The following is a 72,089-nucleotide window of genomic DNA, read 5'->3' as shown; positions in this document are numbered from 1 at the left end:
AACAAGTGTTGGCGAGGGTGTGGAGTAAAGGGGACTCTAGTACACTGCTGGTGGGAATGCAGACTGGTGCAGCCACTATGGAAAACAATATTATGTTACCTCAAAAAATTAAAAAATGGAACTTCCATGTGACCCCGTGATCCCACTTCTAGGGATATACCCTAAGAAGCCTGAAACACCAATCAGAAAGAATATATGTACCTCTATGTTCATAGCAGCACTATTTACAATTGCTAAGATCTGGAAACAGCCCAAGTGTCCATCAGCAGATGAATGGATAAAAAAGTTGTGATGGCCCTGGCCGGTTTGGCTCAGCGGTTAGAGCGTCGGCCTGCGGTCCTGGGAGACCCGGGTTCGGTTCCTGCTAAGGGCACGTACCTCGGTTGCAGTTTGTCCCCGGCCCTGGTCGGTTGTGCGGGTGGCAGCCACTCGATGTGTTCCTTTCACATTGATGTTTCTCTTTCTCGCTCTCTGTTCCTCTCTCTCCCTCCCACTCTACCTGAACAAAAAATGGAAAAATGTCCTCCAGTGAGGATAAAAAAAAAAAAAAAAAAAAGTTGTGATAGCCCTGGCAGTTTGCTCAATGGGTAGAGCATTGGCCAAGGATCAAAGTGGTAGGTTCAATCCCCGGCCCAGTCCTGGTTGTGTGGTTCTCTTCCTCTCCCTCCCTTCCACTCTATCTAAGAATTAAGGGGAAAATATCCTCAGGTGAGGATTAAACAAGTGTGTGTGTGGGGGTGGGGGGGGGGGGGGGCTGTGGTCCATTTACATAATGGAATACTAGCAGCTGAAAAAAGAAGGAAATCTTACTGTTGCAACAGCATGGAGGAACCTAGAGAGTATTATGCTAAGCAAAATAAGCCAGAGAAAGACATCATATGAACTTACTGACATGTGGAGACTAATGAACAAAAGAAATGCACAAACAAAAGGGTACAGGAAGCATGAATACATGGAACAGACTGGAAGGTGCCCAAGGGGAGGGGTGGAGGGACTGGACAAAGAAGGGGAAGGAAATATATAAAGAACATATATGCAAACCCCATGGACACAAACAACAATCTGGTTAAGACTAAGGAAGGGGGAGGGTGGATGTGAGCAAAGGTGAGGTGGGGAGGGGGACTCCTGCAATAATGTCAACATTAAAACATTTTTTACTCAAAAAAACAAAAATCCATTGTGGAAGAGGGGGTGAGGCAACCACCAATGGAATAAGAACCCTGGAGGAAGAAGTGCAGGGACCCAAACTACAGGCAGAGGTGTTAACCCTGAAAAGGCCATGTCTTCCTTTGAGAGGCATAAAAGAGAAATAAAGGTTCCTTCTAGCAAGGCATCCACATAAAAGTAGCATCTGGCCAAGGTTCCTCCCATCCCTGGAGCATCAGTACGGACCTTTATACTTAGCAGAATCCCATGTCCACTGTCCTGCCTAGACTAGAGCATTCAAAGCCATTTCCAAATGAGTCAGGTAGGACAATGGCAGTCATACTTCAGCTAGGACCTGATGTTTTGTAGGTTAAGAAAATAATCTGAGCTAATTCTACAAGCAATGGATTTAGCGGCATGAAAAGAAGTTCACGCAGGTTACAGCCAACCTCAAATTGGAACAACACAAATGAGGATTGGGGGATTCCAGTGGTTCCCCCAGGCCTTTGCCTTTTGCAGAAAGCCGTAGCTAAAGTTTTATTTCTACAGCAGTATTTCATAAAGGATCTAAAAATCTTTGTAAAATAATAAAATGCTAAAAAAAATAGTCCTCATCCTTTCTACCCTTGGCTAAAAGGCCAGCTGCCACTGGAAGGCAGTGAGATACCCTAAATAACGCTTAGCTCCGAGACACAGACCTTCTGGGTTGGAAAATCCTGTCTCTAGCCGCTCTGGCCATGCAATGTCAAATATTTGAGTTAACCTCTCTGAGCACGCTCTGAAAGCTGAGCAACAAAGCGCCAAACCCTGCCTCTCAGCTGACCACTACATGTGGAACCAGAAATCTGGACGGCGTAAGTCAGTTCTTTCCCACTGCAGTCTCTGCCAAATGTTTGCTGGGAAAAAAGCCACAATCGGGTTTGCCTATGCCTAACAGCTCTTCCTTTCCAGCAAGCTTTCCGGAACCCGAGGGAGAGGCAGAAATCTTCCCCTGCCCAAGTGGCTGAGCTGGACCTGCAGAGTGACTTCTGAACGATCTGTCCACTCCTGTGCTGTGCCCTAGACCTGGGTCTAGCTCATCCCCACGTCCTATGGTCCTTCTACAGGACCCCAGAGGATGAAAGATGCCACTAAGTATGAACACTTTGCAAATAAACACAGTATTATCACGGCTCTTAAGCAGTGGTCAGCGTCGGAATCCCCTGCAGCTGCTTTAACCAGTCTCCCCCGGGGGAGCACCCCTAGTCCACTGGGATCCCAGCAAGTGCAAGGTGAGAAGTTCCACAGAGAGCACTGATGGTCGGACCCACACAAACGGCGGCTCTACAATTTCTTCGGCTTTCACCTGGCTTTCTGTGTCCAGAGCTCCTGACACGTAACTCTGAAGGGCAACCAGTGTCATGTGCCACTATTAGTGTTATTTACGACACTGATAACCTTGTTCCTCCAGGACTTTCTCTGCTATGCCCTCAGCCTCTGATGGCTGCAGATAACCACCTTGGCTCTCAATGCATAAGGAACCGACCCCTGGGCTAAACATTCAGGAAACTGACCACAGCCACCAAACCGGAGAGAAATGTCCTTACAGCCCTGGAGAACCCTGATCCAGGCTGAATGCTCCCCCTGGAAGAAAGGAGTTAAGGCACGTACCCTCTCCCTGAACCAAAGGTGGGGCACAAACCGGAAGCGGGCAGGACAGGGTGCAGTCTCTCAGCAAGTCCACGCAGGGAGGGGTGCGGACCCAGGTCACGCTCACCCCTTCGGACAGCGCCCTTCACCCTGCCCAGCACGGCGCACTGACCCGAGATTCCGACGAACGCCCAAAGCGCACTTTCCGCCAAGACGACGAAAGGTAAAGGTGTCATCCTGACTCATGCACTCGGGTGGCTAGTGTCACCTTTCGGACACCCTGCGGGGAAAGGGCCCTAAAGTCGGGTATCGCAAGTTTTAAAAATCCTCGCGCGCCCGTGGCCTCCGGGTTCACAGGGGCGCCTGCCCCTCCGTCCGTGCAGTCTCAGGTCCCGAGCACCCCCTTCCTCCCGGGCCCCCAGCCGCCCCAATCGCCAGCCCGGCCGCGCGGCGCGTCCCCGGCTCACCCGAGGCCGGAGGCCGGCCCGCCCGCAGCTTCCCCTTCCGCCGCCCACGGCGACCGCACGACGCCCTGGGCGCTGCCGGCCTGTCCCGGCGGTCGTGCCGGCGCACTGTCGTCCACAGCGGAGCCCCGCCGCGGGCCCCGAGTGGGGCCTGCACCGTCACGGCCGCGCGCTGGACGCGACGCTCGGGGAAGCACCGGCCGGGGTTGCTCGGGCCGTCGCACACCTCCCAGCGCCTTCCTCCCGCGGCCTGCCCTTCGCGAGCCCGAGCCCCGCCGCCCGCGCCCACTCACCGGACGGACGGACGGACGGACGGACAGCCAGGCGGAGTCTCGGGCGCGGAGTCTTCGCGCAGCCGGCCGGGCCGTACCACCGCCCAAGCCGGAGGGGCGCACGGCCGTTCGAGCCGCCTCCGCCCTCCACCCCCCGGCGAGCCAAGCCGCTCCAGGTTCCGAGGCCCGAGAGGTCCCCGCAGCCCAGGGACTCCCAGTGGGCGGGAACCCCGAGGATCTACCCGACACCGCCCGTTTCGCCGCCGCGCTCGGGCCCGACCCCCCACCGAGAAGTGCCACATGGTTCGACCCGTCGGCGGGGCTGCGGAGGAAACCATTCCACCGGGGGGGCGCTGGGAGAAACCAAACGTTTCAGAGACCTGGGGGCGAGCTAGGCGCCAGGGCTCCGTCCACAGCGAAGGCCCCGGACACAGACCCGCGACGCTGTGAGCCGCACTGGGCTTCCTTTCAGTAGGAGTGCTTGAAAACCGTTGGGTTTTATGGAATTCCCAGGAGCCCCTGTGGGGTGGGACGTGCGGACAGACGGCGGGGAGGTGGGCGGCCGCTCCACGCCTGCGGGCGGGCGGCAGTGCGCATGTGCCGACGCACCTGCACGGCCCCCACCTGGTGCCCCAGGGGTTCGGCCGAGCTCCTGACAGCGAGACCTCGGTTCTGAGTACGTAATGACGTCGTTCAGGCAGGGCGCCCGCTGACGTCCGCTTAGAAATGATGCCGGTCCCGGAACCTCCGCCTGCGGGCAGAGGAGCGCCCTCCAGCCCGGGAAAGGAGGTGCGGCCTGTGGGCGGGGCCTCTGGCCTGGGCTCCCGAGTCCGGGCGTGCGCGGCCCCTCAGCTCCCCCAAACGTCCCCCATCCTAAAGCAGACGGGAGTCGAGGCCCTGCCAGTTTGGCTCCGCGGCTAGAGCGTGGCCTGCAGACCAGCGAGTCGCAGGCTCCGTTTCAGTCGAGGGCACTTAGGCAGTCGTGGTGGGGGCAGCCCGTTGATGTGTGCCTCACATCGTGTTTCTCTCCCCTTCCCACCCTATCTGAAGGTAAATGGAAAACATCCTCCCGTGAGGCTGAAAAAAAAAAAGCCCACCTGGTGTGAGCCTTGACCCACGCACCAAGACGTGCCGGTTGATTCCTGGTCAGGGCACGGCCCAGGTTGTGGGCGGGATCCCAGTGCGGGGTATGAGAACGGGATGGAGCTGGGTAACCGGGACGTGCAGGGAAATACCAGCTGGGCTGCCTCCAAGTGGAGCGCAGCAGCTGGTTCGCACAGACTAAGGGTTTTTAAACTTAGGGCTGGGGTGGGGGGCTGCCCCGCCGAGGAGTCGGTCGGCCTTGATGGTCGGGGCTGGGGTCTTTCCAAGAGTTGTTCTCCTCCAGCGGCAGTTTAGGTTTGGGTGGGGGTTCAGGATACTGCTCCGCCTGGCCGGAGCGATAAGCTTTGGTTTCCTGGAACAAGGGGCTAGGGGCGAGGTTAAACAATAAGAGGCTGGCGGTAGTAATATGGAAGTTTAACAGGGGTCATGCAGGAGGCAGCCAATCGATGTTTCTATCTCTCCTTCTCCCTTCCTCTATCTAAAATCAGTAAAGAAATGGGTGTCTAGTTTTTTTAAACCGCGTGGTCACTAACTCATTGAATTTCCATGTTCTGCTGAACAGAGGGCATGAGAAAAGAATGAAATTGCAATTTTTTTTTTTTTTTTGCCATCTTTTACTGGTATAAAAGAAGCAGCAGTATGGGGTGGAATTATGAGGTTACAGGTTTAATTCTTTTTACCAGTCCAAGGCCTCTTGATATTGGACAGCACAAACATCATATGGGTTGGCGAAAGTAAGTTAATGAGAAAAAAAGAAAGCATAAACTCTGTTTCTGTTACTTACAGCTGTAAACCTTCTTTTGCCCACCCCTGTGTATTTTCTAGTGAGTCACAAAATACTTTCTGAAACAACCAGCAACAAAAACCTCCTAAGGGTATACAGATGTGGAATTCTACTTTTACTTTTGTAATCAACAATTCAGATACTTGAATTTTATTGAGTTCCATAATGCTTTGAAAGCCTTAGTGGACAGGTATAGGCAAATTAAAACAACTATGAGATATCATCCCAGAATGGCTGCCATCAACAAATCTTCAAACAACAGGTGCTGGCGAGGGTGTGGAGAAAAGGGGACTCTAGTTCACTGCTGGTGGGAATGTAAACTGGTGCAGCCACTATAGAAAACACTATGGTATTTCCTCAAAAAATTAAAAGTTGTTCTGCCATTTGACCCACTGATCCCACTTCTAGGAATATATCCTAAGCAGCCTGAAACACCATCAGAAAGAATATATGTACCCCCATGTTCATAGCATCACTATTTACAATAGCTAAGATCTGGAAACAGCCCAAGTGTCCATCAGTAGACGAATGGATAAAAAACGCTGTGGTACATGTACACAGTGGAGTACTATGCAGCTGTAAGAAAGATTTCTTATCCTTTGAGATGACATAGAGGGACCTAGAGAGTATTATGCTGAGTGAAATAAGCCAATCAGAGAAAGACAAATATCACATGATCTCACTTATTTGTGGAATATAATAAAATAAGCTGTGGACCAAAAGAGATCCAGAATCATGGAAGTAGGGAACAAACTGACAAACCTCAGAGGGATGGGAGTGAGGGGAGGGAAGAGATAAACCAAAGAATGTATATGCATATATGCACAACCAATCAACAGGGACACTAGGCTAGGGAAGGCAGGAGGGGGTGGTCGTGGAGGGGGGGTCATTGGGGAAAAAAGGGGGACATCTGTAATACTTTCAACAATAAAAAAAAGTTAAAAATTACCATTTGATCCAGCAAAAACAAAACAATAAAATAAATAATAAAAGATCCATTTGAGTATTTTTTTTTAAAAAGATGCAAAAAGTCTTTGCAGCCTCCTGTATGGATACCTTTCCAATTTCTAAAAGAAAACATTTCAACATTTGTCAAAGTGAACAGGATTCACCATGAAAACGGCCACAGCAGCAATTCTGAGTACAAATATGATTGAGTTCCACACTAGTAAGCAAAGAACTTATAAAACTACAATAATTTTCATTAGTTACCATGATTGTCTTTTTTTTCCTCAAAAAATCTATTGCATCAATTAAGATAGGAAGGTGCTTTTTTTCTTTTCACTTTTTTTTGGGTGGAAACCTTGGTTTTTTTGTATGGTTTTTTTCCCATTTTGCCTTAGTGTTAGGTGGTGGTTTTGTTTGGTTGAGAGAAACATCGGTGTGTTGTTCCACCCATCCATGCATTCATTGGTTGGCTCTGGCGTGTGCCCTGACCAGAGATTGAATCCCAAACCTTGGCTCATTGGGACAACGGTCCAACCAACTGAGCTACCAGATCAGGACCAGTGGTAGGTGATCTTGAAACTAACATTGGTTATTCAGGTTTCAAACCTAAGGGAAAAAAATTTTTTTTCTGTCTTGTAACTTTAATTTGAGGCATTAACTTCCTCAGTTTTTTGAGTGAGGACACCACATTACTGCAATTACTCTTACTTCCATGGTGATAAATTAATGAAGGTCCCAAGTAGAGGAAGACTTATTCAACCACTGTCATTTTCAATAAAATTTCAATGTGCATTGGACTACGTTTATGCTTTCAATATCTTTCCCAGCACTGCTGGCTTCAGCTACCTACCTCTTTTGGAGGTGTTTTCTCAGAAACTGGCCAGAGAAACCAAAACAGAAAAAGCAAAACAAGATTGGAAATCCAACGATTGCTAGTTTGATGAGAGAGAAAGCTCTGATTTGGACCAAGTAACAACCCAGGCCTCCCAGAATCTAAATTTCCACTCCTGACTGCTGTACATGCACTTGAGTCTACTGACAAAACAGTAGCATCATGAAGCAGTACTGCTGGGGAGAGACCACAAGGCTACGGGAAATGCCCACCAGTCCCAAGCACACCCAGGGAGCCTGTTCACACTGCCTCTGAGCATTTTAAGTTGCCTAATGGACCATTTGAGGTTTGGCAATAGGTGTGTATGTGTGTTTGGTTTTGTTTGTTTGTTTGTTTTTAATATAATGCTGTTTTTATTTTATTTAAAAAATTTTTTGTTTTTATTTTTTTAATGCCTCATTTAGAGACTTATGAAAAGAAAGTTCCAATGTCCTGTTTTGCATATTGGTAGTGAAGGGTCTTTTTTTTTTTTTAATTGGGGTGACACAGATTTATAGGATCATATATTTCAGGTGTGGATTTCTATGTTACAAGATGTGTATATTGCACTGTGTGTCTACCACACAAAATCAAATAATCTTCTGTCACCATGTATTAGGTCCCCCTCACCTTCCCACTCTTCCCTCTGTCCACCACCACGCTGCTGTTTGTGTCCACGAGGTTCAGTTTTATATCCCAATGTGAGTGAAGTCACACAGTTCTAAGCTTTTCCTGACTAGCTTATTTCGCTTAGCATAATATTCTCAAGGCCCTCCCCCCCATGTCGCAAATGGCAGTATTTCATCTTTTATGGAGGCTGAGTAGTGTTCCACTGTGTATACATACCACATCTTCTCAATCCAATCCTCTATGCAGGACATTTTGATTGTCTCCGTATCTTGCCACAATGAACATAGTGGTGCATACATCTTTGTGTATACATGTTTTCAAGTTTTTCAGGTATATACCCAGGAGATGGATTACTGGGTCCTATGGTAGCTCTATTCTTACTATTTTTGAGGAATCACCAGACTGTTTTCCACAGTGGCTGTACCAGTCTACATTCCCAGTGAATGAGGGTTCCCTTTCCTCCACAACCTCTCCAACACTTGTCATTACTTTCCTTGTTAATAACAGCCATTCTAACAGGTGTGAGGTGGTATCTCATTGTAGTTTTGATTTGCATTTCCCTAATTGCTAGTGAGGTCGAACGTCTTTTCATGTATCTGTTGGCTGTTTCAATGTCTTCTTGGGAGAGGTGTCTGTTCAGGTCCTCTGCTCATTTTTTAATTGGGTTGTTTGTTTGTTTGGTGTTGAGTTGTATGAGTACTTTATATATTTTGGATAGTGACCCCTTGTCAGAACTGTTGTTTGCAAATATCATCACCCATTCTGTCTGCTGGCTCTTTGATTCGTTGTCAGTTTCTTTGGCTGTGGAAAAGCTTTTTAGTTTGATACAATGCCATTCATTTATTTTTGCCTTTACTTCCCTTGCCTTTGGGGTCAAGTTCATAAAATATTCTCTATGACCAAGGTCCATAAGTTTAGTACCTATGCTATCTTCTATGTAATTTACCGTTTCAGATCTTATATTTAAGTCTTTCGTCCATTTTGAGTTAATTTTTGTACATGAGGACAAACTGTAATCCAGTTTCATTCTTTTGCATGTGGCCTTCCAGTTTTGCCAGCACATTTATTGAAGAGGCTTTCTTTACTCTGTTGTGTGTTTCTGACCCCTTTGTTGAAAGCGATCTGCCCATATACATGTGGTTTTATATCTGTGCTCTGAGTTCTGTTCCACTGATCTGAGTCTTTTCCCCTGCCAGTTCCATGCTGTTTTGATTATTGTAACCCTGTAGTATAATTTCAAGTAAGGTAGTGTGATACCTCCAGCTTTGTTCTTTTTTCTCAGGATTGCTTTGGCTACTTGAGGTCTTTGGTGGTTCCATAAAATATGATGATTTTTTTGTTCTATTTCTTTAAAGAATGACATAGGGATTTTGATGGGGATTGCATAAAACTGTATATTGCTTTGGGTAATATGGCCATTTTAACTATGTTGATTATTCCAATCCATGAACATGGGATATTTTTCCATTTAATTGTGTCTTTTTCAATCTCTCTCTTTTTTTTTTTATCCTCACCCGAGGACATTTTTCCATTTTTTGTTCAGATAGAGCGGGAGGGAGAAAGAGGAAGAGAGAGAGAGAGAGAAACATCGACGTGAAGGGACACATCGAGTGGCCGCCACCCGCACGACTAACCAGGGCCAGGGACAAACTGCAACCAAGGTACATGCCCTCAGCGGGAACCGAACCCGGGTCTCTCTGGACCGCAGGTCGACGCTCCAACCGCTGAGCCAAACCGGCCAGGGCTCAATCTCTTTTAATAATGCTTTTTAGTTTTCAGTATATAGGTCTTTTAACATTCTTTGTTAATTTTACTCCTAGGTATTTTATTATTTTGGTTGCAATTGCAAAAGGAATTTTTTAAAATTTTCTTTTTCTGAAGTTTTGTTGCTAGTATACAAGAAGGCAGTGGATTTTTGTACATTGATTTTGTATCCTGAAACTTTCCTGTATTTGTTTATTGTTTCTATATGTTTTTTGGTGGAATCTTCAGAGTTTTCTATGTACAGAATCATATCATCTGCAAAAAGTGACATTTTTACTTCCTCCCTCCCCATTTGGATGCCTTTCTTTCTTTCTCTTGCCTTATTGCTCTGGCTAGGACTTCCAGAACTGTGCTGAATACGAGTGGTGACACTGGGCATCCTTGTCCTGTTCCTGATTTTACAGGAAAAGATTTCAGTTTTTCACCATTGAGTATAATATTGGCTGAGGGTTTATCATATATAGCCTTTATTATGTTAAGGTACTTTTTTATTTTTTTTATTTTTTATTTTTTATCCTCACCCGAGGACATTTTTCCACTTTTTGTTCAGATAGAGTGGGAGGGAGAGAGAGAAACATCGACGTGAAAGGGACACATCGAGTGGCTGCGACCCACATGACCAACCAGGGCCAGGGACAAACTGAAACCAAGGTACATGCCCTTAGTGGGAACCAAACCCAGGTCTCTCTGAACGGCAGGCCGATGCTCTAACCACTGAGCCAAACAGGCCTGGGCTATGTTGAGATACTTTCCTTCCATTCCTATTTTATTGAATGTTTTAAATCACAAATGGGTGATATATATTATCAAATGTTTTTTCTGCATCTATTGATAAGATCATATGATTTTTGTCCTTTCTTTTGTTGTTGTGGTATGTTACACTGATTGATTTGTATATGTTGAACCACCCTTGTGACCCAAGAATGAACCCCACTTGACAGGAATGTATTATTATTTTTACTTATTGTTGTATTTGATTTGCTAGTATTTTCTTTAGGGTTTTTGCATCTGTATTCATCAGAGATATTGGTCTGTAGTTTTCTTTCTTTGTGTTATCCTTGCCAGGTTTTGGTATCAGGGTTATGTTGGCCTCAAAATGTGTTAGGAAGTAGTGCATCTTCTTCAATTTTTTTTTTTAACTACATATTTCATATCTTAAATTTTATTTTATTTTTTTTGTTTGAAAACTTTTTTAAATTTTATTTTTGTTACAGACGTTTCTCCTTTTTTAACCCCATTGACAGCTTCCTCCCCATCCCCTGGACTCCGTCCCCGGATTTGTTGTCCATGTCCATTGGTTATGCGTACATGCATATACATTCTGTGGTTTATCTCTTCCCTCCCACCACCCCCTCCTCTTCTCAGGGTTGTCAGTCTGTACCCTACTTTCATGTCTCTGGGTCTACCCTATTCCTCAGACTGTTATGTTCATTATATTCCACAAATAAGTGAGATCATGTGGTGTTTGTCTTTTTCTGCTTGGCTTGTTTCACTTAGGATAATACTTTCCAGGTCCCTGCATGTCATCTCAAAGGATAAGAGATATTTCTTTCTTACCGCTGCCTAGTACTCCATTGTGTATATGTACCACTGCTTTTTTATCCATTCATCTACTGATGGACACTTCAGCTGATTCCAGATCTTAGCTATTGTAAATAGTGCTGCTATAAACATGGGGGTACATATATTCTTCCTGATTGGTGTTTCAGGCTTCTTAGGGTATATTCCTAGAAGTGGGATCACTGGGTCAAATGGAAGTTCAATTTTTAATTTTTTGAGGTAACACCATATTGTTTTCCATAGTGGCTGCACCAGTCTGCATTCCCACCAGCAGGGTACTAGGGTCCCTTTTCTCCACACCCTCGCCAACACTTGTATGATGATTTGATGATGGCGGCCATTCTGACAGGTGTGATGTGACACCTCATTGTTGCTTTAATTTGCATCTTCCTGATGATTAGTGATGTTGAGCTTTTCTTCACATGTCTCTTGGCCATCTGCATGTCCTGTTTGGAGAGGTGCCTATTCAGTTCCTCTGCCCATTTTTAAATTGTGTTCTTTGTCTTCCTTTGGTTGAGTTGTGTGAGTACTCTATATATTTTGGAAATTAAACTCTTATTTGATGTATCATTGGCAACCCATTCATTGTTTAATAACATGCTATTTAGCTTCCATGTGTTCAAATGTCTTTGCATGTTCTTGTTGCAATTGATTTCTAGTTTCATGCCATTGTGATCTGAGAAGATGCTTGATATGATTTCAATCATCTTGAACTCGCAGAGACTTAGTTTGTGTCCTAACATGTGGTCTATCTTTGAGAATGTCCCATGAGCCCTGGCTGGTTTTGCTCAGCAGTTAGAGCATCAGCCTGCGGTCCAGGAGACCTGGGTTCGGTTCCTGCTAAGGGTATGTACCTTGGTTGCAGTTTGTCCCCGACCCTGGTTGGGTCGTGCGGGTAGCAACCTCTCTATGTGTCCCTTTTAACGTCGATGTTCCTCTCTCTCTCTCTTCCTCTCTCTCCCTCCTGCTCTATCTGAACAAAAAATGAAAAAATATCCTTGGGTGAGGGAAAAAAAAAAAAAAGTCCAGGAGAATGTCCCATGTGCACTTGAGAAGAATGTGAATTATCTAGTTTTGGGGTGTAATTCTCTGTAGATATTAAATCCATTTGGTCTAGCGCTTCCTTTAGAGTCTCTGTTTCCTTGCTAATTTTTGGTCTAGAGGATCTATCCAGTGATGTCAGTGGGGTGATGAAGTCCCCTGCTATGATTGTATTGCTGTCAATTTCTCCTTTGTAGTCGTCCAGAAGATTTTTAATATATGTTGGTGCTCCTATATTGGGTGCATATATGTTTACCGAGGTTATATCTTCCTGTTGGATAGATTCTTTCAATATTATGTAGTGGCCTTCTTTGTCTCTAGTTATGGCCTTCATTTTGAAATCTATTTTATCAGATACGAGTATTGCTACCCCAGATTTTTAATCCTTTCCATTTGCTTGAAAGATTTTTTTTCCATCCTTTCCCTTTCAACCTATGTGTGTCTTTTGTTGTGAGGGGGGTCTTTTGTAAACAACATATATGTGAGTCATGCTTTCTTATCCAGTCAGCTACTATGTGTCTTTTTATTGGAGCATTCAAACCATTCACATTTAAGGTGATTATTGATATGTACTTATTTATTGCCATTTTTGTTTAGTGTGGTTATATTTTTCTTCCTATTTCTTCTACTAATTACAGCAGTCCTTTTAGCATATCTTGCAGTGCTGGTTTGGTGTTAATATATTCCCTTAGCCTTTTTTTTTTGTCTGGAAAGCTTTTTATTTTTTATTTTTCTTTATTGATATTAGAGAGAGAGGAAGGGAAAGGGAGAAAGAGATAGAAACATCGATTGGCTGCCTCCTGCATGCCACCCTGTGGGGATTTGGCCCACAACCTGGGCATGTGCCCTGACTGGGAATCGAACCAGCAACTTCTCAGTGCATGGATCGATGCTCAACCACTGTGTCACACCGGCCAGGTAGTTTCTTGCTTTATGAAGTTGATTGCTAATTTCAAAGAATTGTGGTCAGAGAATATGTTTGGTATAATTTCAATCTTCTTGAATTTGTTTTGGCTAGCTTTGTGGCCCACACATGATATATCCTTGAGAATGTTTCACGTGCTGTGGAGAAGAGTATATAATGTGATGTTCTGGGATGAAAGGTTCTGTAAATGTCAATTATGCCCATTTGGTCTAGTGTGTAATTTAAGGCTGCTATTTCTTTATTGATTTTCTGTTTGGATAATCTACCTAGAGCTGTCAGTGGAGTATTAAGGTCTCCAACTATGATTGTGTTTTTATCTGTTTCTCCCTGTAGTTCTGTGAGTAGTTGCTTTATATATTTTGGTATTTCCTGATTGGGTACATATATATTAAGAAGTGTTATGTTTTTCATGTAGTGCCCCTCTCCTTTTCATTATAAAGTGTCCATCTTTATCTCTTATTATCTTTTTTATCTTGACATTTATTTTGTCAGGTATAAGTATGGCTACACCTGATTTTCTGTGAATGTTATTTGCTTGGATAATCATTTTCTACCCTTTCACTTTGAATCTGCCTTTGTCTTTGCAGCTTAGATGTGTCCCTTGAAGTCAGCATATGGTTGGGTTTGATTTTTGATCCAAAATGCTACTCTGTGCCTCTTTATTGGTGAATTCAGTCCATTTACACTTAGGGTAATTATTGATGTATAAGAATTTTCTATAGCCATTTATCTTCTGTTTTGTGGTAGCTCTGTGTCTCCATTGGTTCTTTTCCTTTGTGTTTCTGTCTGTTGTTTTTGTTTGGTGGTATTCCATACTTATTTCCTCTGTGACCTTTTTTTAAGCTATGGGCCTTGATTTTGAAGTTTTTATGTGTAGTTACCATTAGGTTTATGAAAATTAAAGTTATAAATAAATATAGTTTTTTTTTCTTTTGAGTGCATGTAGTCTCCATCCTCCTTTGCCAGTTCAGACCTTCCCCCACTCCCCTTTTAAGTTTTTGTTGTTACAAATTACCCGTTTATGCTGTAAGTTTTTGGTGATCTTACTTGTAGTGTTGTGACCTTATGTTCTTTGTTTCAGGTAGAATCACCCCCTTGAGTATTTCCTGTGACGGACATTTTCTAGTGATAAAAACCCCTCAGCTTTTGTATATCTAGAAAAGTATTTCTCCTTTATATTTATAGGATAATTTTGCTGGATATATTATTCTTTGCTGGTAATTTATCTCTTTCAGTCATCTGAATATTTGGTTCCACTCTCTTCTGGCTTTAGAGTTTCTGCTGAGAAGTCAGATGATATTCTGATGGGTTTTCCTTTGTAGGTCACTTCCTTCTTTTCCTTGGCTACTTTGAGAATTTTTTCTTTGTCATTAACTTTTGACAGTTTTAATACAATATGCCATGGAGAGGGCCTCTTTGGTTTAAGGTAATAAGGTGTTCTGTTTGCTTCTTGGACTAAGGATCTAGTTGTTTCCATAGATTTGGGAAGTTGTCATCCACTATTTGTTTGAATAGGCTCTCCCTTCCCTTCTCCCTCCCTTCTTCTTCTGGTATGCCTATTATGCTTATATTGCTTTTTCTGATGGCGTCAGATAGTTCTCATAGAGCTCTTTCATTGTTGTTTTTTAAAAAATTTTTCTTTATTGATTTGAGAGGGAGAGAGAGATAGAAACATCAATGAGAAAGATCACTGATTGGCCATCTCCTGCATGTCCCCCAGTGGGGATCCGGCCCACAAACTGGGCATGTGCCCTGACCAGGAATTAAACTGGCGACCTCTTGGTGCATGGGCCAATGCTCAACCACTGAGTCACATGGCCAGGCTCTTTCATTGTTATTATGCTCAGGTCTCTCTCTTCTTCCCTCTGTGCCATTTCTAGATTCCTATCTTTTTTTTTTTTTTTAAGAGGGCGAGGGGTAGATTCCTATCTTCCATGTCACTAATCCTTTCCTCCATCTGGTTAGCTCCATTTCCTATGCTCAGTAGTTCACTCCTAATCTCCTTAATTGCATGCTTCATTTCCAGGATTTCTGACTGGTTATTTCTTTAAAGTTTCAATCTTTGGTAAAGCACTCCTTTGTTTGTTTGTTTGTTCATTAATTTGTTTTCTGAGTGCCTGTCTGTATTTTCTCACATCTCACTATTTTCAGACCTGCAATCTTGAATTCTATGTCATTTGTATCACATACTTCCATGTTTTCCAACTTGCTTTCTGAAGATATTTTGTTTTCTTTCTGAGCTCTGTCATTACCATGCTTAGTCAAGGTATTTGCTGGTCTCCTTTGCCTGGGCATCTATTGAGTGGATTATTGACTTTTCCCTAGCAGCTTTGTCTGAAGAGGTCTTTCTACTATTTCCCAGTAGGTGACACTGAATCACATTTTTACCTCTGACCTCTCAGAGCTGCCCTCCTTGGCTACCATCAGACAGTACAGCCGTGGTGGGGTTTGTTCTGCCTTCACTGTAATGGCAACCCCAGACCACTTTGGGGTCCCTCCAACATGCCCCCCTTGAGATCAATCACAGAAGGAAACAGCGATTCTACTGCAATAGCTCTCAGTTTGCAGATAATGTGCTACTCAACCTGACACCAAGAGGTGAGTTTGGGGAGTCCAAGGGGCGGTAGGGCTCTGTGGCTCCATTTCTTTGTCTGAAATGCCACCTCCCAACAGCAGAGAACTGAGGCAGAACTACTATGCTTTGTCCTTGCCTGGGTAGTTCTGATGGCTCAGGCACAGTTCTCACCGCTAGCCCTGCTGGAGAGCCCACAAGACTCTGTTCCTCCTGGCCAAGGAAGCACCTGCTACCACTGGCTTCCTCCCTTCTCAGGGCAAGCTGGCGACAGCTCCAAGCTGCAGAGCTGCGTCCATGGCCATCCGGGCTCTCCTCCCTTCTTACCCCCCACTTTTTCCCAATCCACCTTTAGATGCTTCAATGCATGGGTCTCTCAGGCATGCTTCTATATTGAGCAGGGAGTCCTTTGTTGAGTTATAGTTGTTTAACTTGTTGAAGTTTCTGGGTGAGGGGCCAAGGGGGTCACTCACTCCACCATTCCTCTGATATCACTCTTGCAAATATGTTTTATACAACTTCCCCTGTCTCATGGATATAAATATGTTTTAGTCATGATATGTGTATTTTCTCACTGGACTGAAGCTTTCCCTTGTAGACAGACTACTGTTGGAGAAGATTATTCCTACCTGGGGAACTCCTCTCAAACCCCACAGTGATAAAAACAACAACAACAACAAAAACCATTTTACAGGCCAAGTGTTACAACACATCTGAGCTGTTTGACCAGGTTTACCACATCTTTGCTGTGCTTATCACCCTCAATCTTCAGGTTTAGTTGAACATACTAATGGCATTATTAAGAGTCAGCTGGAAAAATGTGTAGAAACTCTTCAAATACCTCGGCCCAAAGCATTGCCAGTCCTTTAACCCTCAGGTCATCTCTTTTGGGATTCATAAGCTTTCACCTTTTGAGACAATTATAGGACAACCCTTTGATTTTGGCTCCTGCCTCTTTTGATCCATAGTTGGTAAAAGAAGACATACTTCCATGTTGTAAAGGCTTAATTGCTTGAATTAAAAATAATCATGTGTCTGGCCAGTGTGGCTCAGTGGTTGAGCGATGACCCATGCACCAAGAGGTCATCGGTTCAATACCCGGTCAGGGCACATGCCCAGGTTGTGGGCATGACCCCCAGTGGGGGCCATGCAGGAGGTGGCCAGTCAATGTTCTCTCTCATCGATGTTTCCATCTCTCTCTCCCTCTCCCTTTCCACTCTCTAAAAAGCAATGGAAAAATATCCTCAGGTGAGGATTAACAGCAACAACAAAGGCTCCCCATAGCCTCGCTGGAAAATCCCTGGCCAGGTACTGTTGACTACCCCTGTGCGCGAAGCTCCGGCATGAACTCCTGGATATGTGTGTCACTACTAGAGAAGGCACCCAACGCCAGCTGGGATGCACAGTCTGAAGGCCGGAAACTAAAGCTGTCAGAGGGAACACAGGAGGCCGCTGAAGGACATGGACTGCCAAAACACCTGGATCAGGCCTGCACACCTCTCTTCTTACTCCTAACTCTTATTTCATTTTTTTCTTTTCCTTGGAAGGAACATGTCCTTGTTTATATGTCCTAAGTTGTTGTAAAAGGGGGGACCTTTCTGGTTATTGAATCTATCGTCAAGAACTTTGACCTGGCCCTGGCCGGTTTGGCTCAGCGGTTAGAGTGTCAGCCTGCGGTCTGGAGAGACCCAGGTTTTGTTTCCGCTAAGGGCATGTACCTCGGTTGCAGTTTGTCCCCAGCCTTGGTTGGGTCATGTGGGTGGCAGCCACTAAATGTGACCCTTTCACATCAATGTTTCTCTCTCTCTCTTCCTCTCTCTCCCTCCCGCTCTATCTGAAGAAAGAATGGAAAAATGTCCTCCAGTGAGGATAAAAACAAAACAAAACAAAACAAAACTTTGATCTGTCCAAGATAATAATGGTCTTTATTTCATTGTCTATGGGTTTGAGCTCCTGGTTTAAATTCATCACGCACATCAGGCTGTTCTGTTCTAACCCTTGTTTGAATCCTTCTTATCAAGTTGGCACCTGTTGTCTGTTAACCCTGGACATACGCTGTTCTTGATCCATGCACCTCCCCTCTGATGTGAGAAATGACACCCGAAAGAGGTCCTTTCTGACATCAAGGGACAAAAAGGCTGCTGGAGTTGGAAGACCTGACTATTGATCAGTGATGCTTTCAGAGAAGATCTCAACCAATAGGGGAGAAGGACAGAAGGTAACTGAAACTTTAAGAAAACACAGTCGGTCAGGAGGAGCTAGGGCTTATGAAGTTCTCATACTCTACACAAGTGCGAGAACCCTATGCACTAGGACCCTACAGGAAGAACTACGCTCAATGGTCCTCACTGCCCCTTCCCTTAACTTCTCGTTCCCTGCTGTAAATACCCTCCCTCTCAGCACCAGGCCAGAGTGCACCTGGCTGGCCATGTCTGCAGGTACCAGGTGGCAATCCTTTCTTTTTCCTGAATAAATCCTTTTTAGTGATGAAACACCTAATATATATTATTTTTCAGTTGACGAGTGGGAGTTCCCAGTCCTACACTGGGCTCCGAAGCCCACAGTTCAAGTGTGGGGAAGAGAAGTCCCCATAACTTCTGGCTGCGAGAACCAGGAGGGACTGTGAGATGCAGCTGCTGCAGTCCCAGGTGCTCCTCTTAAAAGGCCTGCGCACAGTGCACACACTTAATTGCTGACAGCTCAGTTGCTCCAAGCTCCAGTGCTGGAGAAGCTTGAAAAATCCACAAAACATATGGGGAAGAACTGATATGCCTGGCTTTAGGGCAGAAACTGAAGGGACAGCTTTCTCCCCGACAGAAATGCCAGCAGAAGCCACTGTTTTTTGTTTTTGTTTTTAGCTGAGCCCTTCTGATGCAGGCATAAGCAAGTGCCATACCCGAGTCTCCATTAACCAGGCAAACTGTTCCCCCAGCTCTGGTGATTCCCTGAAACCTCCCTCCACCCAACCTGCTGGCCTACCCAAGTTGCTTCCAGCAGACTTTCCATACAAATAGTCTGTCTTAGCTAATGCTACAGATTTTCCCAATATCTCTCAAAGGTTCAAAACTCCGAAGCAAGCAGCATTGGCCTTGGCATGCCCAGTACCTCTTGTTAAATGGCCCCAAGCCTGGCACGAGTGGCCACCAGGCTCAATTCACAGCCACTGGGTCCCACAGGACACCTAATATATAAAGCCACTCTACTAAGCCCAGGAGATGTAGCAGTTCTACCTAATACATAGAAAAAAACACAGGGAGGAAGCCAAAATGAGACACAAACAAAAGAAACCTAAACATGTTTCAAATGAAAACAGAACAAAACTCCAGAAAATGAACCAAAAAAATGGAGGCAAGCAGTCTACCAGATGCAGAGGTCAAAACACTCAATGAGCCCTGGCCAGTTTGGCTCAGCAGTAGAGCATCAGGGTGCTGACGAAAGAGTTGCGAGTTCAATTCTGGTTAAGGGCACGTACCTCGGTTGTGGTTCGGGCCCTGGTCAGGGTCATGTGGGAGGCAACCAGTCAATGTGTTTGTCTCACATCGATGTTTCTCTCTCTGTCCCCAACTCTATCTGAAGATAAAAATGGCAAAAAGTATCCTTGGGTGAGGATTAAAGAAAAAAAAAAACAAAAAACAATGAACGAACTCAGTGAGAACTTTAACAAAGAGATATAAAAGATATATTTTTAAAAGGAGAACACTAAAAAGAACCAGTCAGAAATAAATACAATAAGTGAAATGAAGAACAACTTAGAGCGATTCAACAGTAGATTAAATGAAGCAGAGGACTGAATAATCAAATTGGAAGAAAAGGTAAAAGAAAACACAGCGAAAAGAAAAAGAATTTAAAAATGCGAATAGTTTTAGGAGCCTCTGAAACAACGTCAAGTATACCAACATTCACATCAAAGGGATACCAGTAGGAGGAGAAAGAAAGGAATTGATAATCTATTTGAAGAAATAATGACTGAAAACTTTCATAACCTGGTGAAAGAAATAGACTTACAAGCCCAAGAAAGGCACAGAGTCCCAAACAAGATGAACTCAAAGTGGCCCACACCAAGACAATATAATTAAAATGCCAAAGGTGGCCCTGGCTGGTTTGGCTCAGTGGTTAGAGCGTTGGCCTGCGGCCCAGAGAGACCCGGGTTCGGTTCCCGCCAAGGGCATGTACCTCGGTTGCAATTTGTCCCCAGCCCTGGTTGGGTTGTGTGGGTAACAACCACTCGATGTGTCCCTTTCATGTCGATGTTTCTCTCTCTCTCTCTCCCTCCTACTCTATCTGAACAAAATATCGAAAAATGTCCTCGGGTGAGGATTAAAAAAAAAAAAATTACAAAAAAATAAATAAAATGCCAAACGTTAAAGATAATGAGAGAATCTTAAAAGTAGCAACAGAAATGCAGTTAGTTACAAAGAAGAAAGTTCCCATAAAACTGTCAGCTGATTTCTCAACAGAAACTTTGCCAGAAAATATTCAAAGGCATGAAAAGCAATAATGTACAACCAAGATTACTGTACCCAGCAAAGCTATAATTTAGAATTAAAGAACAGATTCAGGACTTCCTAGACAAGAAAAAAACTAAGTTCATCACCACCAACCCAGGATAAGAAATGTTAAAGGAATTTCTTTAAAAAGAGAAAAAAGGACATAAATATACATAATAATATGGCAATAAGTACAGACCTATCAACAGTTACTTGATTTTATTTTTTGCATTTATCTTCAGATAGAGCACGAGGGACAGAGGGGGAAGAGAGAGAAACATTGATGTGAGAGAGACACACAATACCACCCACACGATCCCACCCACATGATCCCAACCGGGGCCGGGGACAAACTGCAACTGAGGTACGAGGCCTTAGCGGGAACCGAACCTGGGACTCTGGTTCTCGGGCCAACGCTCTAACCATTGAGCAAAACTGGCCAGGGCTCAACAATTACTTTAACGGTAAATGGCTTAAATATTTCCATCAAAAGACATAGGGTGGCTGAATGGTTAGAAAACAAGACTTTTACATATGTGACCTACAAGAGACCCACTTCAGATCAAAAGACATACACAGACTGAAAGCAAAGGGATGGAAAAAGACATTTCATGCAAATGAAAACAAACAAAAAGGCTGGCAGAGCAATACTTATATCAGACAAAATGAACTTTAAGACAAAGACTATATAACAAGAGATAAAGAAGGACCCAGCAATTCCACCTTTTTTTGATCTAAAAAAATCCAAAACACTAATTTGACAAGCTATATGCATTCCTACATTTATTGAAACATTCTTTAAAATTGCCAAGATATGGAAGCAACCTAAGTAAGGGTCAATTGATAGATGAGTGGAAAAATAAAATATTACTCAAAAAAAAAAAAAAAAGAAAGAAAGAAAACTTGCCATTTGCAACAACATGGGTGGACCTACAGGGTATTATACTAAGTAAAATAAGTAAGAGAAAGAATCCAAGATAGCATTGAAGTGGGTAGAAGCTACACTCTCCTACTCCCAGAACCAAATTGGAATTGCAACTAAATTATAGGCTACATGAAGAGAATTACCAAATTTAGACTAGGTGAAGACTTCCGGTCAAGATGGCAGTGTAGGTAACCGTGGTATTGCCTCCTCCCACAACCACATCAGAATTACAACTAAACTACAACACAACCATCATTCAGAACCATCTGACCCTGAGCTGAATGGAAGCCCTACAATTACAAGATTAAAGAAGCCACACTGAAACTGGTAGGAGGGGCAGAGAAAGGCACGAATGGGCTGGTTCCACACCCACGTGTGGCGGATATAAATCAGGAGGGACACCTGGCTTGGAAGGTCCTCCCTGAGGAGTGAGGGGTCCCTATCCCATACCAAGCCTCTAGCTCAGGGTTCCATGCCAGGAAGAGAATCCCCATCACTTCTGACTGGAAAACCAGCGGGAACTGAGACTGAGAGAGGCTGCGGCTGCGGCTACGGCTACGGGAGCCCCAGGCAGCTCCTCTTAAAGGGCCCAAGGGACTTACTTGGACTTGCTCCCTCTGAGCTCAAAGGGGAGGCAGGAGACAGCTTAAGGGGCACCAGAGACATACAGGGAAGAACTAAGCTGTTTGGCCTCAGGACAAGGGCTGGAAGGGCAGCTTTCTCCTGGACAGATGTGCTGGCAGAAGCTGATGTTCCTTTGGTGAGCCCTTCCTTGGGCAGCAGACAGCCACCATATCTGGGACTCCAGCAACCTGGCTCACACTGGTTGCCCCGCCCTGGTGTTTCCCTGAGGCCCTGCCCCACCCAATTATCAGGCCCACCCAAGCTGTTTCCAGTGGCTTTACCATAGGATCGGCCTGTCTTGGATCCTGCTTCAGATTTTCCTAAAATCTCTCAAACAAGCAGCATCTTCTTCAGCGAGTCCCACACCTCTCGTTAAGTAGTCCCAGGCCTGGCACTAGAAGCAGCCAGCCTTGGTTCACAGCTTGGCTTTGCCTGGGCACCTCTAAGCCCAACACAAGAAGTAGCTATCAGCAGATCACTTTGTAGCTTATGCTGGGTGGCCTCAGGTAAAACACAGGCAGTGGCTGACCTGGCCCCAGAGCCAGCAACCCAGTGGACAGCTTCAGACCACATCGAAGCACCACCACCCAACCACCTCCGTAAGTGATACACTCAATGAGTGGCCTCAGTGGGTACCAGAGCTCTGCTGAAGTAAGTCTTGCTCTTTGTGGGGGGCCCCTCCACAGCTGATCCTCCAAGGTAGTCAGAGGCCAGTGGTCAGTGGGCACAGCCAGTCCTTGTAGCTGATCAGCCTCAGTAAATTCCTCCCACTGACATACCAACAGCAATCAAGACTCAATTACAACAGAAGGGTGTAAAGTCCACACTAGGGGTGCACCTCGAGTGCCCAGCTGGGGTGATCAGGGAGGCTGTGCCACTGGATCCTATAGGACACCTACTACAACAGGCCTACGAAGCCTAGGAGACATAGCAACTCTACCTAATACATAGAAACAATCACAGGGAAGCAGCCAAAATGAGGAGACAAAGAACACATGTCCCAAATGAAAAAAAAGAACAAAACTCCAGGAAGAGAATTAAACAAAATGGAGATAAGCAATCAATCAGATGCAGAGTTCAAAACACTGGTTATAAGGCTGCTCAAGGAACTTTTGGTGAGACATTCAAGGAACTTAGTGAGACCTTCAAGGAACTTAAGGAAACCTCTAAGGAACTTAGTGAGAACATCAACAACATAAAAAAGGAATAGTCAGAAATGAAGGGGGAACTAAATGAAATAAAGAATAATTTACCTACTCTACTATTGAATCTGTGTAAAGCCAAGAAGCAAACCATTGATTTGGAATATAAGGAAGCAAAAACACCCAATTAGAACAGCAAAAAGAAAAAATAATCCCAAAAAAATGAGGACAGTGTAAGGAGCCTCTGGGACAACTTCAAGCATGCCAACATTCGCATCATAGGGGTGCCAGAAGAAGAGAGAGAACAAAAAAATTGAAAACCTATTTGAAACAATAATGACAGAAAACTTCCCTAACGTAGTGAAGGAAACAGACATGCAAGTCCAGGAAGCACAGAGAGTCCCAAACAAGATAAACCCAGAGGTCCACACCAAGACACATCATCATCAAAATGCCAAAGGTTAAACACAAAAAGATAATCTTAAAAACAGCAAGAGAAAAGCAGTTTGTAACCTACAAAGGAGCTCCCATAAAAGGGGAGACATCTGTAATACATTCAACCATAAAGATGACTTAAAAAAAAAAGACTAGGTGAGTAGAAGAAGTCTTATAACCAAGGATTTACAAAAGAATCCTCATCAAGAAATCAGACTGTCAGCTGATTTCTCAAAAGAAACTTTGCAGGCCAGAAAGGAGTGGCAAGAGATATTCAAGGTAATGAAAAGCAATGACCTACAACCAAGATTACTCTATCCTTTAGAATCAATGGACATATCAAGGGTTTCCCAGACAAGAAAAAGCCAAAGGAGTTCATCACCACCAAACCAGTATTATATGAAATGTTGATGGGTCTTCTTGAAGAACAAAAGTATGAACAATAAAATGGCAGTTAATACATCTCTATCAATTATTGAGACTACAAACAAAATGAGCAAGCAGAACAGAAACAGCCTCCTACAGAGAACTTTTTGTTGCTTGCAAGGTGGGCATGGGCTGCGGGGATGGGTGAAAAAGATGAAGGAATTAAGTATAAATTGGTTGTTAGACTGATGAACCTCAAAGAGGGGGGGAGGGCGGGCAGGATGAGTTAAACCAAAGAACTTCTATGCATATATGCATAACCAATGGACACTGACAATAGAGGGGGGTGGGATTGGGGCGGAGGGGGGTCAATGGGGAAAAAAGGGGAGACATCTGTAATACATTCAACCATAAAGATGACTTAAAAAAAAAAAGACTAGGTGAGTAGAAGTCTTATAACCAAGGATTTACAAAAGAATCCTCATCAAGATTGGTAGGAAGGGCGGAGATGAGAAAAGGGCAGGCCCCGCTCCCACGGGCAGCGGCTGAGGTTCTGGAGTGATACCTGAGCTGCAGGGGTTTCACAAAGAGCATGGGGTCTAAACCCCAAGTCAGGCTCCTCAGCCCAGAGCACCAGCGCTGAGAAGAGGTGCACATATCTGGCTGTGAAAAGCATCAGATTTAGGTTTCTGTCTACCAGGGAGACAGACAGAAGTCTGTTAGAGACACAGGTGCCTTCTCAAAAGGGCCAATGCATGAAATTTCATTCACAGCCACTCATTCTGGGCTCTGGCAGGAGAGCTGAGTGGACTACTCACGTGAGGAAAGTCTGGGGAGGGAGCTGAAGGGACAGCCGGGAGGATCCCTGTGCTGAGTCATTCTCCCACACCATAGCTGTCATCTTTCTTGGGCGGAGCACTCCCTTCTGTACAGCGTCAGCCTTGCTGGGGAGCAATATCCCCACCCTCTGGATTCCCTCTCACCCCACCCTTCAGAAGTTACACCCTGCTGAGGAGTCACCTGCCTTGGCCAGGGTGTAGAGGTCTGGGCAGACTCAGAGGATGTCAGTGACTGAGTTGTGTGGCTTTAAGGCAGAGGCCATTTTCTCCACTTTCCTGTGAACCTGACTGGTGCCTTCACCTCATGGGAGATCCGCTAGAAGCACCCACTGGGCTTCCAGCAGACTCACCCTCTGGACTTTGGAAGAGCCACTGGTCTGACTTCTTGTGGCTCCACCTTGCCAAGGGCTGGACAAAATCCAGGACAGATTGACTTGTGTGGTTCTGGGGAGGAGGCCACCGCTCCCCAACTTCCACAAAGCCTGATGGGCACCTTCCCCTCATGAAAGATCTACTAGGTCCATCCTCCCAACTCCCATTGGCCCCATTTTACTGACCTCCATCTCCTCTCAGCAGAATCTGGGACAAACTGAGTTGTTTGGCTCTAGACCAGGGGCTTTTTTTCCCTTGCACACCCAACCAGAGCAGAGCCCCTTTTTCATATAGTCAAAGCTTGTCTGTTTGGGCCTGATAAATTCTGCTTGCCTCCCCATGATGATTCCCCGAGACCCCACCCCAACACAAAAATGAGTGAGCACCCGCAGCTGAAGATAGACTTGGTACACCCTGGGACATTTGCTGAGTGGTCTCAGGCCTAGCACTGGCACTGAGTATAAGCGTGTATCAATCTGGTGAACACAACTCACCCAGACCTGATGACTCACAGAGAACATATGTGATGCAACTTGAATACCGCCAGGTGCTCTATCAGTGACTGAGCCTCTCAGGCAGCCAGCAGGTGGAAGCAGGCAGAAGCAAATGTCAGGGTGTACTGGGACTTTTGCTGACCTGCCCCCAGGCTCTTTTATGGTAAAAACCAGCCTTGGTGTACAGCATGGTCCATCCCGTATGCACCCAGGCCCAGCCAAGGCAGCCACTAACTGTAAATGACTTGTGGCTCCAAACTTGGTGCCCAGGGCCTGTCAAAGGCAGCGTCCGAGTCTGGCTAGCACCAGAGTCTCTCCCAAGAGGCCCAGAATCAACACACCCAGTGGCCAGCTTCAGACAACATCACAGCAGGATCCAATAAGCTTCACAAGTGGCACACCCCAAGGGGGATCTCGGCAGGCAATGGACACTGCAGAGGGAAATTCCGCTTCATGTGGACAGCAGCTCACAAGCCATGGTCAAGGTTGAGCCTCACAGCCAGCCAGTCTGAGGGTTGATCCCATGCACAAATGGAACAATAGCAAACAAAACTTAAATAACACCCTAGCCGGTTTGGCTCAGAGGTTAGGGCATCAGCTTGTGGTCTGGAGAGACCTGGGTTCAGTTCCCGCTAAGGACATGTACCTTGGTTGCAGTTTGTCCCCGGCCCAGGTTGGGTTGTATGGGTGGCAACCACTCGATGTGTCCCTTTCATGTTGATGTTTCTCTCTCTCTCTTCTTCTCTCTCCCTCCCGCTCTATCTGAAGAAAGAATGGAAAAATGTCCTCTGGTGAGGATTAAGAAAAACAAAAAAGAACTTTAACAACATGAGGGCCCACCTAACCCACACAAGGAACATTCCCAGAGCACCCAGCTCAGGTGATCACGGAGAATGCATCTCTAAACCCAACAGGACACCTACTACATAAGGCCACTCCACTAAGACAGAGAGTCATAACAGATCTATCTAATACATAGAAACAAGCACAAAGAGGCAGCCAAAATGGGGAGGCCAAAAAAACATGCCCCCAAAGAAAAAAACAGAACACTCTAGAAAAAGAGCTAAATGGAATGGAGGCAAGTAATTTATCAGATATAGAGTGCAAAGCAATGGTTATAAAAATTCTCAACAGAATGAAAAAGGATACAGAAATCATAAAAAAGCAGTCGGAAATGAAGAATACACTGGAAAGAATAAATAGTAGGTTGGACGAAGCAGAAGATGGAATCAGTGATTTGGAAGACAAGGTAGCAGAAAACACCAAATCAGAGCAGTAAAATGAAAAAATAATTTTAAAAAATGAGGATAATTTAAGAGACCTTTGGACAACATGAAGTGTAACATCTGCATCATAGGAGTATCAGAAGAGAGAGAGCAAGGGATGGAGAACCTATTTGAAGAAATAATGAGAGAAAACTTCCCAACCTGGTGAAGGAAAACGACACTTAAGTCTAGGAAGCCAAAAGGGTCCTAAATAAGATGAATCCCAAAACACCCCAAACAAAGCCACATCATAATTAAAATGGCAAAAATTAAAGACAAAGAGAAAATTTTAAAAGCAGCAAAAGAATGAGTTACCCACAAGGGAGCTCCCATAAGACTGTCAACTGATTTCCCAACAGAAACATTTCAGGCCAAAGAGATTGGCATAAAATATTCAAACTGATGAAATGAAGTGACCTTCATCCAAGACTACTTTACCCAGCAAGGCTAACATTTAAAACTAAAGAAGAAATAAGAAATTCCCAGGCAAGAAAAAGCTAAAGTAGTTTGTTACAACCAAACCAGTATCACAAGAAATGTTAAAGGATGGAAGAGGAATGACGGAAGGAGGAAGAGGAAGAAGCGGAGAAAAGAGAAAGAACAGAGGAACGTTGTGCAAAGAATAAAATGGCAATAAGTATGTACCTATCAATAATCACCTTTAAATATAAATGGCTTAAATGCTCCAATCAAAACATAGGGTAGCTGAATAGATAAAAAAAACAAGATCTATACATATGCTGTTTACAAGAGACCCAACTCAGAAGGAAAGATACACACAGACTAAAAGAAAAAGGAATGGGAAAAAAGTATTTCATGCAAATGGGGAAAAAAAGCTGGAGTAGCAATACTTATATCTGACAAAATAAACATTAAAATAAAGGCTATAGTAAGAGAGAAAGGACACTACATAATAATAAAGAGAGCAATCCAGCAAGAACATACGACCCTTATAAACATTTATGCACCCAATATAGGAGCACCTAAATATGTAAAGTAAGTCTTGATGAACGTAAAAGGAGAGATTGACAGTAACACAGAATAAAGGATTTTAACACTCCATTGACATCAATGGATACATCTTCCAGACAGAAAATAAATAAGGAAACAGCAGCCTTAAATGACACACTAGATCAGATGGATTAATTGATATCTTCAGAGTATTTCACTCCAAAGCAACAGAATATACATTCTTTTCAAGTACACATGAAACATTTTCTAAGATAGGCCTCATGTCAGGGCACAAAGCAAATCTCAATAAATTTAAGACTGAAATATCAAGCATCCTCTCTGATCATAATCATATGAAACTAGAAATCAATCACAAGAAAACAACAACAACAACCCTGAAAAACACACAAAGAGACAGAGACTAATAACATATAACTAAACAATGAATGGATTAACAATAAGACCAAGGAAAAAATAAAAAGATACTGTGAAACAAATGAAAACAAGAACACAAACCAAAAATCTATGGGACACAACAAAAGCACCCTAAGGGGGAAATTACAGGCCTACCTCAAAAAACAAGAAAAATCTTAAATAAATAATCTAACTTTACATTTAAAGGAACTAGAAAAAGAACAACAAACAAAGCCCAAATTGAGTAGAAAAAAAAAAAAGATCAGAGCAGAAATAAAAGTTTTTGAAAACAATACAGCCCTACATCATATTATACATAGAAAACCCTAAAGACTCCATCAAAAATCTACTAGACATGCCCTGGTCGGTTTGGCTCAGCGGTTGGAGCGTCCGCCTGCGGTCTGGAGAGGCCCGGGTTCGGTTCCCGCTAAGGGCATGTACCTCGGTTGCAGTTTGTCCCCGGCCCTGGTTGGTCGTGCGGGTGGCAGCCACTCGATGTGTCCCTTTCACATCGATGTTTCCCTCTCTCTCTCTTCCTCTCTCTCCCTCCCACTCTGTCTGTACAAAAAATGGAAAAAAAAATGTCCTCGGATGAGGATTAAAAAAAAAAAAAAAATCTACTAGACTTAATAAATGCATTTGGCAAAGTAGCAGGATACAAAATTAATGTCGAGAAATCGATGGCATTCTTATACACCAATGATGAACTCACAGAAAGAGAAACTAAGAAACCAATCCCATTTACCATTGCGGCAAAAAAATTAAGATACCTAGGAATAAACTTAACCAAAGAAATAAAGGACCTATTTGCAGAAAACTACAGGACATTGAAAACAGAAATAGAGGAAGATATTAAAAAGTGGAAGCACATACCTTGTTCATGGATTGGAAGAATTAACATCATTAAAATGTCCATACCCAAAGCAATCTATAGATTCAATGCAATCCCCATCAAAATACCAACGACATATCTCACAGAACTAGAACAAATACTTCAAAAGTTCATATGGAACCAAAAAAGACCCCAAGTACCCACAGCAATTTTGAAAAAGAAGAACCAAGTAGGTGGGATCACAATACCAAATATCAGATTATACTACAAAGCCACTGTAATCAAAACAGCCTGGTACCGGCACAAGAACAGGCATATAGACCCGTGGAAAAGAGAAACCAGAAAAGGGCCCAATGCAATATGCTCAATTAATATTTGACAAAGCAGGCAAGAGCATACAGTGGAGTAAAGACAGCCTCTTTAATAAATGGTGCTGGGAAAATTGGACAGCTACATGCAAAAAAATGAAACTAGACCATCAACTTACACCATACACAAAAAATAAACTCAAAATGGATATCAGACTTAAATGTGACCCGGGAATCCATAAAAATACTAGAAGAAAATGTAGGCATCAAAATTTCAGACATCGTACACAGCAGAATTTTCACTGATAAATCACATAAGGCAACAGAAACAAAGGAAAAAATGAACACATGGGACTACATCAAACTCAAAAGCTTCTGCACAGCAAAAGAAACAATCATCAAAATGGAAAGACAACCACTGCATGGGAGAACATCATTGCCAATGATACATCAGATACGGGGTTAATTTCCAAAATATATAGAGTACTCATACAACTCAACAAAAGGAAGACAAATAACCCTATTAAAAAATGGGCAGTGGAGCTGAATAGACACCTCTCCAAACAGGACATACAAATGGCCAAGAGACATATGAAGAAATGCTCAACATCACTAATCATCAGAGAGATGCAAATTAAAACAACAATGAGGTATCACCTCACACCTGTCAGAATGGCTGCCATCAACAAATCATCAAACAACAAGTGTTGGCGAGGGTGTGGAGAAAAGAGGACTCTAGTACATTGCTGGTGGGAATGCAGACTGGTGCAGCCATTATGGAAAACCATATGGTGTTACCTCAAAAAATTAAAAATTGAACTTCCATTTGACCCAGTGATCCCACTTTTAGGACTACACCCTAAGAAGCCTGAAACACCAATCAGAAAGAATATGTGTACCCCCATTTTTGTAGCAGCACTATTTACAATAGCTAAGATCTGGAAACAGCCCAAGTGTCCATCAGAAGACGAATGGATAAAAAAGCAGTGGTACATATACACAATGGAGTACTATGCAGCTGTAAGAAAAAAAGATCTCTTATACTTTGAGACGACATGGAGGCACCTGGAAAGTATTATCCTAAATGAAACAAGCCAAGCAGAAAAAGACAACTACCACATGATCTCACTTATATACGGAATATAATGAACATAACAGTCTGAGGAATACGGTAGACCCAGAAACATGGAAGTAGGGTACAGACTGACAACCCTCGGAAGAGGGGTTGGTGGGGGTTGGAGGGGATAAACCACAGAACTTATATGCATGTATGCATAACCAATGAACATGGACATCAAAGCCAGGGATGGGGTGGGGGGAATGGGGAGGAGGGTGCCAATGGGGTAAAAAAGGAGAAACATCTGTAACAAAAATAAAATTAAAAAAATAAATTAAAAAATAAAGGCATGTTTGTTGCTTAGGGCTTAGAAAATGTCATAATCACTACATCTATGTTTTTTATCCCATTAAAAAGAAATATGTGAGTTTACATTAAAAAATCTGACAAAAGAAAAAAAACAATACAGCCCTGGCTGGTTTGGCTCAGCAGTTAGAGTGTCGGCCTGCAGTCCAGAGAGACCCGGGCTTGGTTCCCGCTGGGGGCATGTCCCTCGGTTGTAGTCTGTCCCCAGCCCTGGTTGGTCATGTGGGTGGCAGCCACTCGATGTGTTCCTTTCACATTGATGTTTCTCTCTCTCTCTTCCTCTCTCTCCCTCCCACTCTATCTGAACAAAAAATGGAAAAATGTCCTCAGGTGAGGATAAAAAAAGTAAAAAAATGAAAAATAAAAACAATACAAAAGATCAATGAAATGAAGAGCTGGTTCTTTGAAAAGATAAACATGACTGATAAACCTTTAACCAAACTCAGCAAGAAAAAAAGAGAGAGGACCCAAATAAATAAAATAAAAAATGAAAGAGAAGTAACAACTGACACCAAAGAAATGCAAAGGACTGTAAGAAAATATTATGAACAACTATATGCCAACAAACTGGACAATCCGGACGAAATGGATCAACTCCCAGAAATATACAATCTTCTAAAACTAAATCAGGAAACAAAAAAATCTCAACAGATTATAACTGGAGAAACAGAAGCAGTTATAATAATAATAGTAAAAAAATCTCCCAACAAACAAAAGACCTGGACTAGATGGCTTCACAGGTTAATTTTACCAAACATTCAAAGAAGAATTAACTCCTGTCCTTCTCAAACTATTCCAAAAAAAAAAAATTCAAAAGGGAAGACTACCCAGCTCATTTTATGATGCCAGCATTATCCTAATTCCAAAATCAGATAGACACTAAACTATAGGCCAGTATCCCTGATAAACACAGATGCTAAAATCCTCAACAAAATGGATCTAGCAATACATTAAAAAGATCAAACACCACGATCAAGTGGGATTTATCCTGGGGATGCAAGATTGGCACAGTATCTGCATATCAATAAATGTGATACACCACGTAAATAAAATGAAAGATAAAAACTACACGATAATATCAATACAGAAAAAGCATTTGATAAAATCCAGCACTCATTTATGATAATAACTTTCAGCAAAGTGGGAATAGAGGGAATATACTTTAACATAATAAAGGCCATATGACAGACCCACAGCCAACATCACGGGCAAAAACTACAAGCATTTCCTTTAAGATTAGGAATAAGACAGGGATGTCCACTTTTACCAGTTATTCAACATCGTACTGGAAGTCCTAGCCATAGCAATCAGACAAGAATAAAAGTCATCCAAAATGAAAAAAAAAAAGAAGTAAAACTCTCATTATTTGCAGATGACATGATACTTTATATAGAGAACCCTAAAGATTCCACCAAAAAGCCACTAGAACTGATAAATGAAGTAAAGTATCAGGATACAAAATAAATACTCAGGCCCTGGCCAGTTTGGATCAGCGGTTGGAGCGTCGGCCTGTGGTCCGGAGAGACCCGGGTTCGGTTCCTGCTAAGGGCATGTACCTTGGTTGCAGTTTGTCCCCGGCCCTGGTTGGGTCGTGTGGGTGGCAACCACTCGATGTGTCGCTTTCACGTCGATGTTTCTCTCTCTCTCTCTCCCACTCACTCTATCTGAACAAAATATCGAAAAATGTCCTCGGGTGAGGATAAAAAAAATAAATAATAAATAAATAAATAAATACTCAGAAATTAGTCAGTTTTTTTTTTTTTTATCCTCACCCGAGGATATTTTTCCATTTTTTGAACAGATAGAATGGGAGGGAGAGAGAGGAAGGGAGAGAGAGAGAGAAACATCAACGTGAAAGGACACATCGAGTGGCTGCCACCCGCACGACCAACCAGGGCCGGGGACAAACTGCAACCGAGGTACATGCCCTTAGCGGGAACCGAACCTGGGTCTCTCCGGGCCGCAGGCCGACGCTCTAACCGCTGAGCCAAACTGGCCAGGGCAGAAATTAGTCAGTTTTACACACCAATAATAAACTATCAGAAAGGGAAACTAAGAAAACAACCCCATTTACTATTGCATCAAAAAACATACCTAGAAATAAATTTAACCAAGGGTGTAAAAGACCTGTACTCAGAAACTTAAAAGACACCGAAGAAAGAAACTGAAGAAAATACAGATAAATAGAAGCATGTATCGTATTCATGGATTGGAAGAATTAACAAGCTTAAAATGTCCATACTACCCAAAGTAATCTATAGATTCAATGCAATTCTTAAGAAAATATCAATGGTGTATTTCACAGAACTAGAACAAATATTCCAAAAATGTATATGGAACCACAAAAGACCCCGAATAAGACCCCAGCAATCTTAAGAAAGAAGAACAAAGTCTGAGTCATCATACTACCTGGTATCAAATTATACTACAAGGTCATAGTAATAAAAACAGCCTGGTACTGGCATAAAAACAGACCTATAGCTCAATGGAACAGAACAGAGTCCAGAAATAAACCCATACCTTTACTGTCAATTAATATATGACAAAGGGGTAAAAAACATACAATGGGGTAAAGGTATTCAATAAATGGTGTTTGGGAAATTAGACAAATACATGCAAAAAAAAAAAAAAGAAAGAAACTAGACCACCTTCTCACACCAAACATAAGAATAAATTAAAAATGGATATAAGACTTAAATGTTAGACTCAAAACCATCAAAATCCAAGAAGAAAACACAGTCAGTAAAATCTCAAACATTTCTCCTAGCAATATTTTTTCTGATGTATCTTCCTGGGCAAGGGGACAAAAAGAAAAAATAAATGAGACTACATCAAACTAAAAAGTTTTTGCACAGCAAAGGAAACCATTAACAAAATTAAGACAACTCACTGAATTGGAAAACATATTCACCAATGATACATCTGATAAGGAGTTAAGATCTAATATTTATAAAAAACTTATAAAACACAACAAACAATGCAACTAAACTGAGCAAAGGACTTGAATAGACATTTCTCCAAAGAAGACATACAGATGGCCAATAAACATCTGAAAAGATGCTCGTCATTAATCACAGAAATGTAAATTAAAATCACAATGAGATATCACCCTACACCTGTCAGAATGGCCATCATCAATAAATCAACAAACAACAAGTGTTGGCAAGGGTATGGAGAAAAGGGAACCCTTGTGCACTGCTGGTGGGAATGCAGGCTGCTGCAGCCACTGTGGAAAGCAGTATAGTTTCATCAAAAAATTAAAAATGGAACTGTCTTTTGATCCAGTGCCTCCACTTTTGGGAATTTATCTGAAGAAACCAAAACGCCCATTTGAAAGAATATATTTCTTCCCCTATATTCACTGCAATGTTTTTACAATAGCCAAGATTTGGAAGCCGCCCAAATGTCCATCAGTAGATTAGTGGATAAAAAAAGCTGCAGTACATTTACACAGTGGAATACTACTCGGCCCTAAAAAAGAAGGAAATCTTACCCTTTGCAACTGCAGGGATGGACTGGGAGAATATTATGCCAAGTGAAATAAGCCAGTCAAAGAAAGACAAATGTCACATGATCTCACTTATATATGGAATCTAATAAACAAAATAAACTAACAAACAAACCAGAAACACTCATAGATAGAGAACAGACTGACACTTGTCAAAGGGGAGGTGAGGTTGTGGAACTGAGTGAGAAAGTAAAGGGATTAAACAAACACACACAAAAAAAACCCCAAAAACAAACTAATAGGCACAGACAACAGTATGGAGATGATCAGAGGGGAGGGAGTAAAGGAGGTAGAAGAGGGTAAAGGGAGGATAAATGATGACGGAAGATTTGACTTGGGCTGGTGAACACATAATATACAGATGATGTACATAAAATTGTACACCTGAAACCTACATAATTATTAACCATTGTAACTCCAATAAATTCAATAGAAATGAAAAAGAGAGAAAGGCAAATAGCAATTTTACTGACACGTGCAATCTATAAATAATCAAGGAACAAAACGGAACAGTCCTACATACAGAGAACACCCTGATGGTTGCCAGATGGGAGGGAGGTTGGGAGGGTTGTGAAAAGGGGCAGAGATTAAGGTGTACAAACTGCCAGATATAAGCACAGTCACAGATGTCAAGCACCGCAGGACTGATTTCAGCTGGAGAACTATTTCAATAAGGGGTCAGTCCTGCGCCCACTGGCACTAAGTTTACTGGGACACAGCTACACTGGCTCATGGATACAGCACTGTCTGGGGCGGCTTTCCAGCAGCAATGCAGAATGGTTCTCATGACAGAGACGTGACCTGCAAATCCTATTGGGGGACCTGAGGATATTTTCCATTGACTTTTAAGGAGTGGAAGAGAGGAAGTACGGAGGAGAAGGAGAGGAAGAGGAGGAGGGAGGAGGGAGAAGGGAAGAGAGAGAGAAACATTGATGTGAGAGACACATCAACTGGTTGCCTCCTGAGTGTGCCAGAGATTAAACCTGCAACCCAGGTACATGCCCTTGATCAGGAATTGAACCCACGACCCCTAGGTGCACTGGCCAACACTTTCACCACTGAGCCACATGGGCCAGAGAGGGAGTTTCTCTTTGCAAATAATGAAAATGTGATTGACCACACAAGTGGACACATTTAAAAGTGTTGCTAGTGAGAAACCTTTTAAGGACCGAGTTCTAGTGCAACCTGACCACTCTTTTCAAAGGCTCCACCCGTTCGGGCTAGACCAGCAGAGTTCCGCGGGGGAGGGGCTGGCACCATCAGAGCGCAGCCAGCCTGCACTTTCTCGGAGAGCGGGGAAGCCTGGCACCTGCCACAGGAAAAGCCGTCTCCAGACTGAGCGCGCAGCCCGCCTAGAAGGCTGTGGGGCGTCTCTAATCCACACCACTACATGCATATTCATTCCGATGGCAGAAAACTAGCTTCTGCCTTATGAACTCTTGTAGCCTTCTTTTTTTAAGGTAACTGATATCGACTTTAGGTCAAAATCTTCCAAAAGTTTCTAAAATCTACCTATTTGTTCAAAGTGAGTGTTTTCAAGAAACTTTTGAGATGAAGAAAACTGATACAAAACACACATCGATGTTCAAGTAATTTAAAACAAAAATGTAGATTTAATGCAATAACAACATTAATCTGAGGATAAATAAATCCACACAGACTTTACAGTTTGGTTTTCTCCTTGCAGAGATGGTTGCTGAAAGCACACAGGCTGCAGAAGGCAAACCAAGTATAATCCTTAACGTCCAGGCGAACAGGCTGGTCCTCCCCGCTGCCCTCCTGGACTGCTACTGGCCAGGCCACCGTTTCTCGTCTGATCAGGACGGCCACTTGTTTCAGGAGTAGCTGGACGGTTTGCTCCCAGAATCATCTTCTTGCGCCCCCATGCTCTGCAGGGGGAGTGAAGCGGGGTGTGGGCCGGCGGAGTCCCCCACCAGCCCGGAGGACAGCTCCCCATGTGTGTCCGGGCACCGCCCTCTGCACTCCCTGAGCAGGCTGCAGTTTGAACGCTCTCCACAGCCTCTGTGAACTTAGTAACCAAGGTTTTCGAGAACTGGTGACGAGATGTCTAATCTGGAACGAAGTTCACATTCCTCTTGTGGGAACAAGCCCCCCACCCCCCACTTCTGGTCCACAAGGGGCCTTGACCACTCACCTTCTGCACGAACTGCGGGTTCACCGTGATCTCCTGGTCCATGGCCTTCAGCCGCTCATCCAGCTCGATGCACTTCAGCATCTGCGACAGGCGTGTTGACAGGCGGTTAGTGCGCGCGGCTTTTACACAAGTCTGGGTCCATTTGAACCTAGACTGTTAACGTGGGCGCTACAGGTTCATAACCTCTGAACCCAAAACCACTTAGCTACACAGGTTTGGAGTCAGGATTTTGAATTCAGAGTTGATACAGTACGAATGCTGTGCATTACTGACACCCCAGTAGTAGGATCTAGGGGAGCACCCCATGATCATCCACATTACCATTCGCAGTGAAACCTGAAAACACATTAAGTAGGATAAGGACTATACATTTCAGGTGACATTTGCCATCAGATGAGTCACCAGACAACTTCCGGTCCCAGGGTCACCCAGTCTGGGTCAAAGGGGCGGGGGCAGTGCACTAGCATGGCTTCTGCTCCTTGAGGGTCAAGGCTTTGCTCAGTTCCCTTCCTCAAGCCAAGGGAAGCAGCGCGGGCCACCAACACAGTCCCAGCTCAGTCCGAACCCATGTGGCCCTCAGACCAGCAGGACCCGAGGCAGCACGGGATGCCCTGGGGGGGGGGGGGGAGGCTTCCCTCCGCAGCTCCCTCTGCTCACCCACCGATGATGCAGAGGCCCTGACCCGCAGACCGGCACTCGGAACACACTTCACCCCAGAACAGAGGCCACGTTGCAGGTGGCAGCTGAGTGTGGGCAGGGGCGCTGCCTGGGAGACCCGGGGTGAGGGGGGACCGAGGACCTCTGGTTGGCCAGACAGGAGCTCTGACCCACCATTTACTTCATGTCAACAATCCTGCAGAGTTCAGCAGCCCATTTGTAATTAACTTTGGAGGAACGAAAAGGTCCCTAGGCACTGGCGTTTCGCAGGGGCAGTGTCTCAACTGCAGCATCTCAGACACCAGCCCTGTCAGACCCGCCCTGGTGTTTACCTCCTGGTCAATGTTGTGGAGCATCGCCGGGTTGTTGTACTTCTCAGGGTTATCGTGGAAACTGACCATACCGTCCTTCTGATTAATACTTGCAAAAATTTCACCATCTTCTATCTATTAAAAAAAGTCAGGGAACATGTTTAGACCCGAACACTATGTGAATGTATAGTGATTCAGTATTATCAGGGCAAAGCACAGGAAGCAATAAATAAACACATAAAGCTGTATGTGCATTTTTAAGCAGTTTATCCAACAAGTATTTACGGGAATTCCAAGAATGTGCTAGGCACCATTATAGACGCTAGGGGCACAAATGTGACAGATTCCTGAAAATTCATGCCCTTATATGGTTTTAAGTTACATATGAGGTAAAAGTTACAACATACATTAACCATTTTAATGTGTGTAATTGAGCCCTGGCAGGTTTGGCTTAGCGGTTGGAGCGTCGGCCCTTGGACCAGAGTTGCAGGTTCAATTCCGGTCGAGGGCACGTACCTCAGTTGCAGTTCGGTGCCTGGAACTGGTCGGGGTTGTGTGGGAGGCAGCCAATGTTTCTCTCTCGCACGCTCTCTCTACCCCTCCCTCCCACTCTGTCTGAAAATAAATGGAAAAATATCCTCAGATGAGGATTAAAAAATAAATAAAATAAGACTCCCTAAAAAAGTAAATAAAAAGGAAGTGTACAATTCAGTGGTATTCCATAGTGTGGTGCAACCACCATCTCTCTCTGGTTCCAAAAGATTTCCTTCACCCAAAAGGAACCCACACCTGTCAGGCAGCTACTGCCTGTTCCCCCACCCCCAGCAAACTGCCCTTGCAGCTTTATTATCTATTTGTTCGGTTAATCCTCACCCAGGGATATTTTTTCCACTGATTTTTAGAGAGAGTGGGAGGGAGAGAGGGAGGTGGAAGAGAAAAGGTTGGTTGCCTCCCGCACATGACCTGTGAGCCTTCAGTGCACGGCGACAGCACTCTCCCCAATGAGGAACACAGGCAGGGCTGCCACGGACCCGTAAACATTAATGTCACTGTCGATAGCTTACACTACCCTTGCATTGTGAAAACAGAAACGCTAACACATTTTTGTTTCACCGAGTAGAAATCATTTTTGGTCCTTCAAGAAAACTTCGGCCAATGCGGATTCCAAGGTAGTTTTGAGATCTATGTTCTCTATTTGCATCAATGACTGGGGATTTGATTGATCCTCACAGTCAAATAGTGTCTATGAAGTAAAAAAGTAAGAAGCCAATACAAGTCCCCAACAGGAAATGCCATCCCTGACAAACTGCTCCACAGGGTGACACCATGAGCCCACCGGCGACAGAGCTCCCCACACTGCCCTGCTCCCATCGCCCTGGAAGGGACAGACACTGTCCAGTGATACAGCAGCCAGCCCAGCAGGTGAACAGAGTGCATCATTCTCTAAGTGATCAGAGCTGCCTCTTTAAAAGGCGGGTGAAGAGTCTATGTTATCGATGAATTCCATAATGGCAGTGGAGTGAATGGAAGCTACACAGACCGTCTCCCAGGACCAAACTGGAATTACAACAAAAATAAAGACAAATCATCAGGAAAAAGCAACAGAAAAGCAGCAGGACAGGACCATATAACCAGGGACACTGACTCCTGGCAGGATTGCAGAGGCGCAAGAGTGGGGCTGGGAGCCCACAGTCAGCAGCAACCGTAGCTGGGAGCAGCGCCCTCAGGTTACACTCCCAAGTGGCTCCATAGGGCAGAGCTGGGACAGATGCTAAAATAGCCACAGTCACTCACCTGGGGCTCTTGCAGAGGGACGGCAGACTAGACTAGAACTGTGTGGGAACACCCAGAATTTGGAGGGCGCTCAGAGCTTTTGCTGAGTTGCAGCCATGTGGGACGGTAGTCCTCTTACTCCTTCCCAGGGCTCTGGGGAGAGGCAGCAGCGCCTCCCTCGGATGTTCAACCCTACCCAGCTGGGCCATTGAAATGCAAATTGAGGCTAATTATCAACAAGCATCTACCCCACACTCAGGAAATCCCCTTACGCTGAGCACTTGAGAGAGTTTTTCATTACAGTGAGACCCCAAGGCTCTTCAAGTGAACACTACTGATAACCTCCAAGCAAAAAGTTAGAGGATAACTACCTTTCCTGGGCTAGCAATTCCAACCAGGAAAGTAAGACTTGACAGTGGAGTTTAACATGGGCCCTCCCTCACTCATCCAAACCCAGGAGAGGGAGCCACAAACAGCACAACACCAACACCCACAGGGAAAATTTGGCAGGCTCCAAAGCCCACTGTGATAGCCAACATGGTGAAACACAGAAACAAAAGCCAAATGAAAGAACATGAGACCTCTACTGAAGATGAGATAAATGAGTTGCAGTTAAGCAAGTTAACAGAGCTACAATTCAGAGCCATGATCTTGAGGAAGCTCAACAGCATGAGTAAGGACATGAGCACCATAAGTAAAGATATAGAAATGTTGAAAATCAACCAATTGGAAATTAAAAACCACCAAGAAGAAATCAAGAATGACATATCAGAAATAAAGAACACAATGGAAGGTCTAAACAGCAGAGCAGAGGAAGCTGAGGAGCAGATCAGTGAATTAGAAGACAGGCTAGAAAAGAATCAACCAATCAGAAAACCAAAAGGAAAAAAACAATTAAAAAACAGGAATACAGGTAAAGAGAACTGTGGGACAACTGGAAACATAATAATATTCACATCATAGGAGTCCCCGAAGTAGAAAATAAGCAAGGGTTAGAGAATATATTTGAAGAAATAGTGACAGAAAACTTTCCTAATTTGGTGAAGGAAGAAGGCATTCAAGTTCAAGAAGCACAGAGAGCCCCAAGTAAGAAGAACCCAAACAGGCCCACACCAAGACACATAGTAATCAAAATGCCAAAAATTAAAGACAAGGAGAGAATCCTAAAGGCAGCAAGAGATAAACAACGGGTTACCTACAAAGGAAACCCCATAAGGCTCTCAGTTGACTTCTCAACAGAAACACTACAGGCCAGAAGGAAATGGCATGAAGTAATCAAGGTCATGAAAAACAAGGATCTGGATCCAAGACTACTCTATCCAGCAGGCTATCATTCAAAATAGAAGGTCAAATAAAGAGCTTCCCAGACAAAAAAAAAAAAAGGCTAAGGGAATACATTAGCACAAAACCAGCACTGCAAGAAATGTTAAAAGGACTGCTGTAATTAGCAGGAGAAATGGGAAAAAAAATAGAACCACACTAAATAAAAATGGCATTAAATAAGTACATATCAATAATCACCTTAAATGTAAATGGACTGAATGATCCCATAAAAAGACACAGAGTAGCTGAATGGATAAGCATAACTCATCTATACGTTGTTTACAAGAGACCCACCACACAACAAAAGACTCACATAAATTGAATGTGAAGGGATGGAACAAAATTTTCCAAGAAAACGGAAAGGGAAAAAATGCTGGGGTAGCAATACTCATAATCTGTTAATATAGATTTCAAAATGAAGGTCATAACTAGAGACAAAGAAGGCCACTACATAATATTGAAAAGATCTATCCAACAGGAAGATACAACCTTGATAAACATATATGCACCCAATATAGGAGCACCAACATATATTAAAAATCTTCTAGAGGACTTCAAAGGACAAATCGACAGCAATACAATGATAGCAGAGGACTTCAACACCCCACTGACATCACTGATATAGACAGATCTTCTAGACAAAAAATTAACAAGGAAACACAGACTCTAAATGAAGTGCCAGATCAAATGGATTTAATAGATATCTACAGAGAATTACACCCCCAAACTGCAGAATTCACATTCTTCTCAAGTGCACATGGGACATTCTCAAAGATATACTACATGTTAGGGCACAAACTAAGTCTCTACAAGTTCAAGAAGATTGAAATCATATCAAGCATCTTCTCAGATCACAATGGCATGAAACTAGAAATCAATTGCAACAAGAACGTGCAAAGACATTTGAAAACATGGAGACTAAATAGCATGTTATTGAACAATGAATGGGTTACCACGGAGATCAAGGAAGAAATTAAAAAATTCCTGGAAACCAATGAAAACGAACACACAACAACACAAAATCTATGGGATTCACCGAAAGCAGTTCTGAGAGGGAAGTTCATAGCACTACAGGCCTACCTCAAGAAACAAGAAAGGCTGCTCTCTCCTCTGCGTAGGATGGGACAGTCGCCGCGCGGCTAATAAAGCTCTCTTAATTTGTACCCCCCCTCCAAAAAAAAAGAAACAAGAAAAATTTCTAATAGACTATCTAACCTCACAACTTAAAGAACTAGAAAGCAAACAAAAAGAAAACCCCAGAGCAAGTAGAAGGAAGGAAATAGTAAAGATCAGAGCAGAAATAAATGACATGGAGACCAAAAACACAATTCAAAGGATCAATGAAACAAAGAGCTGGTTCTCTGAAAAAATAAACAAGATTGATGGACCCTTAAGCTAGACTTACCAAGAAACAAACAGAGAGAACCCAAATACACAAAATCAGAAATGAAAGAGGAGAAATAATAACTGATACCACAGAAATATAAAGAATTGTTAACAGATATCATGAACAATTATACGGCAACAGATTCGACAATCTAGGCGAAATGGACAAATTTCTAGAAACACAGTCTCCCAAAACTGAACCATGAAGAGATAGAAAACTTGAACAGACCAATAACAACAAAAGAAATTGAAGATGTAATCAAAACTCTCCCAGCAAACAAAAGCCCACGCCCGGACGACTTCACAGGGGAATTTTACCGAACATCCAAAGAAGAACTAATACCGATTCTCAAACTATTTCAAAAAATTCAAGAAGAAGAAAGACTTCCAAACTCGTTTTATGAGGCCAGCATAATTCTAATTCCAAATCCAGAAAAAAGACACTACAAAGAAAGAAAACTACAGGTCAATATCCCTGATGAACACAGACACCAAAATCCTGAACAAAATACTAGCAAATCGGATCCAGCAATACATCAAAAAAATTATTCACCATGACCAAGTGGGATTCATCCCAGGGATGCAAGGCTGGTACAATATTCTCAAATCAATAAATGTGATATACCACATAAACAAAATGAAAGATAAAAATCATATGATCACATCAATGGACGCTAAAAAAGCATTCGACAAAATTCAGCACCCATTTTTGACAAAACACTCAGCAATCTGGGAATAAAGGGATCATATCTCAACATAATAAAGACCATATATGAAAGAGCTACAGCCAACATCATACTCAATGGGCAAAAACTAAAAGCATTTCCCTTAAGAACAGGAACAAGACAAGGATGCCCACTTTTGCCATACTTATTTAACATAGTACTGGAAGTCTTAGCCACAGCAATCAGATAGGAAGAAAAAATAAAAGGGATCCAAATGGGAAAGGAGAAAATAAAACTGTCATTATTCGCAGATGACATGATACTATACGTAGAAAACCCTAAAGACTCCATAAAAAATTTACTAGACTTAATAAATGAATTTGGCAAAGTAGCAGGATGCAAAATTAACGTCAAGAAATCGATGGCATTCTTCTACACCAATGATGAACTCACAGAAAGAGAAACTGAAAAAACAATCCCATTTTCCATCGCGGCAAAAAAATTAAGATACCTAAGAATAAACTTAACCAAAGAAATCAAGGACCTATTTTCAGAAAACTACAGGTCATGAAAAAAGAAACAGTGGAAGATATAAAAAAAGTGAAAGCACATACCTTGTTCATGGATTAGAAGAATTAACATCATTAAAATGTCCATATTACCCAAAGCAATCTATACATTCAATGCAATCCCCATCAAAATACCAACGGCATACTTCACAAAACTAGAAAAAGTACTTCAAAAGTTCATATGGAACCAAAAAAAGACCTCAAATAGCCACAGCAATCTTGAAAAAGAAGAACAAAGTTGGAGGGATCACATTACCAGATTTCTGGTAATACTACAAAGCCACTGTAATCCAAACAGCCTGGTACTGGCACAAGAACAGGCATACAGACCAGTGGAACAGAACAAAGAACCCAGAAATGAACCCAAGGCAATATGCTCAATTAGTATTTGACAAAGGCGGCAAGAGCATACAGTGGAATAAGGACAGCCTCGTTAATAAATGGTATTGGGAAACTTGGACAACTACATACAAAAAAATGAAACTAGATCATCAACTTACACCATACACAAGAATAAACTCAAAATAGATAAAAGACTTAAATGTGACTGCTCAATCCATAAAAATCCTACAAGAAACTGTAGGCAACAAAATATCAGACATCATACACAGCAGAATTTTCATGGATACATCACCTAAGGCAACAGAAACAAAGCAGAAAATGAACACATGGGACAACATCGAACTGAAAAGCTTCTGCACAGCAAAAGATACAATCATCAAAATGGAAAGGCAACCCACTGTATGGGAGAGCATCATTGCCAATGATAAATCAGATAAGAGGTTAATTTCATATATATATATATATATATATATATAGAGAGAGAGAGAGAGAGAGAGAGAGTGTTTATACAACTCAACAAAAGGAAAACAAAGAACCCAATTAACAAATGGGCAGAGGAACTAAATAGACACCTCTCCAAACAGGACATACAAATGGCCAAGAGACCTATGTAAAAATGCTCATCATCAGAGACATGCAAATTAAAACAACTATGAGCTATCACCTCATACCTGCCAGAATGGCCGCCATCAACAAATGATCAAACCACAAGTGCTGGCAAGGGTGTGGAGGAAAGGGTACTCTAGCACACTGCTGGTGGGAATGCAGACTGGTGCAGCCACTATGGAAAACAATATGGTGTTACCTCAAAAAAATTAAAAATTGAACTTCCATTTGACCCAGTGATCCCACTTCTAGGACTATACCCTAAGAAGCCTGAAACACCAATCAGAAAGAATATGTGTACCCCCATGTTTGTAGCAGCACTATTTACAATAGCTAAGATCTGGAAACAGCCTGTGTCCATCAGAAGACGAATGGAAAAAAAAGCTGTGGTACATATACACAATGGAGTACTATGCAGCTGTAAGAAAAAAAGATCTCTTATCCTTTGAGATGACATGGAGGGACCTGGAAAGTATTATCCTAAGCGAAACAAGCCAAGCCGAAAAAGACAGTTACCACATGGTCTCACTTGTTTGTGGAATATAATGAACTGACAATCTGAGGAATAGGGTAGATCCAAAGATGTGAAGTAGGGTACAGACTGACAACCCTCAGAAGAGGGGTGGTGGGTGGAGGGAAGAGATAAACCACAGAGCTTATATGCATGTATGCACAACCAATGGATATGGACAACAAAAGCTGGGGACGGGGTTGGGGTGATGCGGAGGAGGGTGTCAATGGGGTAAAAAAGGAGGAACATCTGTAACAAAAATAAAATAAAAGGCGGGTGGACTGTTTCCAAGGAAATGCACACTGAGGTTCCAAACGGCAGAAGTCTCTGTAACAGCCTGAACCAGAAACAAGCCCAGGTCCACCTACTAGTGTGGACAGGCACTATCACAGTGCAACCCTGAGAATGAATGAACCAAAACGACGCATGACACAGTGCACGCATCTCGTAATGGGGAGCACAGAACCAGGTCCCACAAAGTATATGCTGTAATTTTCACTTTATATTTCATAGGATGTTAGAAGTCAAGGTAATAGCCTTTCCAGGCAGGAGCAGGGCTGGAAGCAGGTGAGGCATGTTTCTGGGTGCTGGTAATGAGGGGTCATGAAGACGCCGGTGGCCGCACAGGTGCCCTCCCTTTGTGCAATGTTATCCATGTTGGTGCTTTTCTCCGTGTGGGTCACACACAGAATGCCTACTTAAAAACACCTAAAATACAATCCGCATAGGCCTGTATCTGCTAAAGAAACTGACTCAGTAATGAACATCCACCGGCCAGGGTGGCTCGTGGACTGAGTGATGTCCTGTGCACCAGCAGGTCACCAGTTCAAACCCAGGTGTCCGGCTTGAACCGCAGTAGGGGGTGTGCAGGAGGCAGCTGACTGATCTTTCTATTTCTCTCCCTCCCTCTCCCTTCCTCTCTCTTAAAAAACAAAAAAAAATAGCCCTGGCCAGTTTGGCTCAGCGGTTAGAGCATCGGCCCGCGGTCCAGAGAGACCAGGGTTCGGTTCCCGCTAAGGGCACGTATTTCGGTTGCAGTTTGTCCCCGGCCCTGGTTGGTCGTGCGGGTGGCAGCCACTCAATGTGTCCCTTCACGTCGATGTTTCTCTCTCTCTCTCTCCCTCCCACTCTATCTGTACAAAAAATGGAAAAATATCCTCGGGTGAGGATAAAAAAAAAAAAAAAAAATAGTAGTAATAATTTATAAACTTCCAAACAAAAAGCACCCGTCCCAGAGCTCCCTGGCGGAGCCCCACCAAACAGGTGAAGAAGCATGTATGTCCATCCCCCTCTTCCGAGCACAGAGCGGAGGGACACTTCCCCCTCCGCTCTGTGCAGCCAGCTTCGCCCTAACACCGAAGCCAGACAAAAACACTGCAAGAAAACCGTGCCACCAACTCTCAAGAAAACAGATACAAAAACACTCAACAAAACATAAGCAAACTCAACAATATATAAAAAGAATTATACACCAAAACCAGGTGTGCAAGGCCAGTTAAACATTTGAGAAATCAATTAGTGCAACTCATCATGTCAGGCTAAAAATGATCAAAACAACATAAGCAGGAAAAGCATTTCATAAGATCCAACATCCACTCGTGATCAAAACTGCCAGTAAACTGGAGCGGGGCCTCCCGCCTCGATGGAGTGGCCACAGGTCACCAGAGCCAAGATACAGAGAGAAATGTGCAGCCTCCCCACAGTGCAGTGACCAGGCATCATGCCCTCTGCAACCCCTGGGCTCCAGCTAACACACAAGGGAAGGAGGGGAAAAGGGATACAGATTGCGAGAGAACAAAGCTGTCTGGTCACAGAGGACACGGCCATCTCCACAGGACATCTGAAAGCATCCCACCACCAACCAAGTCCTCCTGGACCTAACAAGCGACTGCAGCAAGGCTCAGCGCTGTTCCACATCCCAGTAGTGAGCAGGGGTCATCTGAAATTTAACCGTTTACATTAGCATCCCTATCCCCCCAAGTGAAATACTTAGGAATAAATCCAACGAAACATCTCCAAGACCTGAGGAAAACTACAAAGTCTGATTAATGGAATCGAAGAACTAGAACTGAGATCCCTTCATGTTCATGGATAGGAAGACTCCATACTACTGAGATGTCACTTCTTCCCAATTCGAGCTACAGAGCCAATCAAAATCATAGTCATTTCATGGATACTGACAAACTGATTCTAAAGTTCATGTGGACAGAAACAAGGACACAGTATTCAAGGAGAAGAACAAAGTTGGAAGACGGACACTATGTGACTTTAAGACTTATTATGAAGCGACAATAAGCAAGACAGCATGGTATTGGGGGGGAAAAAACAGATCAGTGGAACAGAACTGAGGGCCGAAAAATAGACCCAATACACAGTCACAGGGTCTCTGACAGAGGAGCACAGGCAGGACAACCAAGCCGAGTCCGTCTTCCAACAAATGGTGCTGAAACAACCGCACGTTCGCACAGAAAATGAATCCAAAGACTTACACCCTTCACAAAAATCTCTCAAACGGATCACAGACCTAAATGTAAACTGAAAATCATAAAACTAGAAGATACAGGACAAAGCCTAGATGACCTGGGCATGGCGATGACTTTTTAGATCCTCTTTCCATATGATCCAGCAGTCACACTTCCTGGTAAGTAGTAAAGTGAACTGAAAACATGTCCACACAAAAACCTGCACAAGGATTTTTTTCTAATCCTCACCCAGGGACATTTTTGCATTTATCCTCAGACAGAGTGGGAGGAAGAGGGGGGAAAAGAGAGAAATATCGACGTGAGAGAGACACATCGAGTCGCTGCCACCCACATGACCCCAACCAGGGCCGGGGACAAACTGCAACCAAGGTACGTGCCCTTAGCAGGAACCAAACCCGGGTCTCCCTGGTCCGCAGGCCGACGCTCCAACCGCTGAGCCAAACTGGCCAGGGATGCACAAGGATGTTTATAGCAGCTTTATTCACATTGGAAAGCAACCAATGTGCATGGATAAACTGCTGTACCCAGGGAGTGGAGTACCCCTCAGCGCGATGGGAATGAAGCCGGCAGGCCATGGAGGACATGGAGCAGACGTGGACAGACAGAGGGAAGGAGCGATGTGGAGTCGGCACCCTGTACGAGTCCAGCCCTGTGACGTGCCGGGGGAAAGCAGAACTGCGGAGACGTTGGAAAGGTCAGTGGTTGTGGGGGGTGGAATGAATGGGCAGAGCAGAGGGTTTTCAGGGCAGTGAAAATACTCTGTATGAGACCATGATGATTTAAACATGTCCTTGTACATTCGTCCAAACACACAGAATGTGCGAGAGCGAACACCAACATGAACCCGGACTCTGGGTGATGATGTGTTCATGTGGGTTCCTCAGTTCTGATAAGCACACCTCTGGTGTGGACGATGTCAATGGGGGCGGGAGGCTGGGAGTGTGCGGGGACGGGGGAAGTGGAAAACCTCTGTACCTCCCTCTCAATTTTGCTCTGACCCTCAAACTGCTCTAAAAAATAAAGTCTTGAAAGCAGGCGTGCCTCGTGGACCACCCACTCCAGGGCAGGTGCTTCAAGCTTGGCAGCCGGACTCGCTGTGTGGGCGCCTGCTGTGTGGGCTGTCCTGGTAAGACGGTAAGAGCACCCCCTCACTGTGACAAGAGTGTCTTCAGACAGTGTCAAATGTCCCCTGGCGAACAAAGCAGCCTCTGCGGATCTGTGGGCTGTCTGCACAGGCCGTGCAGTGTTCAACCACCCCCGCTCCTGCGCCCTCAGACACTGTGCTCCCAACCCTGTGGGCTGTGTCTGCACGAGCCGTGCAGTGTTCAACCACCCCCGCTCCTGCGCCCTCAGACACTGTGCTCCCAACCCTGTGGGCTGTGTCTGCACGGGCCGTGCAGTGTTCAACCACCCCCGCTCCTGCGCCCTCAGACACTGTGCTCCCAACCCTGTGGGCTGTGTCTGCACGGGCCGTGCAGTGTTCAACCACCCCCGCTCCTGCACCCTCAGACACTGTGCTCCCAACCCTGTGGGCTGTGTCTGCACGGGCCGTGCAGTGTTCAACCCACCCCCACTCCTGCACCCTCAGAGCACTGTGCTCCCAACCCTGTGGGCTCTGTCTGCACGGGCCGTGCAGTGTTCAACCCACCCCCGCTCCTGCGCCCTCTGAGCATTTTGCTTCCTCATGCGTCCAGGATGGTGTCAGAGCCACTCATGCACTTCTTCCCACTGAGACTGAGTCCCAGAGAGACTCGTAGCTCCCATTCCCTACAACCCTGCAGGGTGAGCAAGGTGCCCTTAGCTGACACTCTCAGGTTGGTTACGTTGAACAAGTGTTGTTTGTTTGGGATGTATGTGTGTTTTGAGGGTTAGGTCAAAGGGAAAAACCTCAAAACACTTGTAAACTGGACTACAGAAATAAAGTGCTCCATTACCACAATGTAAAGTGTTATTACCCTAACCCTGCTGACAGGGCAGTGCTTCTGAAATCACGGGGAGATCACGAGCAGATGTGGAACGCTGACTTTCCCCACGGGAGGTCGGCCCGGCTGACACCACACGGGGGTCTGCCTGACCTGAGCTGAGGACATGGGTTTGTTTCAGTGATCAGAGCAGAGCCATGTATCTATGTAACTAGACAGGTAGGCAGGTTACAAAATACTGACTCCCTGGTTCCCAGGTAGTCACTGAAGGGTGCGTGTCCAGAGCTGGGGAGCGGGGAGACACAGTGGAGCAGCAGACAAGGGAGGGCAGGTGTCTGTCGTGCAGGATCTGATTTCTGAAGCTGGGCACTGAGCCCATGGACGCCTGCTCTGGCCTTCACATCCACACCCCTCCTAGCGCAGAAGGGACTCGAGCAGACCAGTCAGGACTGTCACTCAGCACACCGTCTGGCTGGTGGTGAGCAGCAGGGCCCTGACCCACACACGGGCACACGCTCGAGACCCTATGGGGGTCAGAGCGTGGAGCAGCTCTGCTCTGTGCCCCTGTGTATCAGAAACACTTCACAAGGGTTTCAGGGATGTTCACAACACTGACAGTGGCCGGCGGTGTGGCTCAGTGGACTGAGCACCACCCCATCACTGAGAGGTTCCTGTTCGAGTCAGGGCACAGGCCTGGGTTGAGGGCTGGATCCCCAGTAGGGGTGTGCAGGAGGCAGTGACTGATGTTTCTCAAATCGATGTTTCTCTCTCTTTTCCTTCCTCTCTAAAAAAAAATAAATAAATAAAAAAAAATAAAAACAAAACAAAACACAATGAGTACAAACAGGACACACCCTGTGAATCGTCACGATTGCTATGACTGTAGAACCCCGTAGATCGTAAGGAAATAAACCAAAATGTCCACAAAAGCTGACTCTGGACGTCCTCCCCCGAACCATTTTCCACTTTTACAGAGAAAACCCCAAATAAGCCTGTGGGAATGGACACACTCACCATGTGCAGGACGTACTTCTCTGCTTCCTGAGGTCCCGACAGCTGCACGCGACTGGCCATGTCTTGTAATGACAGTGTCAGAAAGGTCTGCAATTCAGAAGCAGGATTAGTCACAGGCAGAAACAACTGAGAAAAGAAATTTTGACCAATGTGCAGAGTTCTAAATCACTGACAATTTGCTTCCGACTTCTACACAAAATAATGTTCTGCTGTGAAGACGACTTGATGTGGAGGGGCCGAGGGGCTCTCGTCATCAGTTCTCTAGAGTAACGACCCCTGAAACGCACCCTACACACATTCCTGCGTCTGGAATGGCATGTGGGCAAGGCCCTCACACAGCGTCTGTGACCTCGCAACACTGGGACACCCAAACGCCTATCCAGAGGACTGGCTAGGTACGGCAAAGCACAAGTCTACAGACAGACTACTATGCAGTTGTGACAAAAATTAAGAAGTGAGAACTTTTTATGAACTGGAAGAATCCAAGATATGTACATAGTTAAATATATAACAGGATGGGTGCAGAACAGTGCACACTAACATCTGTGTGACGGAGAGAGAGAAATGTGTGTGACAGAGAGGGAGGGAGGGGGGAGAGGGAGGAGGGGGAGAGGGAGGGAGGAGGGGGAGAGGGAGGGAGGGCAGGAGAGGGAGGAGGGGGAGAGGGAGGAGGGGGAGAGGGAGGGAGGGCAGGAGAGGGAGGAGGGGGAGAGGGAGGGAGGGCAGGAGAGGGAGGAAGGGGAGAGGGAGAGAGGGCAGGAGAGGGAGGAGGGGGAGAGGGAGGAGGGGGAGAGGGAGGGAGGGCAGGAGAAGGGAGGAAGGGGAGAGTAGGGAGGGCAGGAGAGGGGGGGGGAGAGGGAGAGGGGGTAGGGAGGGAGGGCGGAGATGGAGGAGGGGGAGAGTGAGGGAGGCAGGAGAGGGAGGAGTGGGAGAGGGTAGGAGGGGGAGAGGGAGGAGCAGGAGAGGGAGGTAGGGGAGAGGAGGAGGGCCAGGGTCAGGGAGGAGGGGGAGAGGGAGGGAGGGCAGGGGAGGGAGGAGGGGGAGAGGGAGGGAGGGCAGGGGAGGGAGGAGGGGGAGAGGGAGGGAGAGCAGGAGAGGGAAGGGAGGGAAAGAGGGAGAAAGAGGGAAGGGGGGGCTCTCACACATGCCGAGACAGTCCTAAGGGAACCTGAGAAGCTGATGCCAGGGCTGCCTCTGGGTAAAGAGAAAGGGTGGCTGCAGTATATGAAATGGATGAAAAGTTCTGTATCTTTTGATTCTGTACTGTAAACCTATTACCAAATAAATTAAATAAATATGAATCCTTCAAATTTCAAAGCTAAAATGTGTGAACAAATGGGGGGTCAGAAGGAGAGCAGTGTCATCACTGGTCTGCTTGGGCTGTGATTAAAAGGCCTCTTTCTTTTTTTTTTTTTTTTTTTTTTTTTATCCTCACCCGAGGACATTTTTCCATTTTTTGTACAGACAGAGTGGGAGGGAGAGAGAGGAAGAGAGAGAGAGGGAAACATCGATGTGAAAGGGACACATCGAGTGGCTGCCACCCGCACGACCAACCAGGGCCGGGGACAAACTGCAACCAAGGTACATGCCCTTAGCGGGAACCGAACCCGGGTCTCTCCAGACCGCAGGCCGACGCTCTAACCGCTGAGCCAAACTGGCCAGGGCTAAAAGGCCTCTTTCAAGGGCAGATGAGCAGAGCCCCCCCCCCCCGCTCTTTAAGAAGAGCCGGCACCCTTTGCTATAACAGCACTTTTAGAGCAGGACATGTTAAAACCCTGATCCTGAAAATCTGGATAAACCAACGACCCCCCCCCCCAAAAGTCTACATAATCTTTAGTTTGGAGAATAGCACCCAGTAGAAGTACTGTTAATTTTAAGAAGTACATAAGTAGTTAACACGGAGAACTCAAAAGTGAACATTTCTGAATACACAGAACTATCATTGTTCTTATTTCACAACAAATAGAACTGCCACCTGAACGTCTACCAGAGGAGGGCGGGCTACGTGGACGAGGACCCCCAGAGGCAGTGAACATCCCAGGGGAGGGCGGGCTGCGTGGACGAGGACCCCCAGAGGCAGTGAACATCCCAGGGGAGGGCGGGCTGCGTGGACGAGGACCCCCAGAGGCAGTGAACATCCCAGGGGAGGGCGGGCTGCGTGGACGAGGACCCCCAGAGGCAGTGAACATCCCAGGGGAGGGCGGGCTGCGTGGACGAGGACCCCCAGAGGCCAGTGAACATCCCAGGGAGGGCGGGCTGCGTGGACGAGGACCCCCAGAGGCAGTGAACATCCCAGGGGAGGGCGGGCTGCGTGGACGAGGACCCCCAGAGGCAGTGAACATCCCAGGGGAGGGCAGGCTGCGTGGACGAGGACCCCCAGAGGCAGTGAACATCCCAGAGGAGGGCTCGCTCCCAGGGACGGACGGGCTGCTTTGGCGAGGCGAGGACTTCCACAGACGCACCTCACTCAAGCTCTTAAGTTCTAATTCTGCATCCAACTTTTATTTACCATTTTGCAATTTACCATTTTTTTGCTTGTTCTATTTATTTTTGTTACAAATCTGTTTTTTTACGAAATATACTATCTTTTACCCTTGTATTATATTGACTCTTTACTTAAACAGGGTGCTCCTTCTCAAAGGCTCCCTCTCGGGGAGACAGGGGTCTCCCTGTGGGCCCGCGGGCACCAGGACCAAGCGGGAAATGCCTGGAGAACAGGGCTGCCATCCCAGAGCCCCTGAGGTCCTCTTTCTGCCGGGTCGAAGCCGCTGTCTCTCTCACTTGCTTTCACATCCTGTCCTCTCCTCACAGACGGCGTTTCACCAGCTCCGATTCCCTGCAGCTCCTCTCCCTGTTCCCTGCCGGTCTCCTCGCCTCCTCCTCCCCGACCAGCCCGACTCCCATGTCTCCTCCAGCTTCTCTGGGCCTCTGTCAAACCCACCCCTTTCCCCGCCTCCTTCCAGGGCCCAGGGCCCCCCAACAGTGCACCCCCACTCTGCCCTCTGGGCTCCCCGCCCTGCTGTGAGCAGACTGCCCCTCAGGGCTTCCCAGCCCTTGCACTACATGCCTCCTAGCTCAGAGGTTCATCTTCCTTTATCATTTCTACAACCAAAGAGCATCAGGCTATTTTCACTTTGAAAACAGAAGCTGCATCACTGACTCACCTTCCATAGCTCTGGCCTGAATGTAACTCACGTCCGAGGACTGTGCAGACGCCGCACAGCCTGGGACGGCCCGAGGCTGGTCATAAGGACTCACAGCTGCGTCAAGTGCACCCCCCAGCTGCCCGCAGAACTGAGTCCCTCTGGGGCTGCCTTTCTCCGCCTCCCCAAGTGGTCATACCTCCCGCCTGTCCCCTCCTCACCTGCTCCTCTTCTCAAACACCCTGCTCTAGCCCTGGGAAGACCAAGAGGTGTGAATTACTGCCTGAGGGCCTGAGGGCAGCGGCTCACCTTGGTCAGCCTCTGGATGTTCTTCTTGTACAGCGAGGACAAGCACTGCTTCACCAGCCCCATGTTGTTGTCGCGAGTGAACGTCTCGCTGTGCTTGTTCACCAGGTTGCGGAGTTCGGAGGGGTTATTGGTCGAATACACTTGTGCTAGTTCATGGTATGCATTGCTAAGCGGCTGAAGGTGTGGGGGGAAATCAGATGAAACGTTAGAGTAAAATCTGTGTAGGAAGCAAAGGAAGACACGGCAGTCTTCCGAGCACACTCAGTACCTTTATTGTTACCAAGCAAATCACATGCTCAACCAATGCCTACTTAAGACCAAGGATAAAAATTCACTAGTGATTTACTGTCAAAAGAACCTTAGTGGACGGAGCAAACGCCCACACTGCAGGCGAAGGGCACTGTCCTGGGGAGCACCTGCAGCCTCCCGTCCGCGGCTCGTTTCTCCCTCCGGGAACGGGGCAGAGTTTCCACCACCCCAGCTCTCCACTGTCTCACACGCACCTCCCAGGTGCCAGGGCAGCCGACTCATCCTGTGTGTCAAGTACACAGGAGTCCCGAAGAATGGGAGTGGTCATCAGCACATTCAGGGCCTGCATTTCTACAGGTCTAGACGTTTGTGTTCTTTTCACCACTTATATCATCAATAAACTACCAGTGCTTGTGGATTGTGCCACTTTATTTTATTTTATCCTCACCCGAGGACATTTTTGCATTTATCTTCAGATGGAGCAGGAGGGACAGAGGGAGAGAGAGAGAGAGAAACATCGATGTGAAAGGGACACATCGAGTGGCTGCCACCCACATGACCCCAACCAGGGCCGGGGACAAACTGCAACCGAGGTACATGCCCTTAGCGGGAACCGAACCCGGGTCTCTCTGGACCGCAGGCTGATCTCTAACTGCTGAGCCACACCAGCCAGGGTGGATTGTGCCACTGTATAAAAGCATCCCTTCTAGAGCAGGGCCACCTGAAGGAGCCATGGGGCTCCAGAATGGTCTGAGCACAGCAACCTAACCCTGTCCTGCCTGTCCTTCTTCATAGGGTCTCTCTGTTAAATCTTCACCCGAGGATCTTTTTCCACTGATCATCAAATGGAGTGGAAGGGAGGGAGAGAAACACTGATTGGTTGCCTCCCGCAGAACCCTGGGGGACAGGAATAGAACCTGCAACCCAGGTACATGCCCTTGACCAGAACGGAACCTGGGACCCCTCCCTCCGCAGGCCCACGTTCTAACAGCTGAGCCAAACCGGCCAGGGCCATGCGCTCTCTCCTGACCACTTTCCACCACACCCCTGGTCTGTGACTGCAGCCTAGACACCTAAGGACTACAACAGGGCTCTTAGATGAAGGATACTTGGCTATTCACATCAAGACAACACAGAAATCTTCGCACCAGGAAGACTTTCAAATTGATACCCTAAAACTGGAGTTTTATATAGGGACAAACAGGGTAAAATTGTTATTAAAATGACTGACCTCATCATCTTCGAATTATTCATTTTTTAAATATCACGAACATGTATTTCAAGCCACTTTGTAAAAGGGTTCATTCATTTTTTTAATGTGGTCCCAGAGCAGGTTCTCGGTGAAAACACGTTCAGCAAGAGCCTATGATCTTCACTGGGAGCCCCAGGAAGACCTCCCCACACGCAGGCAAACTGACGTTCAATTACCAGCATTGCTTCTTCAGTATTTCATTAAACTGTAATGAAGGAGTTTTTAAAATATCAACCGTATTGCCCTGGCCGGTTTGGCTCAGTGGTTAGAGCGTCGGCCCACTGACTGAAGGGTTGCAGGTTCGATTCCCAGTCAAGGGCACATACCTGGGTTTCAGGTTCTATCACCGGCCCTGGTCAGGGTCTCGTGGGAAGCAACCAATCCACGTGTCTCTCTCACATCGACATTTCTGTCTCTCTCTCTCCCTGCCTCACTTCCACGCTACCTAAAAAGAAAAAAAAATCAACGAAAAAATATCACTGGGTGAGGATTCACAAAAATCAGTCAATCACATCAGCCCTATCGGAGCTTCAACATCTGCAGCTATAATATCCAGAGCAAAGGTCTGCAAACAGGCACCTGCCCAGGCAGGTGGTCACGAGGCCCAGGTGCTGCAGTGCGAGACCCTGCCAGAATTGTGCTCCCAGAGTCCCAGCAAGCACGTAACAACGTCTGCTCCTCTGAAGCTGGTGGGAGAACTAAATCACTACAGATAAGATGACAGAACTATGTTTCATAATATTTCCTTATGGACTTAAGAAATCAGTTTTATTTTAAAAACTCACCTTAATGAATCTACCCACGATTTGCGACGTGTATTTCGGCAGCTGTTGTACTTTTCCAAGTAGTATCAAAGAGACTAGAATATACTTTTTGTACGATTCCAACATGATGTGACTGACGGCCATGGCGGGGGTAGTGACGGCCTGAGCGAGAGAAGGAGGTGGACGTGAAGACAGCACACCGTGGCGGGACTGTCCGCCCCACGGATGGCTTTAATCGTAAGAAATGTGTCCTACTTCCCTAACATCTCTGCTGAGATACAATCCACACACCTCAACAGCCCCGCTGCACCCCTCAGCACCGCCCATTCCAGAGCATTTCCTCCGCCATGAGGAAACGCACACCTACGAGCAGTCTCCCCAGCTCCCCAGCCCAGGCAGTCCTGATTCCAGGGACGTCTCTCTGGATCGGCTATTCTGCACAAACGTGTGGCCTGTGACTGTGCTGCTGAGATGTCTGGAGGCCCTTCAGTGTTGCAGCACCAGCACCTCATTCTGCTTTGTGGCTGGGTAGCACGCCGCACGTGGCGGACAGCGTTTGTCCGTTCACCCCTCGGGACAGCACCTGGGCTGTCTCTACCTTTGGCCACCACGAGAAGCGATGCTGTGAGCATGTCTTTGGGTGGACACCTGTCTCCATTTCTCGTGGATATATTTTCCTAGTGGAACTGCTGTGTCACATGGTAACTCTACGTTTAACACCTTGAGGAAGTCCCAATCCTGCACCAAAGTGACTGACCCATTTTATAATCCCACTGGCAATTGTGTGGGATCCAAATTCTCCGCATCCTCACTAACACTTGTTGTTTCTTCTTCATTACAGTCATCTAAAAGTGTGAAATGGTGTCTCACAGTGGTTCTGACTTGCATGTCCTTGGTGATGAATGAGGCTGAGCATCTATTCATGTGCTCATTGGCCATCTCTACATCTTCCTTGGAGCAACGTCTACTCACATCCTTTGCCTGTTTTTAAATTTTAGTGTTTTATTGTTGAGTTGCAAGAGGTCTCTGTATATTCTAGATTCAAGTTCCTTATCAGAAACATGATCTGTAAGTATTTCTCCGGTTCTGTGGCTGCCTTTTGACCTTGTCTCACCTGGACTTGTGAAGGTTGAGAAGGACTAAAAACCAACCACCCAATCAGCCCAGTATTTTACATCAAAACTCAAACCACTGAGTCGGTAGGGGACGTCTCTGAGAGGCGCCACGAGAACCCGCGGGCGGACACGGGCACCACGACCCCAGCGCAGCATGCCTCCGGGGAGGCGGCAGAGCCGGCGCAGTCCCAGCGAGGACCAGCACACCGCCCAGGCGGCTGCGTGCCACGTGGGAGGATGAAGATGCTTCCACTCTGCTTCACATGGTGCTGTGCTGAACATCTTTCAACAGGTGCGTCCTTCTTTTGGAATTTTTTTTGAAGTGGTAAAAAAATCTGTATCACCTTTTGAAATTAAGGTATTACTACTATCTATAACTGTATGCATATTATCAAAATACAGTGGAATGAAGTACACTATTATTAGATAATCTTGTCCTTAGGGTAAATCAGGGAATAAGTGTATTTTCAGGTAAAAGACTTCTATCTATAAATATAAAAAACGTTTGTTTTTAATATTTTAACTATCTGTGATAGAAATATTTTTCTAAGTACATTGCATATCATCTTGATATTTCTAGATCAGTATGCTAATCAGTTATTATATTGGGCTGTACAATGACAATACATTCATAGTGGCTATGAAATATGTGTTTATTAATTTTCTGAAGAACTAAATTTCTTTTTTAAATCATCACCCAAGGATATGTTTTCATTGCTTTTTAGAGTGAAGAGAGGGAGAGAGGGAGGGAGTAGGCGGGAGAAAGATAGAAACACCATGTGAGAGAGCCCCACCACCGGGGCAGGGGACCACCTGCAACCAAGGTACATGCCTCTGACTAGAAATCTGGCCCGCGACCCTTTGGTCCAATGCTCTAACTGCTGAGCCAAACCGGCCAGGGCTGAAGAGGTGAAATTTTTGACTGTGTAGTCCTGAAGATTCCACCGGACTAGACATGCCCTCCAGTGACACCGGCACTGCGGGTGGCCCTCCTCCCCAGGCTCCCGGCAGACCTGCTCAGGCGTGTGTGTATGGGTGTTTACATGTCAGCACTGCAACTAACCTGAAGGCGTAAAATATCCTTTATTATTTTACTTTAACATGTGCTATGAATAAGATAAGAACTAATTAACACCTGACAAATTTACCTTAAAACACTAGCATCAGCCCATGCAGGGCGAGGCAGAGGCAGCTCCGGCCCTCGTGAAGACACAGTGACCAGCAGCAGCAACAATGTAACAGTGAGCCATCTGCCTGCTTCCAGCTGAGCCTGCTTCTGCCCGCCCTGCAGGCATCTACCTGTCAGGCAAGGAGCCCCAGAGCACTGCACCAAACTGCAGCAGGTCACACCGCAGAGGTGGGAAGGATTCTTCCCTGTGCATTGCTTCATATCCTTTGAATTTGAACCATGAGAATATTTTACTTACTAAAAGAAAACATAAACACCACACATGGTTTTAAAACAAGACACTTCAAAGATCCTTCAGTTCAAACTCTTACCTATATGCAGAGAAAGCTATAAAAGTCAAGAGATGTCCAGACTTAACCCAAATGACAGCATGGAAGTGGCAAAGCCCGGTCCAACCCCACACATTAGTGCCCCCCTCCTCTGTAATGCCCTTCAACCTAAGGAGCAGGTCGCTACCACTTACAGGTCACAGACACACGGTCTTTGAAAGAGCCTCCACCTGAAACTCAGACCGAACGCAATCCCTCCAGTCGCAGCGTCTTTCGTCACACGAGCCAGAGAGCCTCGGGCCCACAGGGTTGAGATTACCTGTTCATAGAAGTAGAGTGCTCTTTCGAAGTTCTTCAGCCCAGTATAGATCATCCCTCCGTAGTAATAGTAACATAAAAAGTGCTTTGCGTCGTAGGCTCCATTCTCTTTACAGATGTCCATCATGTCCACATCAAGGTAGGGAAGGGCAGGCTTAAAACATTTTGCCAGCAAACAAAGCTGTGGAAAAAAACCTGTATTAAAAATTGTCATTTTAATTATACTTTGGCAAGCTTTAGCAAATGAAGCAAATTCATAGATTCCAAAAAGTTCAAGAAAACATTTTGTTTACATCCTTACATTTAATTTATTAATTAAAAAGATCTACATGTCGCCCTGGCCAGTTTGGCTCAGCGGTTAAAGCGTCGGCCTGCGGTCCAGAGAGACCCGGGTTCGGTTTCCACTAAGGGCACGTACTTCGGTTGCAGTTTGTCCCCGGCCCTGGTTGGTCGTGCAGGTGGCAGCCTCTCGATGTGTCCCTTCACGTCGATGTTTCTCTCTCTCCCTCCCACTCTATCTGTACAAAAAATGGAAAAATATCCTCGGGTGAGGATAAAAAAAAAAAAAATCTACATGTCAACATATTACCTTGTTTTCTTTCTTTCTTTTTTTAATCCTCACCTGAGGATATTCTTCTATTTTTATATAGAGTGGGAGTGAGAGAGACACATCAACTGGTTGCCTTTCACACAATCCTGACCAGGGCCGGGGAAGAACTGCAACCAAGGTACATGCCCTTAGCTGGAATTGAACCCGTGACTCATCGGTCCGCGGGCTGATGCTCTACCACTGAGCCAAACCGGCCAGGGCCACTCCGTCCTCTTAAGCATGGCACAGGGGAATCGAGCCCAGCTCACTGGGCACAGCACGCACTGTTCACGCGCACCAACAAGCAGGCCATCTGCTCTGCTGAGCGAGTGGACCGGAAACAGGTCAGCATAGAAGGGTAAAGAATGGAAGTTTGCTCTTTAATTTTACTTTCTAAATTTCTAAATCCTTTACTAACTACGTACAGAAATTGTGCACTCAGACAGGCAAGCACGTGGCACTGTTGGGTACGTGGAGGCTGGTGGCCCAGGGCAGACATGGCTCCGCCCCCGAGCCAGCTGAACACTTACCACCAGAGCACCCTACTGGGTGCATTTATACCTCAGTCACAAGTTTCTTAAAAGATAAAAAATAAAGAAAAAGGAAAAAAGTACACTTTCACTGAAACTAGAACAGGTGTCTGAAATGATCCACATACCATATTACTCATTAGGGAAACCATCTAAGTCAGTCCCTCTAGGGACAGTTTAGACCCACACTGGATCACTCTGCAGCACAAAGCACTGACACGGAACCACCTCTACAGACATTAGGCAGGAAAAAAGCGAGGCACCTAAGAGTTCGTACAGGTTGTTACTATCTGTATAAGCAAAGAGAGAGCCCTGGCCGGTGGCTCAGGTGGTGGGAGCATCGTCCCATACACCGAAAGGTGGCAGGTTTGGTGCCCGCTCAGGGCACACGCAGGTGGGCAGCCGATCCATGTCTCTCTCACACTGATGTTTCCCTCTCACGCTCTCTTTCAAAATCAACAAAACCTTATCTTTCGGTGAGGATTTAAAAAACAAAAACAGACTTCCGGTCAAGATGGCGGCGTAGCTAAACGCGGTATCGCGTCCTCCCACAACCACATCAAAGTTACAACTAAACTACAGAACAACCACCATTCAAAACCGCCTGAAATCAAGCTGAATGGAAGTCGTACAACTACGGAACTAAAAAAAAAAAAAAAAAAAGCAGCTACATCCAGACTGGTAGGAAGGGCGGCGGCGCGAGGGGCTGCTCCCACACCCATGTGTGGTGGATAAAAATCAGGAGGCTCCCGCAGCTGGGAAGGTCCTTCCTGAGGACTGAGGGGTCCCCGTCCCACACCAGGTGCCCAGCTCAGGGTTCCAGTGCCAGGAAGAGAATCCCCATAACTTCTGGCTGGAAAACCAGCGGAAACTGAGGCTCAGGGAGGCTGAGGTGACTGGAGCGCCAGGCAGCTCCCTAAAGGGCCCGCGCACGGACTTATCGGACTCTCTCCCTCTAAGCTCGGAGGGGAGGCAGCTCGAGGGGCGCCAGAGACATACAGGGAAGAACTGAGCTGTTTGGCACTGGAGCGAGGGCTGGAGAGGGGGCTTCCTCGGGGCCAAACGTGATGTCAGAGGCCTTTGTTCCTATGGTGAGCCCTTCCCGGGGGCGGCAGACAGTCGCCATATCTGGGACTCCAGCAACCTGGCTCACACTGGTAGCCCCGCCCTGCTGACTCCCTGAGGCCCCCGCCCTGCCCCACACAACTTTCAAGCCCACCCAAGCTGTTGCCACTTGCTTAACCATAGGATTGGCCTGACTTGGATCCTGCTTCAGGTTTTTCCTAAATTCTTTCAAACGAGCAGCATCGGGTCTCAGCGAGCCCCATACCTCTCATTAAGTAATACACAGAAACAAACACAGGGAGGCAGCCAAAATGAGGAGACAAAGAAACAGGTCCCAAATGAAAGAACAGAACAAAACCCCAAGAAAATAACTAAGCAAAAGGGAGATAAGCAACCTAACAGATACTGAGTTCAAAATACTGCTTATAAGGATGCTCAATGAACTTAGTGAGAACCTCAGTGAACTTAGGGAGGGCCTCAAGAGCATAAAAAAGGACCAGTTAGAAATCATGGATACACAGTTAGAATTAAAGGAGGCATTAACTGAAAATAAAGAATAATTTACACAGCTTCAATAATAGAGTATGTAAATCCAAGGAGCAAACCATCGATTTGGAATATAAGGAAGCAAAAAATGCCCAATCAGAACAGCAAAAAGAAAAAAGAATCCAAAAAAATGAGGATACTGTAAGGAGCCTCTGGGACAACTTCAAGCGTGCCAACATTCGCATCTTGGGGGTGCCCGAAGGAGAAGAGCGAGAACAAGAAATCGAAAACCTATTTGAAACAATAATGGCAGAAAACTTTCCTAACTTGTTGAAGGAAACAGACATACAAGTCCAGGAAGCACAGAGAGTCCCAAACAAGATGAACCCCAAGAGGCCCACACCAAGACACATCATCATCAAAATGCAAAAGGTTCAAGACAAAGAGAGAATCTTAAAAGCAGCAAGAGAAAAGCAGCTAGTTACCTACAAGGGAGTTCCCTTTAGGCTGTCAGCTGATTTCTCAAAAGAAACTTTGCAGGCCAGAAGGGAGTGGCAAGAAATATTCAGAGTGATGGAAAGCAAGAACCTACAACCAAGATTACTCTATCCTGCAAAGCTGTCATTTAGAATCGATGGACATAAAAAACTTTCCCAGACAAGAAAAAGTTAAAGGAGTTCATCACTACCAAACCGTTATTATATGAAATGATGAAGGGTCTTTTTGAAGAAAAAGATAAAATGTATGAACAAACAAAATGGCAATGAATACATATCTATCAACAATGGAACCTACAAACAAAATGAACAGGAAGAACAGAAACATTCTCATAGATACAGAGAACATTTTGTTGGTTGCCAGTTGGGAAGGGGGTTGGGGGAATGGGTGAAAAAGGTGAAGGGATTAAGAAGCACAAATTCATTGCTAGACTGACAAACCTCAAAGGGAAAGGGGTTGGGGGGGTGGGAAGAAATAAACCAAAGAACTTATATGCATAACCAATGGACACAGACAATAGTGTGGGAAAAGGTGGGAGGGGGGGCGGGAGTGGGGAGGAGGGGGTCAACGGGGGAAAAATGTGGAACATCTGTAATACATTTTACATCCAACAATAAAGATTTGAAAAAAAAAAAAAACAGAGAAAAAATAGACATATTTGCTTGTACATACACAAAACCTCTTTGGAAGGATAAACAAGAAATTGCCAACACTGGTTTCCTTTGGAGACAAGAAATGTGGCCCGCGAAGCCGAGCAGCAGGGAGACTTCATTCAGACCCTCCCTCTGCCTTCTGGATTCTGAACCATGTACAACAAAGTAAATGAACAACACTTTAAGGTATAAAGTTACCTGTGTTCATTCTCAGGTTCCAAGATCCCTTAAAGAGAAAATAACTTGGGGTTTCTTAATGTCACAAGCATAAACTACTCTGTTCTCACCTCGCGGCGTGCTAGCTGAGCACCCTTCTACAGGGCTGGTTGCCTATCTAGCAGCTTCCGAAAGTCCCCTCACTACAGATGCAGCCACGTGCTTCCACTGCTGGAACGGCTCAGTCCCCACCGAACCACCTGCAGCGTCTAATCCGTGGCTGAGCGAACCTGCGGCTGCCCTGCCACCCGCCGGCCTGACTCAGTCTGGTGCTCACCTGGCAGAGGTCAGCGTGGATTGAGGTCAGCTGGTTTGTGTTCATCTGCATCTTGTCTATGGCTTGCTTAAGGATGCCAATTCCTCGCAGGGGCTGTCGGAAACGACACCTTTCAGTAAGTTCTCAGAGATGGCAGCACACTGGCTCTTGTGTTGTCACTTACAAATAAACAATAACACTGATTGACAGGTTCCTTTAAGTAACAGCATGAGATCTCCATACTCTCTCAGGACTGTCCCACTTCAGTCAGAAAATGCTTCTAACACTGTTTCTTGGGACATTTAGAGTTGTTCAGCACCAGTTTTATATCATAAAGCCCTTTTTCACAATGAAGATAAATAACCAAAAGCATCGTTACTTCCTCAACAGCTCATTATATTTACATCTAAGCAAACAAAGAACTTCCAGATCACTCACGACAGATGAGAGCCTGTGCTTGAACGTAACTGGGCCAAGGGATGCTGGCGTTTCCCACAGGCAGCCCTAGGCACCCTGTGCAAACATTCGCCAACATACCTGGGCTGAGGGATGCTGGCGTTTCCCACAGGCAGCCTAGGCACCCTGTGCAAACATTCGCCAACATACCTGGGCTGAGGGATGCTGGCGTTTCCCACAGGGCAGCCTAGGCACCCTGTGCAAACATTCGCCAACATACCTGGGCTGAGGGATGCTGGCGTTTCCCACAGGCAGCCTAGGCACCCTGTGCAAACATTCGCCAACATACCTGGGCTGAAGGATGCTGGCGTTTCCCACAGGCAGCCTAGGCACCCTGTGCAAACATTCGCCAACATACCTGGGCTGAAGGATGCTGGCGTTTCCCACAGGCAGCCTAAGCACCCTGTGCAAACATTCGCCAACATACCTGGGCTGAAGGATGCTGGCGTTTCCCACAGGCAGCCTAGGCACCCTGTGCAAACATTCGCCAACATACCTGGGCTGAGGGATGCTGGCGTTTCCCACAGGGCAGCCCTAGGCACCCTGTGCAAACATGCTCCAGCACCATCTCTTACCTGGTAGCAAATTACCATCGAAACGAACACCACTAGTTATAAATGGCACGTTTCCCACCCTGCTCATACATAACAAGACCGAGTTTCGGGTGAGGTGCGGTCAGTGTCTGGACAGGAGGCAGGACTCTGAAATGCGGAGCACCTTCACAGGCTTTTTGAGCACAGTGTGGAGATGGTTTTTAGCCATCTCTTCCAGCCGCCAGTTCTTCAGTCCTCCTACCAAATACCAACCGGCTCTTTCTGTTTCAGTCTCCTTCCAACACTACTGTTACAGTTCAATTTCAAATAAAAAAAACACACCCAAATTATAACTTGTGTCAGTATCACAAAATTAAAGAAACTGTCCCAGGTGGAAGGAAACACAAACTGTGCGGCCATGTGACACAACCCACAAACTGAGGCTGTCTTTCGTCATAAAGAAATCAGCAAGACAACTGGCCCAATCCAAGGAGGTCAGTAGATTTGCTAAGGAATTGTATTAATGGCCACCTGCTGATATGGATCTTGCATGGTGGTTACATCAGAGAATGCCCTGTTTTTCAGGAGACATTCAAGGGGCATCACATCACAATGTACGTTCCAGTGGCTCAGGAAAAGGGTAAGATACTGTGGTAAATGCTTTATCTGGAGAATCTGGGTGAAGGGCATATGGGAATTGTTTATATCATTCTTGCAACTCTTTATCAAGTTAAACTTATGTTATAATTAAAAGTGTAAACAGTTTTAACTAACAGAACCCCAGCACATCACCACATAAGGGCACTGGAATGGAAGTTCCACACCCGGGCAGCAGCCTCCCTGAGGGACTCCCCCTGCACGGGGTCCTCGCCACGGCAGGGACGGGCTGTCCTCGCAGCAACGGCTCTGAGTGTTCTGAAGTGACCATGCACATCCCAGTGTTAGGATTCTTAGTGCTCACTGTAGTTTAGATATACATTAGGACAGAACTGTAGATACTTGCATAATGCAGCTTACCTGTTTTCTTTCCATAAGGGCATTTGTTAGCTGATGGCAAAGCCCAGCAACTAGATACAATAACAAAATATTAAAATGTAAATGGCTAGGCAGGCAAATCCATTCAATGGAAAGTAACAAATGTCATTTCTCTTACATGTGTCTGTTGCATAGCGAATGTGCTCCCCGTTACAAGTGCTGATAAAAAGCTGAACCTGTGAGAATAATGTTTCGAAGTCAGGAACACTGGGCATAGAAAACTTCACAAATCTGGAACAGAGAGAAAAAAATCAATTTACTTTGATATTTTATAGGGGAAAATGCAGAAGCAACTGAGGCCAGAAGTCCATCCTACCTCCAGTGCTCTGTGAATTAAATGAGTCACAGTGTTTTTAAAGTTTGAGAAACAGAGTCTATGAGATTCTGACCTGGTTTTTTGCATAATCAAGACACAACATAGATACAAAAAGAAGTTAAGAAAAAGAGGCTTAGCCCTGGCCGGTTCGGCTCAGCAGTTAGAGCGTCGCCCTGTGGACCGGAGAGTCCCAGGTTCGGTTCCCACTAAGGGCACGTTCCTCGGTTGCAGTTTGTCCCTGGCCCCAGTTGGGATCGTGTGGGTGACAACCACTCGATGTGCCTCTCTCATGTCGATGTTTCTCTCTCTCTTGCTCTGACAAGAAAAGAAAAGAAGTCCTCGGATGAGGATAAAAAAGAAAAAGACACTTAAAAAAGAACAGCTTTCTAAAAAGAAAAATACCTGCCCTGGCCGGTTTGGCTCAGCGGTTAGAGCGTCGGCCTGCGGTCCAGAGAGACCCGGGTTCGGTTCCCGCTAAGGGCATGTACCTCGGTTGCAGTTTGTCCCCGGCCCTGGTTGGTCGTGCGGGTGGCAGCCACTCGATGTGTCCCTTCACATCGATGTTTCTCTCTCTCTCTCTCTCTCTCTCGTCCTCTCTCTCCCTCCCACTCTATCTGAACAAAAAATGGAAAAATGTCCTCGGGTGAGGATTAAAAAAATAAAATAAAAATAAATAAATAAATAAATAAAAATAAAAATAAAATACCATTAATGAGGCCAACTACCAAGTCACCCAATATTTGGGACGGAACTCGACATAAACTTTGTGCGCTCCAATGTGGCGAGGACTGTCCTCGTCTCCAAGCCCGCGTGGCTCCCTGCCTAGGAGGCAGGCCGGGGGAGACAAGGAACAGACCTGGACTGCCAGCAGAAGTTCTGGCAGCTGTTCAAGTGGACACGCTGCTGGCCAGGGCCAGGTGATGCTGGCCCGTCTGGGAGGAAAAGCCGTCTGGTGAACAGGACAGGACGAACTGAAGGTGTGGGAAGAGGGAGGACTTGGATGCTCCATCCTGAGTTACTTGGCAGGTGGTGCCTTTCAATTTCCCATGATAAACACTCTGAGAGGGAGTCAGAGATAGTTTTGGGGGAAGAAATCATATAAGCTACCACCACTAGGCATTGCTTACAAGTAAACTTCAAGCACTGCTTTTTAATAAAAATATAAACTGTTGAAACTAATTTCAAGAAAAATGAAATGGGTATTTTTGCCTAATCACAATTTCTCCAAAATCTTTCAATCTGCACTCCCACTTGTCTGAACAGTGTGACCTGACTTATGTCACCTGCCACTGCAATGTCCAAAGATCAAATGTGTCTGAGACAATTTCATCGGGGCCTCACAGTGAGTCAGTGAGGCGCTGTCACTCCCAGTTTATAAATGCAAACACGAAGCTAGGGCCCCTCCCTCACAATGGAGACATATTCCCTCAGAAACAAGGCCCATGTTCTTTCCAGGTTTTCTCTTACACACATTGGTGAAGCACCTGATAGCATGGAGCTGCTTCCATGTATATATACAGGGGTGGGCAAAAGTAAGTTAATAATAATAATACGATAATAAATAACATAAGAATAAACACTGTTTTGCATACTCAAAACTGTAAACCTACTTTTGCCTACCCCTGTATATACATGTGAATTTGTGTGTATAAAACATGCATGCTAAAAAAGGGAGCAAAACCCCCCAATGAATAAAAAACATGCATGCTATCTCTTCTTCTAATAAGCAAACACAGACAGTACACATCTTCACCAGCCTGCAGCATCCAGAACTTTCTGCAATGGCACAGATGTCATATGCCTGCCCTGTCCGACACAGTAGTTACCTCAGTCCCTAGGCAGAGCTACTGAGGACTTGAAATGCAGCTAGAACTGAGATTTACATCTACGGGGCTCGTGGCTACAGCACTGCAGAGCAGAGCTCTAGACCGTTCATTCTGACAGTTTCTTCTCTCAACTTTATTCTTGACTCCTACCTTTGTCTCAAGAATCCCAGAGCAAGTAAAGCCAGACACTCGGTTTTAGGTCTTCTCAGTGTATTTACGTTAGCACAGCTGTCATGACAAGCATAACATCCCAATTCTAATACTAAAACATTGAGAGAGAAGTAATTCCACTGCCAAGTGCGCAGTTACAAGGAGCCCATGTGAACTAAGGTCTACTTAATTTGGTCTCGAACAGCTTATACTTGTTTGAAGAGAATTCAAAGCAGTGTTGCTTCTGAGCATTGGTGACTTCACTCCACATAGTCACTATGCCCCGTCTCATCACTCGTCCTTATTTTCCTTCCAAGTTAGAAAACGGAGACTATCTGAGGACTGCATACGTGAAAGTATTCAGTAGCCACAACTGAGATGCCATTTGTCTTTTAAAATAAATTTCAAAATTTGTATAAATAAGACTTAAAAAAAAAAAATGTTAAAACCTAACAAAGTAGAATAAGCAACGATCAGCGGTGCTGAGCACACGTGACCACTATGAGTAACTGCCACAGCATGACTTCAGTTGTGCACAAGAGCTCACTGTTGTTTACATGGCTTACTTCCTGCACCAAAAAAATGCAGTCAGAAAGGGCACAGTGTTCAGTTTTAGAAAGCACAAAACCATAAAAGAAGATGTCCCTTACAAAACAGCAAGGACGCCCAAGGAGTGCTCCTGTACATCCAGAGCCCCGAGCACAGTGTCCAGATGGGATAAGTTCTTTGCAAGGAGCTCCCCGCTCTTGTTGATCAGTTCACAAAGCTGAGTCATTTGCCCTGGAAAACAGAATAACACTATGACATTCAGTTACAGTACTAACCAAGCTAAAGGGAGTATATAACCAGACTTCATACCTTAGAGCAAGAAATACCTAAAGATGATTTCTTATATCTCCCTCATTTCAGATGAGGACCAAGAAGGGCCAGAAAGTAAAATGACCCTGTCCATGGTCTCAGAATTAGACCTCCCACATACCTCTGGCCCCTGAAAGTTTCTCCTTTTTCTCCATTCCCTTTCCTGGTCCCCCAAGCCAGAAATGTACACATACCATCACTACCACTCCCGGTTCCGTCTATGTATCCAAAATGTCACCAAAGATTATTTAATTTTACTTCCTAAGTCTCTCAACCATTCCTCTTTTTTCTTTTTCCTTTTTGGTGCACGCCCCTAGTGGGAACTGAACCCGAGACTCTCTGGTCCGCAGGCCAATGCTCCATCTGCTTAGCCACACCGGCCAGGGCTCATCCATTCCTCTTTCTTCCCAGCCTTAATTCATATCCTTATCATTTCTAATCTAAACTACATCATAAATCTTCTCAATGTCCATTCTTTCCTCCAGCCCATATTTCACATTGGTACCTGTGTGATCTAATGAAAAATTCAATCAAATTACCCCAACGGCTTTAAGAAGTCCAAATGCCTTGGCCCAGTAACCTGTCCTGTGGCCCCACCCCCAACCTTATGTCCTGCTACTTCCCTTCACACCTACTCTTGGGTCCTGCCAAGCTCAAATTTCAATCAACATTCCATCTTCCCTCAGTGTGATGCTTCTACACCTGTTGTTCTCCATGCTGAGCGATCCCACCTTCACTCTTCTTCCCCCGGGTCCTCCACCACCTGACTCATACTCTGCTCTACAGTCTGCCTGGGTCTTCCCTGGAACCTCACCTGCCCTCCCTTCCCATGGCTAACTTGACTAGATAGCCGTCCTCTCTGCAACACCTGGAATGTAGTGATTAAGTAGTTCAAAATAAACTTAGGTGAAGAGAGTCCCTTTCTCCACCTTCATGATACAGGGCTTACTCGGCAGCCAACCAGGCAAAAAGATCCCTTTTTCTTTCCCTTACACCACAATGTTATAACAACAAAAATACAGACTCTAATTAGGCCCGAATTAGTACTTTATTTTTAATTTTTTTTCTTTATTGATTTTTAGAGAGAGAGGGAGACGAAGAGAGATAGAAACATCGAGAGAGAACATCAGTTCGCCGCCTCCTGCATGCCCCTCACTGGAGATCAGGCCCACAACCTGGGCATGTGCTGGGAATTGAACTGGCGACCTCTTGGTGCATGGGTCCATGCTCAACCACTGAGTCACACCGGCTGGGCCAAAACAGACTCACCAATTTTAATAGGTTATTGTAATAACAGACACCATGGCCACATTCTATACTCCCAAACCCCACTAGTTGTCTTCCTGGTGGGGGCTGAGTGGGTACAAACACACATACACACACACGCTCTTGGACATCAACCTCTTAAATTTCCTCCTTCAATATCTCTTACATTCTGAACTTGAAGCTACCCATACCAGCTATTTCTATTTGGTAGCCGGGTAATTTTTTTCGTTATTCAAAAACATTTAAGTAATATACTGCTTAAAATCCAAGTGATTGTAGCTAGGAACTTTGATAATTTAATCCCTGGGGCTTCTATACAATAATACTTTTAAGTTTGATCTTTTACCAAAAATAAGGGAAATATTCCATTATTATCACAAGCATTGCAAAACAAGAATTAAGAAAACCCACGATCTATTAGGTATCATTTTTCAAGACAATAATACAAGTTAAACTGGGAAGTACCAATTATCATTTTATTAAAGGTCTCACTGGTAGGTACGAAATAAGCAGCATCTTCCAGTTAAATAATCTGCCCCCTTTTCAACTCACTACTCTAAATACATTTACAATGATTTGAAACACCCAGAAATAAGCATTTCAGTCCATTATCCCCCCCTCCCCGCTTAAATAATCAATGCTGATTTGAGACTTAAAAGTTGTTTCAGACAAGTGATTCCTCTTGATGCTCAACAGCCCTAGTTATGTTCTGTAAATGACAAAACTGACCCAAAACAATTAAGTGGCTTGCACATAAAATGACCGAGACAGGACGCCAGCCCAAAATTTCTAAGCACGATACATCCCAGAAAACAGACACTGAGTGTCTGTATTGTCCATGAAGAAATGAATGGTGTGGCTTCTTCATTCATACCAAGTCTATGCCTTACTTGTGAACCCCATTTCTATCAAAAACCAGGGAAACGAGACAGAAGTACTTCGTTATGCACGTCTCCCCAGCAGATGAGCCAAGCCTTACAACAGGGAGGTGCAGATCCATGGGCCAGAGGTGCCTTGTCCAAGGTCACGCAGCTCCTGCAACTTCACAATGGATGGCCCTTCACAAGTACTAACTGTCCTTCCTGCACCCCACACGGCAGAGGCTGTTTCAAGTGCTTTCTCTCGTTCATTCCTAACCACCCCGTGAAGTTATTTTTATTTCACAGATGAACACGCAGGATGGTGAAAGGGGCCTTCACAGCCAGCGGCGAATCTCTTTGATTCGGAGTCCAGGGCTCTGTCGAGCGATAACATGAATGAACCAAACAGCATGAACGCTAAAGGCAGAGTACTAAGGGTCCCCAATGCACCCCTGAAAATGGAGCCCTCCGAGCGAGAGCGCCCCCGACACTGTGCAAGGCTTAACGCGGCAAACAGCGTCCGCAGGGCCGGCCAAGGTGAGCCCGGCACGCGGCCCCGCCCCGCCCGGGCGCTGCGGTGACAGGCGGGCTCGGGCACCAATCACCGCCCGCGAAGGAGGCCAGGCCACCAACCCGCGCTCGCGAAGGAGTCCGGCGGAAGTCACTGCCCCCAACATGTCAAGCGCAGCGCCGGGGAGGACAGGCCGGGCCGGGGGCACGGGAGGGGGAGCAGCGGGGTCCTGGGGACCCCAGGGAAGAGAGGCGGCCCAGCTGCGAGCGCACGGCCAGGCGGGGGGGAGCCACGGAGGCCGCCAGCGCTGCTCACGCTCGGCCGCTCCGGCCTAAGCGCCCGACCGCGCGCCAGCCCCGCAGACCGGGCTCGGGACTCCCAGGGCGGCCGCCAGCCGCTCGACGGCGCCCGGGGCTGCAGGCCGGTCCCGTGCCTTACCTTGAGCCGACAGCTGCCGGACACTGTTCACGAACTGCTCCAGGGCAGAGGCCATGGTTCCCCGGCGACCCGAGCGCGGAGCCAGCTCGCGCGGGAACGGCGGCCGCGCTGCTCCCGAAGGCCTCGCGAGCCGCAACGTCACTTCCGCCGAGCAGGCACCGCGAGATCTCGCCCACCTGGGAACCGGGTGCTGTTTCCTTGGAAACAGACTTGCTGCTCGCTAGAGGCAGAAGTTCGCCTTCTTTTCCTTCTTCACTTTGTTCCCGTGTGAGGTCCCTGCCACGATTCAATGACAGTGGTCAAAGGAAGAAAGGCAACCTGGCCTGGTGTGCCTCAGTGGTTGAGCATGACCCTGTACCAAGAGGTCTCTGGTTCAATTCCGGGTCAGGGCACATGCCCAGATTGTTGGCCCCATCCCCGTGGGGGGCACGCAGGAGGCGGCCAATCCATGTTTCTCCATCTCCCTTCCTCTCTCTCCAAAATAAATAAGGGGGGGAAAACAAAGGCAACCTGCAGGTAGGCATATCTTTTCTGGATATTGCTAGAAACGGCGCCGGTTTCACACCTGGCCAGTCACTCCTGGGCGGTGGTAGAGCATATACACCGGACCACTGAGCATGCCTGTATTCACATCCCTTTCCTGCCACTTAGTGGCTGTGTGACTTCTTGTGCGTGATTCCACCAGCCTCTGCTTGTTTTCCCCTCCGGTAAAATGCTTACAGTGACCTCATCCACCTAAAACACTTATAGGATTTTGTTTTCCTTCAACATGTATGTTGACTGAATTGCTTTCCCCGCGTGGAAGTGAGCTATCATTCCTCCACTTGACTCCTGAAGCGCTTGGCTTCTTGGATAGCCTCTTCTCTGTTGTGGAAACTTGTCTTCACAATCCATTCGGTATCCTTTGCTCTTAACCTGTGTTGCGGTCTTGCTCACCTCAGTACCATCTTAGGGCTCAGCACAGATCAACCAAAGGCTCACAGCATCAGTTCAACACCAAAAGAATCCCCAACTTGGGGTGTGGTGAAGAAGGACACTTTATGCAGTGCAAACAGCTCAGTTGTGACAAGCACCTCTGTGAAAACAGCCAGGGGCCAGGCCCCTTTCCAGCTAGACAGCTCTGCCCT

At 45.6% G+C, this 72,089-nt stretch overlaps 2 protein-coding genes across 6 annotated transcripts in view; both read right to left on the bottom strand.

The window, feature by feature from the left end:
* FLCN (folliculin) overlaps positions 1-3,561 on the bottom strand; it is a 24,175-nt gene extending 20,614 nt beyond the window's left edge. Inside the window, exon 1 of one of the 3 annotated variants that reach the window (XM_036278410.1) lies at positions 3,533-3,561. The gene's annotated coding sequence lies outside the window, so the exon portion shown is untranslated. The remainder of the gene's footprint in view (positions 1-3,532) is intronic. The other 2 variants (XM_036278411.1, XM_036278412.1) reach the window with 2 other exon arrangements.
* A 32,127-nt stretch (positions 3,562-35,688) lies between these two features.
* Positions 35,689-71,078, bottom strand: COPS3 (COP9 signalosome subunit 3). 3 transcript variants are annotated; one of them, XM_036278431.1, is made up of 12 exons: positions 70,963-71,078; positions 67,680-67,809; positions 64,856-64,968; positions 64,720-64,769; positions 62,735-62,827; positions 58,422-58,601; positions 55,551-55,691; positions 53,265-53,438; positions 49,813-49,899; positions 37,240-37,353; positions 36,251-36,331; positions 35,689-35,984 (listed from the first exon to the last, which is right to left on the bottom strand). In XM_036278431.1, the coding sequence occupies exons 1-12, from the start codon at positions 71,015-71,017 to the stop codon at positions 35,931-35,933; spliced, it is 1,272 nt and encodes a 423-aa protein (XP_036134324.1). In that variant the 5' UTR covers positions 71,018-71,078; the 3' UTR covers positions 35,689-35,930. The 3 variants fall into 3 exon arrangements, with proteins under 3 accessions (XP_036134324.1, XP_036134325.1, XP_036134326.1); XM_036278432.1 differs by lacking the exon at positions 55,551-55,691; XM_036278433.1 differs by lacking the exon at positions 70,963-71,078 and having other exon boundaries at positions 62,735-62,892.
* Between the last annotated feature and the right edge of the window lie 1,011 nt (positions 71,079-72,089).

The sequence above is a fragment of the Molossus molossus genome, unplaced genomic scaffold, assembly GCF_014108415.1.
Source record: "Molossus molossus isolate mMolMol1 unplaced genomic scaffold, mMolMol1.p scaffold_m16_p_28, whole genome shotgun sequence".
Taxonomy (NCBI): domain Eukaryota; kingdom Metazoa; phylum Chordata; class Mammalia; order Chiroptera; family Molossidae; genus Molossus; species Molossus molossus.
Note: the sequence above shows the minus strand (reverse complement) of the source record. Positions and strands in the feature narration are given on the sequence as shown.

Excerpts from the sequence above, each read along its gene's own strand:
- COPS3 (XM_036278431.1), bottom strand. The coding sequence starts at position 71,017 with ATGGCCTCTGCCCTGGAGCAGTTCGTGAACAGTGTCCGGCAGCTGTCG. Across the intron at positions 64,969-67,679 it reads TTGGGCGTCCTTGCTGTTTT|ATTTGTGAAGTTTTCTATGC; the intron begins GTAAGGGACATC and ends TCTCTGTTCCAG. Across the intron at positions 35,985-36,250 it reads ACCCGCAGTTCGTGCAGAAG|AGCATGGGGGCGCAAGAAGA; the intron begins GTGAGTGGTCAA and ends CTCCCCCTGCAG.